This window comes from Scyliorhinus torazame, chromosome 24 (assembly GCF_047496885.1).
Source record: "Scyliorhinus torazame isolate Kashiwa2021f chromosome 24, sScyTor2.1, whole genome shotgun sequence".
NCBI lineage: Eukaryota > Metazoa > Chordata > Chondrichthyes > Carcharhiniformes > Scyliorhinidae > Scyliorhinus > Scyliorhinus torazame.
The window spans coordinates 32288837-32352761 of record NC_092730.1 but is presented as its reverse complement, the minus strand read 5'-3'; the positions used below and the strand labels follow the sequence as shown (position 1 = coordinate 32352761).

Sequence of the window (63925 nt, the reverse complement as noted above, 5' to 3'; positions counted from 1 at the left end):
GAACACCCATTCAGGACAAAAATAAAATCTTTGAAAGCTGTTGACCTGACAGATTGCAAACTGGACACACACATCAGCTTGACTGTTCAGTCAAGTTTCCAGACTGTTTCTGATAGACAGCTGCAAACAAGGATGATGTGAATCTTCACCACTCAATGCTAACACCAACACGTTTATCACAGCTTTAATGAACAGCACATGGCAGTGGAGGTTTATCACAGGCGCTCTGTTAAACTGCATGTTCCTTCAGACAGGTTTCCGACTGGACACATGGAATGAGCGGCTGTGTAATTGTCAGTAGTTCAGGGGGAGATTTCTCACTTACCAGACTGGAGTTCCGGTTCCATTCCCAGACATTTCCCTTTCTCTTTCTGCATCCACCCCTGTCCTATTGCTCAGTTACACTTTCATTTCTCCGCCAATGGCGGCCACGTTTCAAGTTGGCTGAGACTTTAGATCTTCAATTCATTTCCGAAACATCTCCAAATACCTCTCCGCCGACCAACTGAAAAGGGAAGGAATGCAATACGATTCAATAAACTATTGAACTCGATGTTGTGTCGAGAAATCTCTGGCGTGCTGACTTACAGATGACGTAACCTTCCTGGAACACTGTAACAGATCAAGGACAGAAATGGCAGAGTGGGAGCAATGGAGATTTGAAATGACAAGTGGGAGGAAGTTCGGAGTCAGGCTGACGGACTAAACAAGATGTCTCCAAGCGGGCAGCCAGTCTGCGATTTGGTGTGCTGAAGTAGATGAGACCAAAATGTAGGAGCAAATACAGTGGATTCAACTGAAAAAAAACTAGTGTGTTACTGTTTCACTTGGAAAGAGTGTTTGGGGCCTTGGATATTGAGAAGGGAGGAGGTAAAAAGACGGTGACGGCCGAGTGGGTAACGTGTTCCACCCAAAAGTCGCACCGGGTTTCCCTGTGCAGTTTCGAACCCCCCTCGCAGTGGCTCTGATCCAGAATATTTACTCAGTTCCATAAACAAACCACTGACCACGGTTCTCCTTTTGCCTCTCATTGATAGTTTCCCCCTAATTTGGCTGTTTGGGGAATGAAAGAAAACATTTCTCCCGTATGATAATTATCATTTTAAAAATAAACTAAATTAAATATCTAAAACAATTCTTGATAACTGATAATGAATCAACATTAATAAAGTGTGCCGCAACGTTTGGAAGGAAAAGCCCATGCCATCAGGTGAGGGAATGTTGGGAATGGACCGGTGTGAAACATTCCCAGACCATGTCCAACACGTTTCTCCGCAGTATGAAAACGCAGGGCGGAAAGACTGAAATAGACACTCATTCGATCACATCATGATTAATATCACTCACACCTTAACCATGAGGCCACTGGTGAAGTCATGATGACTTCGAATTTCTCCTAAAATGACAACTGAACCCACTGACTGGCAGAATTACATAAACACGATATTGCCGACGCGCAACCACAGACCGACTTGTCGAGTGGTGCAAACTGACATCACTGCTTCTGATCGTCACCAGAACAAAGAGATAAATGTCACATTGTTCATTCACATTTCTGATTTATAATTGTGTGGGGAACATATGGACGTTGGCCTTTGGGAGGCAATGATAATTTGCATGGAGTGAAATGCAACCATCGAGTCGATTGTTGGTCTCGGGGTGTAACTCTCGCTTAGAAGATTTCATTTCTCTAAAGTGAGGGAGGTCCCGGATCCAAATCCCGGGCAAGCTTCGCAAAGCACCATTTTAAAAATCTGTGCGATCGAGATGGTGACATTGACTTAAATTGGGAGGCGTTTGGAGCTCCAGAGAAATTAATTCAGAGAATATCTCACTACAGCACACGTGAAGAAACGAACACGAGATTGAAAGATTGTTTGACCGTGCCGTGTGTCTCTGAATTTATCGTACACCAAATAAAGCAACCTTAAATTCACAGAGAGCACCAGGGTGAGATTCACAGAATGATACAACACAGCCACACACAGCAACAGAGACTGCAGATAGAGAATTAATCCAATATTCACATGTCACACCAGAGACTGACAGTTGAAGATTTATTTACACCCAAACGCCGAAATGCACCCTCTCCTCCACACACAGACAATGCACAATGCCACTGAAAGCTTTGTGTTGATTCTGATATGCAGACATTTTAACGGACACTGGCAGACAACTGACACACACATACCATGCCCCAATCTCAGCTATTGTTATTGAGTGGATCAAATCATTATGTTGTTTCACAGTTTCGTTTAAAACGTCTGCATATCAGAATCATCACAAAGCTTTCAGTGACCACCGGGGTCGGATGTGAGGCAAAATCAGTAACAGGTTTTTGTGAGGGCCACGAAGAATCCAGCACGAGTTTCAAGGATACAAAGAAATAACATTTATTTACAATAACATATATATACACAACAGCAGCAACCTCGCTTGCTGCTTACAGCTTCCTGCTGGTTGCAAACTGGCCAGCTTTATTTATACAGGGAGTCTGCTAATGATTTCTCCGCCCCCCTCATTGGGGAAGGACATACTCCCACAGGATTGTGGGATTGTCATTAGCCCCCAGCCAATGGTAAGCAGGCAGGTTATAACATCCCTCACCCCCAAAGTCCAAGGAATCCACCGAAGACCCTGGTGAAGGAGGGCGTCGGACTCGTTTTGCACCAGGCCGCACACGATTTGCTCGAGGCGCTGGATGGGGCAGCGTGTAACGAGGCAGAGACCGGCGATTCCGTGATGAATGACGTAACGGTTGTACATCCACGGCCCGTGGGCCCGAGGATTCCCCCTCTGATGCGTCCTGTGTCTCCATCACGGAGTCAGAGCCTGCTGCCTCTGTCATCTCGGCGTCTCTATCTCCACGCGGTTCTGTAACGACCTGTGCAGGGTTTGAGTGAGGCACCAGAGGAAGATTGTGAGGACTACTTTCCACTGCGTCTGGTCTCTGAGGCTGTAGAGGCTCTTTGGAAGGTATGGTCTTCTGGACCGAACGTGGTCTACATGTTTGCACTGGAGTCGACCCTGGGCTTGCACCTGGTAAGATATAGGGCCCGTTTGGTGAAAGATTACACCAGGGACCCACTGGGCACCGCCAGCAAAATTCCGAATGAACACTGGGTCACCGGGCGCAAACTGCCAAATCGGCCGATGCTGAGAAAAACCCTGTCCCTGCCGTTCTTGTGTGCGGCGTACTTTTGCGCCAATGTCCGGGAAAACCATACTAAGGTGGGTGCGAAGTCTCCGGCCCATTAGGAGTTCTGCGGAAGCTACCCCAGTCACCGCATGGGGGGTGGTCCTATACGAAAACGAAAAGCGAGCGAGTCTCGTGTCCATTGATCCGGAAGACTGCTTCTTTAGGCCTCTTTTTAACGTCTGCACTGCGCGCTCCGCCAACCCATTTGAAGCCGGGTGGTAAGGGGCAGTGCGGATATGGCGGATGCCATTCATCTTTGTAAACCTAGCAAACTCCTCACTCGTGAATGGAGTGCCATTATCCCTGACCAGCACCTCGGGGAGGCATGTGAACTAAAAGACAAACGCATCTTCTCAATTGTTGTGCAGGACGTTGTGCCTAGCATGTTATGCACCTCTAGCCATTTAGACTGGGCGTCGATTAATAAAAGGAACATGGATCCTTGAAAAGGGCCGGCGAAATCCGCATGCAAGCACGCCCAATGCTGCCCTGGCCATTCCCAGTGATGTAGGGGCGCGGCCGGCGGAAGCTTCTGATGCTCCTGGCAAATGGAGCAGTTCTGGGCCACCTTCTCAATGTCGGCATCGAGGCCTGGCCACCAAACATAACTCCGTGCCAACATTTTCATTTTGGTCACACCTGGATGCCCATTGTGCAAGTCTCTTAGTATCAGCTCCTGTCCTTTTTCCGGGACAATCACACGCGTCCCCCACAAGAGGATGCCGTCTTCCACGCTGAATTCTGACATTCGCCTGGGAGCTGTCTATGCTGCCCACCATACAGGACTATGTGTCAAACCTTTGACAGGACTGGCTCCGTCTGGGTCCTCTCGCGGATCTGTGATGCAAGGTGTCCATAAAATTTAGGGTTGCAACCACCTCACCGGTTGTGGGGGTCGACATGGGGCCGGTCGATAAAGCCAATCGGCTCAGTGCGTCGGCATTCGCTATCTGCGTACCTGGTTTGTACTCCAGTGAATACTCGTATGCAGTGAGCAACAAAGCCCAGCGCTGGATCTGTGCGGAAGCAATGGGCGGTATTTGCTTATCCTCTCTGAAAAGTCCCAGCAGAGGCTTATGATCTGTCACGATAGTGAAGGGGCGGCCATACAGGTACTGGTGGAAACGTTTCACCGCGAAGACCATTGCCAGGCCCTCCTTCTCAATAGAACATAGAACATAGAACAATACAGCGCAGTACAGGCCCTTCGGCCCACGATGTTGCACCGAAACAAAAGCCATCTAACCTACACTATACCATTATCATCCATATGTTTATCCAATAAACTTTTAAATGCCCTTAATGTTGGCGAGTTCACTACTGTAGCAGGTAGGGCATTCCACGGCCTCACTACTCTTTGAGTAAAGAACCTACCCCTGACCTCTGTCCTATATCTATTACCCCTCAGTTTAAGGCTATGTCCCCTCGTGCTAGCCATTTCCATCCGCGGGAGAAGGCTCTCACTGTCCACCCTATCTAACCCTCTGATCATTTTGTATGCCTCTATTAAGTCTCCTCTTAACCTTCTTCTCTCTAACGAAAACAACCTCAAGTCCATCAGCCTTTCCTCATAAGATTTTCCCTCCATACCAGGCAACATCCTGGTAAATCTCCTCTGCACCCGTTCCAAAGCCTCCACGTCCTTCCTATAATGCGGTGACCAGAACTGTACGCAATACTCCAAATGCGGCCGTACCAGAGTTCTGTACAGCTGCAACATGACCTCCTGACTCCGGAACTCAATCCCTCTACCAATAAAGGCCAACACTCCATAGGCCTTCTTCACCACCCTATCAACCTGGGTGGCAACTTTCAGGGATCTATGTACATGGACACCTAGATCCCTCTGCTCATCCACACTTTCAAGAACTTTTCCATTAGCCACATATTCCACATTCCTGTTTTTCCTTCCAAAGTGAATCACCTCACACTTCTCTACATTAAACTCCATTTGCCACCTCTCAGCCCAGCACTGCAGCTTATCTATATCCCTCTGTAACCTGCTACTTCCTTCCTCACTATCGACAACACCACCGACTTTAGTATCGTCTGCAAATTTACTCACCCACCCTTCTGCGCCTTCCTCTAGGTCATTGATAAAAATGACAAACAGCAACGGCCCCAGAACAGATCCTTGTGGTACTCCACTTGTGACAGAACTCCATTCTGAACATTTCCCATCAACCACCACCCTCTGTCTTCTTTCAGCTAGCCAATTTCTGATCCACATCTCTAAATCACCCTCAATCCCCAGCCTCCGTATTTTCTGCAATAGCCTACCGTGGGGAACCTTATCAAACGCTTTGCTGAAATCCATATACACCACATCAACTGCTCTACCCTCATCTACCTGTTCAGTCACCTTCTCAAAGAACTCGATAAGGTTTGTGAGGCATGACCTACCCTTCACAAAGCCATGCTGACTATCCCTGATCATATTATTCCTATCTAGATGATTATAAATCTTGTCTCTTATAATGCCCTCCAAGACTTTACCCACTACAGACGTGAGGCTCACCGGTCTATAGTTGCCGGGGTTGTCTCTGCTCCCCTTTTTGAACAAAGGGACCACATTTGCTATCCTCCAGTCCTCTGGCACTATTCCTGTATCCAATGATGACATAAAAATCAAAGCCAATGGTCCAGCAATCTCTTCCCTGGCCTCCCAGAGAATCCTAGGATAAATCCCATCAGGCCCCGGGGACTTATCTATTTTCAGCCTGTCCAGAATTGCCAACACCTCTTCCCTACTTACCTCAATGCCATCTAATCTATTTACCTGGAGCTCAGCATTCTCCTCCACAACATTATCTTTTTCCTGAGTGAATACTGACGAAAAATATTCATTTAGTATCTCGCCTATCTCTTCAGACTCTACACACAACTTCCCATCCCTGTCCTTGACTGGTCCTACTCTGTCCCTAGTCATTCGCTTATTCCTGACATACCTATAGAAAGCTTTTGGGTTTTCCTTGATCCTTCCTGCCAAATACTTCTCATGTCCCCTCCTTGCTCGTCTTAGCTCTCTCTTTAGATCCTTCCTCGCTACCTTGTAACTATCCATCGCCCCAACTGAAACTTCACACCTCATCTTCACATAGGCCTCCTTCTTCCTCTTAACAAGAGATTCCACTTCTTTGGTAAACCACGGTTCCCTCGCTCGGCACCTTCCTCCCTGCCTGACCGGTACATACTTATCAAGAACACGCAATAGCTGATCCTTGAACAAGCTCCACTTATCCAGTGTGTCCAAAACTTGCAGCCTACTTCTCCACCTTATCCCCCCCAAGTCACGTCTAATGGCATCATAATTGCCCTTCCCCCAGCTATAACTCTTGCCCTGCGGTGTATACTTATCCCTTTCCATCCTTAACGTAAACGTCACCGAATTGTGGTCACTGTCCCCAAAGTGCTCACCTACCTCCAAATCCAACACCTGGCCTGGTTCATTACCCAAAACCAAATCCAATGTGGCCTCACCTCTTGTTGGCCTGTCAACAAACTGTCAGGAAACCCTCCTGCACACACTGAACAAAAAACGACCCATCTAATGTACTCGAACTATATCTTTTCCAGTCAATATTTGGAAAGTTAAAGTCTCCCATAATAACTACCCTGTTACTTTCGCTCATATCCAGGATCATCTTCGCCATCCTTTCCTCTACATCCCTAGAACTATTTGGAGGCCTATAGAAAACTCCCAACAGGGTGACCTCTCCTTTCCTGTTTCTAACCTCAGCCCATACTACCTCGGAAGATGAGTCCCCATCTAGCATCCTCTCCGCCACCGTAATACTGCTCTTGACTAGCAGCGCCACACCTCCCCCTCTTTTGCCTCCTTCCCTGAGCTTACTAAAACACCTAAACCCCGGAACCTGCAACATCCATTCCTGTCCCTGCTCTATCCACGTCTCCGAAATGGCCACAACATCGAAGTCCCAGGTACCAACCCATGCTGCCAGTTCCCCTACCTTATTTCGTATACTCCTGGCATTGAAGTAGACACACTTCAAACCACCTACCTGAACACTGGCCCCCTCCTCCGACGTCAAATCTGCGCATACTTTTTTCCCGCTGCAGTCAATGTGCGGGAGGCGAAAGCTATTGGCTGCTCGGCCCCGTTCTCCATCTTGTGGGACAGGGCGGCCCCAATACCTTACGGGGATGCATCACATGTGACGAGCAAAGGCTTTCCAAGATCATAGTGGGTTAGTAACCCAGACAACGACAATTGTTGCTTTACCCGCCGGAAAGCGGTTTCTTGTGGCTGACCCCAAACCCAGGTGTGATTTTTCTTTAGCAGAAGGTGCAAAGGGGCCAGCGTAGTTGCCAGATTGGGGAGGAACTTCCCGTAATAGTTTACGAGGCCAAGAAAATAACGAAGATGCGAAGTGTCAGTCGGGGCAGGGGCCTGTTGAATCGCGCGCACCTTCTCTGTGACGGGGTGCAAACCTTTGCAGTCCACCCGATACCCCAGGTAGACTACTTCCTTCACCTGACAGACGCACTTTGTGCGACGTAAACAGACTCCAGCCTCCGAAAAGCGTCTAAGGACAGCCTCCAGATTTTCTAAATGTTCGTGCTCCGATGTCCCTGTGATCAAAACGTCACCTAAGTAGACAGCGACACGCGGTAAACCTCTCAAAATTCCCTCCATAATGCGTTGAAAAATAGCCAAGGCAGAGGGCAAATGTGTATATTCATACAGGCCCCGGTGCGTATGAATCATTCCATATGGTCGGGAGGCAGGGTCCAGCTCGAACTGTAGGTAGGCGTGACTCATATCTAATTTTGTGAACGAGAGTCCACCTGTAAGCTTTGCGTAGAGATCCTCTATGCGAGGCATTGGATATCGGTCGAGTCGGGAAGCCGTATTTACTGTAAGTTTATAGTCGCCGCTCAAGCAAACTGTGGCATCTGGCTTCATTACAGGCGCAATGGGTGCTGCCCAGTCAGAGAAACGGACGGGCCTGATAATGCTCAAAATTTCCAAACGAGTGAGCTCTCCTTCTCCCTTCTCGAGCAAGGCGTAAGGCACCGGGCGCGCCCGGAAATAGCGTGGCGTGGCTCCTGGTTCGACTTGGATATGGGCTACGGCCCCTTTATTTTCCCCAAACCGGGCTGGAATACATCTGGGTATCGTCCTAGCACCTCAGTCAACCCTCCAGAAACTATTTGGAAGATGTGCTGCCACTGCAACCGCAAATGGCGCAATCAGTCCCGACCCAACAGGCTGGGCCCATTGCCGTGCACTGCGATAAGTGGGAAACGCCCATCCTGGCGTCCATAAACAACAGGGGTTATCGTAGTTCCTGCCATGTCCAATGGTTGCCCCGTGTAGGTGGCCAACCTGGCCTGTGTGTCGGTTAATGCAAGGGTCTGTATACCCTGCTTGATGCAGTCGAATGTCCTCTGGGCGATCAAGGAGACCGCTGCGCCAGTGTCCAACTCCATCTCAAGCGGGTGACCATTGACCCGTACTGTCACCTTAATGGGGGCCACACGGGGAGCTGCCACACAATGCAGCTGCAGGCAGTGGTCCTCTGTCTCCACGTCCTCAGGAGTAGTCGCCACAGGTTCATCCACATGGAAGGTCCCCTGGGCTGGTCCCAGTTTCGGTCAGAACGACGGCGCCTCTGGTGCCCCCAGGACCGGCATCCGCGACGGCGTTGGCGCCTACAAGTCTGACACGGACATGGCTCCTCATCCATTGGTTCTGGAGAAGGCTCCCTTCGGGGAGGAATGTCCAACGGCCACTGGCGTCGATCCGGACGTCGTCTCGCCCAAGGTACGGCAGGAGTGCAGGGGGACGTTTTTGGACAGAAGGTGTTGCGCCCCAAGGCATGCACTTCCATTCCCTGTATCTCCTGCACTCCTCGTTCTGCGCTCTCTCGGGACAATACTATTTGAATGGCCTGTTGAAAAGTCAATGTTGGCTGAGCTAACAACTTTCTCTGGGTGGCCGCATTGTTAATACCGCAAACCAAACGGTCGCGTCACATTTCGGACAAGGTCTCACCATAGTCACAGTACTCCACAATCCTGCATCGCATGGATAGAATGTCGGCAAGGGATTCTCCTGGGGTCCTCTCAGCGGTATTAAACCGGTAACGTTGGACTATCGTGGATGGGGTTGGCTTAAAATGCTGCCCCACTAAATTCACAAGTTCATCAAACGGTTTGGGTGTCCGGCGCAGCTGGGTACGTAAGGCTCCTAATCACCCCAAACGTATGCGGCCCGCAGGCGGTGAGCAAAATGACCACCTGGCGCTCGTTTTCGGTGATGTTGTTTGCCCGGGAAGAGTAACGCATCCGTTGTGCGTACTGGTTCCAGCTTTCCAGCGCAGCATCAAAAACATCCAAACGTCCGCACAGAGGCATGGTGCATTAGAAAACAACTTCCAACCTGTATCCATCAAAAATCCAGGGAGGTGGCTTCAGCAGTGTAGACAGCTATTCACTTTAACGCTCGTCGCCAGTTTTGTGAGGGCCACGAAGAATCCAACACGAGTTTCAAGGATACAAAGAAATAACATTTATTTACATAACATATACATACACAACAGCAGCAACCTCGCTTGCTGCTTACTTTTTCCTGATGGTTCCAAACTGGCCAGCTTTATTTATACAGGGAGTCTGCTAATGACTTCTTCCACCCCCCCCCCCCCTCATTGGCGAAGCTCATACACCCACAGGATTGTGGGATTGTCATTAGACCCCAGCCTAATGGGGTCTAATGACAGTGTAAGCAGGCAGCTTATAACACAGGTTGATCAATGTTCCCAGAGAGGTGAAACTGCCGCCCCGAATAAAGGTGATTCCAGTCACTCCCCACTTTCCCATCAGAATAACGTCACAGAAGAAATCACACCAGCTTCACAAGACAACCATTCAGCACGAAAGTAAAGTATCTGAACTATGCTGACCAGAATCAGTGAGCTCAAACGTGTGTTCTTGTTGAAAGAAAAATGTGGAAGTGAATAGTTGTGTGGTTCCCGCAGGGCAGTAATGACGTACCTCCTGGTTTAAGGAGCAGAGTGCCGCAGCGGAAGCGTGCTGGGCCATTGCCCCCAGGTCGAGGAATCGAGGGTATTCTCTGCTATTTACATTCTCCCTCACACCAAAAGTAAACATAACGCACGTTCCTGTTTGCTTTGCAGCAAATACCTATCAGAATATTTCTTGCAGTCTCATCCCGACATTTGTCCCAGGAATGAAGGAGACAGCACGACACATTACAACATTGTAAAGCTCACAAGTAAGGAACCACAGATAAAATGCTGTAAAATCTCAGCAGGTCTGACAGCATCTGTAGGGAGAGAAAAGAGCTAAGGTTTCGAGTCCAGATGGCCCTTTGTCAAAGCTGGACTGGAAACGTTATCCAGTAGTACCCCACAGAGGGGCAATATAGATATATAACGATATCCAGTAATACCTCACAGGGGGCCAATAAGGAAATAAAACTTTATCGAGCAATAAATCATAATAGAAACCAAGTTCCCAACTTCCCCTCTCGGCCGGATGTGAACCATCCAACCAGCCAGACTTTTTACAACAAGAGTAGACGAATTTTCCCTGGAGTCCTGGGATCAATATTAATTCCTCAATCAGAGTCACTGAGGCTGATTATCGAGTCATTAACTGGGCTTTTGCCTGTGGGGTCTTGCTGTGCGTATATAAGCAGGAATCTCCTGTCCTTGAGCCCAACGCTTTTACATTGAATATAAGATATTGGATCTTCCTCGGGTTGGAAATCTTGCTACAGAAATTTAACCTCGTGGAGGAAAACTTAATATCAGGAGTGGGAATCGAACCCACGCCTGCAGAGGAGACTACAACCCCGAGCGCAGCGCCTTAGACCGCTCAGCCACCCTAACACGTTGGCGTCGAAGAAAAGATCCGTGCACAAATCGACTTAAATTCTATCTTATCGTCATTTCATTTCAAACAAGGTTTGCTTTGCCTATTTTGAATCCCCAGCCAGAGTCCTGTACCTGATTGCTATCCCTCGCCAAGCCTCTGGGGGTTAAGGAGCTTCTCATTGCTGCATTGACAGTTTGCTCCAATCAAGGAGAACCGAATTCCAGATCTACCTGTTCCTCACACGAAGATATTGAGAGTCTAAGATCTGAGCGATCTGAAAACCTCATCACTATTCTTAGAATTCCCCCTATACCAGAAAAGGGTCAAGATATTCTAACAGGTGAACAGGGATTCTCACTCTCTGAATCCTGTGCAGACTTAGCTGGGTGTTATTCGGGTCAAACTAGGGTTTCAAGTTATCCGCCGGTATAACCCATGTCTTCAGAGAAGATTCTGTTTACTTTCCACTCAGTAGCTTCACTCACGGGTCCGGCTTTTCTAAGTGGAGTAAAGTAACCTTTCTAATAACCACTCTTTCACGTTCTCAATTTAAGTTCGTTTTAATTTCAAATTAAAAGATAAAATCACTGTTTTACAGAAAAGTAATAAGACCTTTTCTTTGGACCGTCCTGGTCAGTTGTTAGACCTTCAGGACTGCCTTGACAATCTTTCTTCTTTAACATTTGGTTTTCTCCTGATGGAGTCGCTGTTCTGCTCGGTTTCCGTGTTCAGTCCTTTCCATGACCGAGGGCAGCTATGAGAGCTGACTCGCTGGATGCTGAATTATTACCATTCATAGAGCCCTTTGCGCAGCCTAAGTTTCTACATGACCTTTATTGAAATGTAACTGCTGCTTGCCGACGGTAGCTAATGCAAGCTCCCAGGCTTATTTTGCTTGACAGGTAATACATTTGTTTGGCAGGTAATAAATTTATTTGTTTCTTCGTCAGCAACTTTTCTGATATTTGTCTCCAGTGATGTTTTTCTCAGTCTCAATACTGGTTATGAACTCGTGTTCAACGAAGCAGTTCGCCTCTGCACTTTTACGGGTCAGCTGGTGTCAAAGGCAGGCCGCCCTCTGTAATTCTAACCTTATCTGTCTTGGACCTATACCCTATGGGCTGATTACTTGCTAAAAGGTTTTTACCGTCAAAAATGTGTAAATTATGGTATAAACGTGCCACCTCATGTGTTTCTTGTGCTGGAAAGCAGTTGTCTCATATTTAACTGGCGTCAGCAGGGTTTCACGCCTAACATTTATCCCTCAATTTAAACCTAAGATCCTGGCTGTTCCTTTTTGAATTGTTCTGTAAAATAATGCACTTCTAAAGAAGTGTGAAATACTGTTCCCTTTTAGATAACTTAAACATTTAAATTGATTGAATGTCTTTTTCACTTGAAAAACAGGATGAGTTGGCCCTAGCTGTGTTCTTTAATGCCTGTGAAGCTATCTGTATTTCAAACAAGCTGCGGCTGTTAACCCTTTGTCGGACCTTTCCCTTTCTTTTAAAATCTCAGGCTTTTCCAGGCTTACTTTCATTGTTCAAGGGACATATTTTTCAATTTTTGCATTACACCCCCTCTTGGCATTTGAAACATGGCCCCATTCTTTTGATTATTATCATCCAACTCATGTTACACCATCGTATCCCATAATCTCTGTTATCAATATTCAATTTTCCTGTTTTCAAATCGTGTCCCAACCCCATCGTGTGATTTTATCCATCGCTAATACCACTGTTGACAGACAGGTCATTCCTTAATTGTAATCACCGTGGACTATAGTGGCAGCTGTTCAGAAAGGTAACACAATAGCTATTTTTCGTGTATTACACTATCTCCAAAGCATTTTATCTCCTTGGGATAGCAGCACCGTACAAGCTGCCTCATGTCCCTTAGGATCAGTAAGCCACTCAATACATCAGTAACCAAAAAGGTTGTTTATCTGTCACTGGCAGTCGAGTGTCCCATTCCTGTTGCATCCAAATTGCCTTATAGAACAAAGAACAAAGAGCAAAGAAATGTACAGCACAGGAACAGGCCCTTCGGCCCTCCAAGACCGTGCCGACCATGCTGCCCGACTAAACTACAATCTTCTACACTTCCTGGGTCCGTATCCCTCTATTCCCATCCTATTCATGTATTTGTCAAGATGCCCCTTAAATGTCCCTATCGTCCCTGCTTCCACCACCTCCTCCGGTAGCGAGTTCCAGGCACCCACTGCGTAAAATACTTGCCTCGTACATCTACTCTAAACCTTGCCCCTCTCACCTTAAACCTATGCCCCCCAGTAATTGACCCCTCTACCCCGGGGAAAGGCCTCTGACTATCCACTCTGTCTATGCCCCTCATAATTTTGTAGACCTCTATCAGGTCGCCCCTCAACCTCCTTCATTCCAGTGAGAACAAACCGAGTTTGTTCAACCGCTCCTCATAGCTAATGCCCTCCATACCAGGCAACATTCTGGTAAATCTCTTCTGCACCCTCTCTAAAGCCTCCACATCCTTCTGGTAGTGTGGCGACCAGAATTGAACTCCAAGTGTGGCCTAACTAAGGTTCTATACAACTGCAACATGACCTGCCAATTCTTATACTCAATGCCCCGGCCAATGAAGGCAAGCATGCCGTATGCCTTCTTGACTACCTTCTCCACCTGTGTTGCCCCTTTCAGTGATCTGTGGACCTGTACTCCTAGATCTCTTTGACTTTCAATACTCTTGAGGGTTCTACCATTCACTGTATATTCCCTACCTGCATTAGACCTTCCAAAATGCATTACCTCACATTTGTCCGGATTAAACTCCATCTGCCATCTCTCCGCCCAAGTCTCCAAACAATCTAAATCCTGCTGTATCCTCTGACAGTCCTCATCGCTATCCGCAATTCCACCAACCTATGTGTCGTCTGCAAACTTACTAATCAGACCAGTTACATTTTCCTCCAAATCATTTATATATACTACAAACAGCAAAGGTCCCAGCATTGATCCCACTGCTCACAGCCCTCCAATTAGAAAAGCATCCTTCCATTGCTACTCTCTGCCTTCTATGACCTAGCCAGTTCTGTATCCACCTTGCCAGCTCACCCCTGATCCCGTGTGACTTCACCTTTTGTACTAGTCTACCATGAGGGACCTTGTCAAAGGCCTTACTGAAGTCCATACAGACAACATCCACTGCCCTACCTGCATCAATCATCTTAGTGACCTCCTCGAAAAACTCTATCAAGTTAGTGAGACACGACCTCCCCTTCACAAAACCATGCTGCCTCTCTCTAATACGTCCATTTGCTTCCAAATGGGAGTAGATCCTGTCTCGAAGAATTCTCTCCAGTAATTTCCCTACCACTGAAGTAAGGCTCACCGGCCTGTAGTTCCCTGGATTATCCTTGCTACTCTTCTTAAACAGAGGAAAAACATTGGCTATTCTCCAGTCCTCCGGGACATCACCTGAAGACAGCGAGGATCCAAAGATTTCTGTCAAGGCCTCAGCAATTTCCTCTCCAGCCTCCTTCCGTATTCTGTGGTAGATCCCATCAGGCCCTGGGGACTTATCTACCTTAATATTTTTTACCTTAATATATTTATGTTCCTCATTGGTATCGTAAACGACTATATCATGTATTAACCACTTACTCCCGTGCATCATCAATTTAAAAGGTGTCTTTGACCCCACTTCTAACCCTGATTTTCTCCCATGGGTAACTAACATGCCCCTGAACCAAGTACGTCCGGAACCATTAATATAGACATGCTATTGTAACTGACTGCCATGTCTCTTCAAAATCCCTTTCCTCCGATATCATCTCTTGAAACACATGAAGCGTATATTTGCCCTTATAACAGTCGCCACTTAACCAGCCAAGAGTAGTTGGCAACCCTGTTTCTATTATAAGGAGCAACACATTTAATACATCCAACTGGTGGGGGTCCAACTCAATTGAGCCCACTTTCTTCACATCGAATTATCACTTTATCGGCTTCCATATAAACATTATTCTTCCCTGTTGTCAAGTACAAAGTTACAGAAGGAAGCCTTATCTTAACACTTTGAATTGCAACTAATCACACAAACAGTTTGTGTGTTACAGCTTTACATATGTTTTAGCAATCACAATTTGAAAGACAAAATATAATATCAACACATCCTTTCCTGGTTTAACAGAGTGCTTTGTAAGCCAGCAATTGTGACCAATAATGAGAGTATATGAATCACACATGGTATTAGCAACATCAATATTCCCCGTGATATGATATGTGCTGGTACTTTGGTAAATTACCCACGAGATTACCCTTACTACATTTTAAGTGAACCCTTGTTTAACTCATTTGTATTAAAACAGTCCAATTTTACAGAAAACTCTCACCCTTTGTGATTGTTGAGTAAACAAGATGTGTTTAAACTGATGAGCAGCTTTAGCTCCGTCATCATCAGACATACTGAGATTCCCTGCTGGTTTTCGCTATTGTATGACAAGTTGTGCTCCTGTCTCAAGTTCTAATTAACTCTGTCAGATTCTGTGCTGTTGCGTTTAGTTCTAAGCATGTCAATTGTATCTGTAGATGTCACTTGTTCTTTAGAATAATTCATGCTTTTGACAGCATCCAATGCTATCCTAGTTCCAATTGTTCTATTGCCCAGCTATCTGCCGCCTGTTGTAGTTTAGTGCTGTAAGTCTCCCTCTAACTAAAATCAACTACCAAAATCCAGCATTTGTTCCTTATCAGTTGGCATCTGTTATCTCAAGCCATATCAAATTATTTTTCATGCATACATAACAATTCTTAATAAGATACACAACATTTTTAAAAATAACTATCATGATGCCTCAAGGGAACTTCGTTTAATACATTGGTTGTAAATTTCCCGCCTCAACATCAAGCTCAAACAAACAAAAATGTCTTAATACTATTGTCTCGTAAACTGTGGGGGTTCCTCGTCAGTCGCTGCTGTCTGCCGTGACCCTTAAAATATCCATCATGTAGTACACGTCCCGTGGAGAACTCAGATCATCCATCAGCTGGTGTCCAGGCCTCATGTCCAGTCAGAGATGTGTGACCGAAGGTTTCACTGCTCAGTAATCATTTGATACTTCGGTTTATTCCTAACTCGAGAAGGTTTCTTCCTGGCTTTGTCATTTACGTTCCTCAAATATGTATGATGTGGAGATGCCGGCGTTGGACTGGGGTGAGCACAGTACGAAGTCTTACAACACCAGGTTAAAGTCCAACAGGTTTGTTTCGATGTCACTAGCTTTTGGAGCGCTGCTCCTTCCTCAGGTGAATGAAGAGGTCTGTTCCAGAAACACATATATAGACAAATTCAAAGATGCCAAACAATGCTAGGAATGCGATCATTAGCTGGTGATTAAATCTTTACAGATCCAGAGATGGGGTAACCCCAGGTTAAAGAGGTGTGAATTGTCTCAAGCCAGGACAGTTGGCAGGATTTTGCAGGCCAGATGGTGGGGGATGAATGTAATGTGACATGAATCCCAGTTCCCGGTTGAGGCCGCACTCATGTGTGCGGAACTTGGCTATAAGTTTCTGCTCGGCGATTCTGCGTTGTCGCGGGTCCTGAAGGCCGCCTTGGAGAACGCTTACCCGGAGATCAGAGGCTGAATGCCCTTGACTGCTGAAGTGTTCCCCGACTGGAAGGGAACATTCCTGCCTGGTGATTGTTGCGCGATGTCCGTTCATCGCGCATCGTGAACGGACATCGTGCAACAATCACCAGGCAGGAATGTTCCCTTCCAGTCGGGGAACACTTCAGCAGTCAAGGGCATTCAGCCTCTGATCTCCGGGTAAGCGTTCTCCAAGGCGGCCCACAGGACCCGCGACAACGCAGAATCGCCGAGCAGAAACTTATAGCCAAGTTCCGCACACATGAGTGCGGCCTCAACCGGGACCTGGGATTCATGTCACATTACATTCATCCCCCACCATCTGGCCTGCAAAATCCTACCAACTGTCCTGGCTTGAGACAATTCACACCTCTTTAACCTGGGGTTACCCCATCTCTGGATCTGTAAAGATTTAATCACCTGCTAATGCTCGCATTCCTAGCATTGTTTGGCATCTTTGAATTTGTCTATATATGTGTTTCTGGAACAGACCTCTTCATTCACCTGAGGAAGGAGCAGCGCTCCGAAAGCTAGTGACATCGAAACAAACCTGTTGGACTTTAACCTGGTGTTGTAAGACTTCATACTGTGCTCAAATATGTAGCCATTTGTATCATTTCTCTCTCTTTCCGTTGAGCAATTTTATTTCAACATTTGCAACATAGGTTTTGACATAATTTAAAATTTCCCAATTTCCACAGCAATGCTGCGACAATTACCCCTCCCGAAATTGATACAAACAAGTACCAATTGTTTAGAACCAAGGTTAACATAGTCCAAACCCATTTAAATGGACTTGCTATCATTTTAATTGCTGTTTTAAATGTTTCTTTAATTTTTAAGCCCACTTCTATCAAATCGTTTCCCAAATTACTCCTACTTGTGGTTTTGTTTTGCAACGCATTTCTTATCTTAACTTGCCCTTTCTCGGGGTCCCAGTTAGTATCATTAGTTTTCCCCGAATACTGTCTAAAAATCTTTAACCGATCTGACAATTTTAGGACGTATCCCAGGCTGCTTGCAAGTGCTCCCAACATTCTACTGAACATGTTGTTACTGACACTGTTGCTTGATTCTAACATACTGCTGTTGAGCCCTATCTCCTGGATGTCTTGGAAATTGATGATTTCTTCCGTTATATTTAAACATTTGCTTATTCTTATTTTTATTATGTGTTTTATCTGATTGAAGCTGGTATCTATTTTTCCATATCCCATTACTTCACCTGATTCCCCTAATGCAATTAGAATACTAATATTCCGAAACTAATCACGGAAATCCCCATTAACATTGTTGCCCCCCATTTAAACCAATCTTGCTTACTCTGAGTCCTAGCTTCTTCCATTCCTTCTTTCAACCGATCCTTGTATCCCTCTTGATTGTAGTCCTATTTCTCCTTCCAAACAAATATGTCTGTATCATTCTATCCATCTGAAAAATCAAACGAATAGGTCAAGGTTGGAGAGGGCCCTATTTGTTCATTTGTATTTTCTATTCTTGTTTGGATACTCCAGAAGTGCCCTCTCCAGGACCTCCGGATGTCCTTTGCCACCATCTCTTTCTTTTTGTTTTTTTTGCTGGCTTGGTTGTTGCTTATTTCTGTACATCATATAATTAAGGCCGGTTAAGCCTCCTCCTCCATCATTGCACCCCTGAGTGAGATTCGAAGAATCTCAAACTCCTCCTCTTTTGCTCGCTCAGTGGTCCAATCTGGTTGAAACTTACCCTGATGCATTTCGGATCTTGCTACTGCCTTCACTTCAATTTCTTTATTTCTGATTATGACAGGATTCTTATGAAAGGTAAGTTCTGAACACGACATTTTAACTTCATCATCTGTCCTATCAATGCTGCTAACAGGTTTTAATTCACTGTCATCCCACTCTACTTCATCACATCATGCAAGTGAGTGCAGTAATTCCCTGACACTCATAGCCAAACATTCCTTTCCTCTAAAGCCTGTCCATTGTCTGGGGTTTTCAATTTATCCAGAGAACTCCCTTCACTGTATCGGGAAAGTTTTGGTTCATATTTTTTCCAAATCCATAGCCCGGGTCAATCATTAATTTCGTACAACATTCCTTTTTTCCTTGTCCAACCGGTTTGGGGGTATGGTCTACCCTCCGGCACGGTATCATTGCGGTGATAGAGTCTCTGAACACTGTTAGGCTAATTTTATGTCCCCGGGTCATCCCAACATCTTTTAAACTATATACTCCCTCACTAATTGGGACAATAAGTTTGTCACTTCTCCACAATCCTGCATAACCTTTCAGAATTACATCATCGTTTGCTAGGTTTTCTCTGCAGTAATTACATTTTGTCATTATCATACCATCCCATATACAATCCTTGCTGATTACGTTTCTTCGTTCCTGCCGAAAGTTGCCTATGGATTATCATAATCCCTTGGTTATTATTTAGCTGGGTCAGATGTTTTAGTTCTGATATAATTCTTTTTGCTCCAGACTCCATGCTTCTCTAATTCAACTACATGTTCACCCAAATTCTGAACGATCTTTTCTTTACCTTTTACCTGGTTTTAGTTGGTAGTTTCACCAAAACTGCCTCTGTGCTATCGATTAGTTTTAATATCCTAATTTTTCCTGCATCGAATTTTATTAACTATTTCCCTGCCATCAGATTCTAATTTCCTGATACTGAAAGTAATTCTCCTAATCTAACTTCTGGTCTAATGTCTTTATTCCCGAAAGCTCCTTCTACCATGTATTTAACAGTCTAAACATCATTTTTCTTGCTCCTGACTATCTTTTGAGTCTTCGGGCACTAGGAACCGGGTGGCGCTGTGCCGTGTCAATTTCAACGGGTTAGTTTCAAAGTACTTTCCTGCACAGAGCTCTGACTGCTCCCGAGTAAAATCTCTTTTTGTGTTTATGCTGTGACCAATTTAGTTCTGAACATACTGATTTACTACCTCATAATATTGGTCACATTTCTACCTGCCGTTTATAACTTCTAATTGATGTGAAACTCGGTTTTGCAAAATACAACATTTTAAAAACTTGAAACATCAAAAGGAAATTCACAAATCCTTATTAAACACACACACACTCATTTATCCACCGAGACCTTGGATGTCTATTCCATCGGGTTTTAGGTACTCTAACAAAAATTGAGATCCCTCCGTTCTGATAAGCCTCTCTTATCCAGGAGTTGTTTTGCCTCTTTTAATCTCTTCCACTCTCGCCCCTTTGCTTCATCTCTCTTGACCGTGTTTCAGAGCAAGAGGATTACCCTAATTGCCATTTTCTGGACTTCTAAATTTCTGTTCCTGGTTGTCCCTTTCAGGTGCACTCCGACATTCAGGATATGCACCCTATCTGGGACCTATCCAGGGGGTACTGAGGCACTATCTTCTTGTTTTAGCTAAAGGTCGATTGATCTTGGTCTCTAAAGTTAGTCAACGTTCCCAGGGTAATGAAACTTCTGCCCGAACTTCTTTCTGTCAAGGTGATGCCAGTCACTCCCCACTTTCCCATCAGATCAACGTCACAAAAGAAATCACATCACCTTCACAGAACAACCATTCAGCACGAAAGCAAAATATACATTCTTCCTCACGCGAAAAGTAAACATAACGCACGATCCTGTTTGCTTTGATGCAAACACCTATCAGAATCTCTATTGCAGTCTCATCCCGACATTAGTCCCAGGAATGAAGGAGACAGCATGACAAATTACAACAATGTAAAGGTCACAAATAGGGAACCACAGAGAAAATACTTTAAAATCTCAGCAAGTCTGAGAGCATCTGTAGGGAGAGAAAAGAGCTAATGTTTCGAGTCCAGAGGGGACCCTTTGTCAAATCTGGACTGCAAACGTCACCCAGTAGTACCACACAGAGGGGCAATATAGAGATATAACGATATCCAGTAATACCTTACTGGGGGCCAAAACGTTAAGAAAGCTTTATAGAGAAATAAATCACAATAGAAACCGAGTTCCCAACTTCCCGTCTCGGACGGATGTGAACAATCCAACCAGCCAGACGATGTACTACAAGAGAAGACGAATTTTACCCGGAGCCCTGTGGTCAATTTTAATTCCTCAACCAGAGTCATTAAAGCAGATTATCGAGTCATTAACTGGGCTTCTGCCTGAAGGGTATTGTTGAGCGTATTTAATCAGGAATCTCATGTCCTGAGACCAACGTTTTTCCATTGAATGGGAGGGATTGGATCTTCCTGAGGTTGAAAATCTTGCGGGGGAAATTTAAACCTCGTTGAGGAAAAGTCAATATCAGGAGTGGGATTCGAACCCACGCCTCCAGAAGAGACTGCAACCTGAACGCAGAGCCTCAGACCGCTCGGCCATCCTGATGTGTTGGCGTCCAAACAAAGATCTGTGCACAACTCGATTTAAATTATATCTTCATCATCACTTCATTTCAAACAAGATATGCTTTTACTATTTTTGAACGACAGCCAGAGTCCTGAATCTGAGTGCCGTCCTTCTCCAAGCCGCTGGGGGTTAAGGAGCTTCTCATTGCTGCATTGATCAGTTTGCTCCAATCAACAAGGACCGAATTCCCGCTCAACCTGTTCCTCACACGAAGGTATTGAGAGTCTAAGATCTGAGCGACGTGAAGTATCCAATTGGAGAGTTGCATCCTGGCGACTGGAATCTCTCTCCACAGCTGCTTCCGGTGCTGCTTTCACAGACAAGTTGCCGAAGAACCCCCTCAGTGTCCAAACAGGAGAACGTTCATCCAGTAGAGGCGGTAGAAGAGATTCTGGGAGAAGTCAACTTAGTCACCTCGACTGTACTGAAGGTAGCTGAAGAACAGGTATCAAAGAGTGGATAAGACTGAACGCAAAACTTTGATACTAATAAAGAAAAAGGCAGATGTGCTGCTGGGTGACAGCTACTTGTTTGCTTTTGGCGTGAGTGAGAAAATAAATAGCAGAGGATGGTTTCGATCCGTCGACGTCTGGGTTATGGCCCCAGCACGATTCCGCTGCGCCATTCCATTCATGGTTGATTTTCGGCGGGGTCGGGCTTGAGGCAAAGTTTGAAGAAATCAGTAACAGGTTGATCAATGTTCTCAGAGAGGTGAAACTGCCGCCCCGAACTTCCTTCTATGACGGTGATTCCAGTCACTCCCCACTTTCCCATCAGAACAACGTCACAGAAGAAATCACATCAGCTTCACAGGACAACCATTCAGCACGAAGGTAAATTATCTGAACTACGCTGACCTGAATCAGTGTGCTCAAACGCGTGTTCTTGCTGAAAGTAAAAATGAGGAAGTGTCTGGTAGTTGTCTGGCTACCGCTGGGCAGCAATGTCGTAGCTCCTCGTTTAAGGAGCAGAGGGCCGCAGCGGAATCGTGCTGGGTCATTTGCCCGAGGTCGAGGAATCGAGGCTATTCTCTGCTATTTACATTCTCCCTCATGCTAAATGTAAACATAACGTTCCTGTTTGCTTCGCAGCAAATAGCTATCAGAATGTTTCTTGCAGTCTCTTTTCATACATACAATTTACAGTGCAGAAGGAGGCCATTCGGCCCATCGAGTCTGCACCGGCTCTTGGAAAGAGCACCCTACCCAAGCTCACACCTCCACCCTATCCCCATAACCCAACCCAACACTAAGGGCAATGTATCATGGCCAATCCACCTGACCTGCACATCTTTGGACTGTGGGAGGAAAGCGGAGCACCCGGAGGAACCCCACGCACACACGGGGAAGACGTGCAGACTCCGCACAGACAGTGACCCAAGCCGGAATCGAACCTGGGACCCTAAAGCTGTAAAGCAACTGTGCTATCCACTATGCTACCATGCTGCCCTAACATTAGTCCCAAGAATGAAAGAGACAGCATGACTCATTACAACATTGTGAAGCTCACACATAGGGAACCACAGAGAAAATGCTTCAAAGTCTCAGCAGGTCTGACAGCATCTGGAGGGAGAGAATTGAGCTAACGTTTCGAGTCCAGGTGACCCTTAGTCAAAGCTGCTCGGGAAACGTTATCCAGTCGTACCCCACAGAGGGGCAATATAGATATAGAACGATATCCAGTAATAACTCACAGGGGGCCAATAAGAAAATAAAGCTTTATAGAGCAATAAATCACAATAGAAACCGAGTTCCCAACTTCCCCTCTTGGACGGATGTGAACAATCCAACCTGCCAGATTATTTACAGGGGAAGGCGAATTTTACCCTTCTCTTGGGATCAATATTAATTCCTCAACGAGAGTCACTGAAGCAGATTATCGAGTCATGAACTGGGCTTTTGCCGGTGGGGTCTTGCTGTGCGTATTTAAGCAGGAATCTCATGTCCTGAGACCAACGCTTTTCCATTGAAAGGGAGGTATCGGGTCTTCCTGAGGTTGAAAATCTTGCTGCAGAAATTTAACCTCGTGGAGAAAAAGACAATATCAGGAGTGGGATTCGAACTCACGCCTCCAGAAAAGTCTGCGACGTAAACGCAGCGCCTTAGACCGCTCGGCCATCCTGATGCGATATCACCGAAACTAAGATCCGTGCACAAATCGACTTAAAGTCTATCTCATCGTTATTTCATTTCAAACAAGATATGCTTTTCCTACTTTTGAACACCAGCCTGAGTCCTGTATCTGAGTGCCATCCTTGTCCAAGCCGCTGGGGGTTAAGGAGCTTCTCATTGCTGCATTGATCAGTTTGCTCTAATCAACAAGGACCGAATTCCGGTCTACCTGTTCCTGACACGAAGGTATTGAAAGTCTAAGATCTGAACGACGTGAAGTATCCATTTGGAGAGTTGCATTCTGGCGACTGCAATCTCTCTCCACAGCTGCTTCCGGTGCTGCTCTCACAGACAAGTAGCCGAAGAACCCCTCCAGTGTCCAATCAGGTGAACGTTCATCCAATAGAGGCGGCAGAAGAGTGTTCTGGGAGAAGTCAACTTAGTTACCTCGACTGTACTGTGGTGGGCTGAAGAACAGGTGTCAAAGAGCGGATCGAACTGAAAGCAAAACTTTGACGCTAATAAAGAAAAAGGCAGCTGTGCTGCTGACAAATAGCAACTTGTTTCCTTTTGGTGTGAGTTGTGAATATGAATAGCAGAGGATGGTTTCGATTCATCGACTTCTGGGCCTAACACGCTTCCGTTGCGCCATTCGGCTCGTGGCTCATTAATTTCGTGGTCGGACTGGAGGTAAAGTTTGAAGAATTCTGTAACAGGTTGATCAATGTTCCCAGAGAGGCGAATCTGCCGCCCCGAACTTCATTCTATGAAGGTGATTCCAGTCACTCCCCACTTTCCCATCAGAACAACGTCACAGAAGAAATCACACCAGCTTCACAGAACAACCATTCCGCACGAAAGTAAAGTATCTGAACGATGCTGACCAGAATCAGTGAGCTCAAACGTGTGTTCTTGTTGAAACAAAAAAATGAGGAAGTGAATAGTTGTGTGGCTGCCGCAGGGCAGTAATGTTGTAGCTCCTGGTTTAAGGAGCAGAGTGCGCAGCGGAAGCTATTCTCTGCTATTTACATTCTCCCTCACACCAAAAGTAAACATAACACACGTTCCTGTTTGCTTTGCAGCAAATAGCTATCAGAAACTTTCTTGCATTTGGTGTGAGTGAGAATATAAATAGGCTTGCAAGTTTCCATCAGGCGAGGCCGTCGCCGGTGATGATGACGTGGTGTGGACTCGCTGAACCAGGTTCAGGAGCTTGCAGGCTCGAGCACCGAGCAGGGACGCTCTGTCAGGCCCGACGATTTCAAACCACAGAGTTGACTTGATCGCCTTGTTGGATACCCCTCGTTGACAGGAACCACTGGCAGCTATGGCATTGCTATTGTAGTCAAGGAACTGGCAGGCCGGTGGAAGAATGCTTGGTCTAGCGCGGATGGTGTCGAGGCCAGATTTTGAGATGAGGTTCGCTGATGCGCCGGTGTGAAGTTTGAATCAGATGCAAGTCTTGTTAATTGTGAGGACAGCACACCACTTGTCGTCAGGATCCACACTGAGGATCGAGAGGCGTTTCGCCGTTGTGGTGGAAGGCAGCGCATGTGTAGTTATGATGCCCACCCGGTATGGGGACCTGACGCACTCAGCATCAGGGTCTGTTGGGCTGTCGGGATCGGAATCTGGCATGCCTTGTTGTATTGAGCGGACACTTCTGCGCCACAGCTGGGATCGCTGGCTGCTGAGCGGTGGAGCAAATCTGCAAAGGGCTGCATAGTGGCCAAGCTTGCCACACTGTAGACACCGGCGTCCTTTTGCTGGACATTGCCGCTTTAAGTGGGTGGAGCCACAATTCGGAGACGTCATGACGTCGACATCAGGGCATTCCGTCCGCAATCGCGCATGCGCAGTGCGGTCGGTCGACATACGCATCTGCGCAGTCGGGTTTTCGGCCTCGTCGTCCACTCGGTCGTGGCACGCATGCGCAGGGACCCGGGAAAAGTGCACGAAACGGCCACTCTCCTCGATGCTCAGGCCCTGCATTTGAACAATGGCCTGCACCCGTTCCACCTCGTGGGAGGCCAGTTTTGCAGTTTCTGCCGCCCTGATGTGGGAGTAACGATTCTTAGCATGCTCATGGACAACGCACGTCTCGATAGCAACTGAGAGGGTCAACTGTTTGACTTTCAGGAGCTGCTGCCGAAGGGAGTCGGAGTGGACCCCGAAAACGATCTGATCCCGGATCATGGAATCAGCCGTCGAGTCATAGTTACATGACTGCGCTAGGATGAGGAGATGGGTCATGAAGGACTGAAAAGGTTCATTCTTACCCTGAAGCCTCTGCTGGAAAAAGTACAATTCAAAGCTCTCAATCACCTCAGTGTCGCAGTGGCTGTCAAACATCAGCAGGACTGTTTTGAATTTTGTTTTGTCTTCGCCGGCAGCGAACATAAGGGAGTTGTAGATGTGGATGGCGTGGTCCCCCACGGTGGAGAGAAATAATGTGATCTTTCTGGCATCCGATGCTGCTTCGAGGTCGGAGGCCTCGATGTACAGGAGGAACTTTTGCTTGAAGATTTTCCAATTGGCGCCAAGGTTGCCGGAGATGCGGAGCTGCGGAAGAGGCTGGTGTTTTCCATTTCACCGGATGGCTGCTTCCTGGTCAATACTGATTCACTCGAGATAGGTCCGTCAAGATCAGTATCACTCTGGTACCATGATGTGTTAGGCAGGTAGGCTCAATGTGGACTGCACTCGATGCAGGGAAGCTAAAAACAGACGTCGAACACTGGAGAAAATCCAACACTGTTTTATTCAACGATAGAACTGATACACATATTCAGCTGTGGGTCGACACTATACTGAACTGACTGGAGACCTTGTAGTAGCCTGATCAGACTTACTAGCTACCGCATGGTGTTTGCACTTGCTAGCTCGTGGACTCTGACTGTCTCAGTGGCTGTGTCCAGAGAGAGCAGGAAACCTAGTGCCCTCTGGCTTTATAGTGGTAGTGTCCTGTTTGGTGATTGGCTGCACTGTGTTGTGCTTACTGGTCATCCTGTGTGTCCATCACTGACTGTCTGCATCTCATTATATACATGAGTGGATATTATGACAGACTCCAAATCCAATGGTCTTTTTCCGCGGAGATTCTATCCCTTCTCACAGACAGACTGGGAGACCCGTCATCGCATGAAAGCAATAACTTCCTGGAGTGATTCCAGGTTGGGTTTATATCGCAGAAATTGTCAATGAATGTCTTGTTAAACGTGGTTCAGTTAGCGGAGTGGCTGTGGCTTGGTACTTGCAATCAAATGGGGTTCCCCCGCACAGATTCGAAACCTACTCGCACTGTCGGCAGCACGGTAGCACAGTGGTTAGCACCGTTGCTTCACAGCTCCAAGGAGCTGTCTGTGCGGCGTCTGCGCGTTCACCCGGTGTCTGCGTGGGTTTCCTCCGGGTGCCTCCGGTTTCTTTCGGACGTTCGGTGCAGACTCAAGAGGCCGAATGTCCTGCAGGGATTCTCTGGATAACAAATTAGAATCGTCAGAACTCCGACATTGACGGGATGTTTTCGGCGTCTGACTGATCTTCATCATGATGCGATCAAATGTTTGTATCTTTCAGACTTTCCGCGGTGTTTTATTTACAATGTGTAGAAACATGTTTAACATGGTGTTGAAGTGTTTCCCATCAGTCCATTCAGAACAATCCTTCAGCTGATATGATGGAAATGTAATTTGCTGACAGAAACAACATTTCCAACACTTCACATCTGGCTGCACATCTGGACCAATGCACAAAGGCGACCTTATTCCGTTAGTTATTGTGGATATTAAACATCCATGAGGTGGTTTGGTGAAGTCAGGTCATATGGCGAGTTGGCCGAGAGGTGAAGGTGATGCGCTGCTAATCCATTGTGCTTTGCATCTGCGGGTCTGAATCCATTCTCGTCGACGATCCATTTCCTGCGTCTCCGCGTTGGGCCACATATTGAGGGTGACCTGATGATTCATTCAGTGTATCCGGAACTAGGATGGAGTTTAGATTCGGAGTTCAACAGGCCTGAGGAGTGAATCTTCTTGCACCAATCTCTATACCGATATTCCTAATCCTCTGTCTGATAATCGATTTAAATCACGACACCAGTTTTGGGCAGGAGTTTGGCACCATATAAACATGCGGCTTCAGAAGCTCCAAAACAGACCCAGCTTCATCTGGGGCACTGCTGGCAGATTTTGTCTTTCCAGAACCGGCCGCCCAGCCGTGAAAACAAGTTCATCAGATCACCTCATTACACTGTAAGACGGAGGAGCAGAAGTAGGCCATTCGGCCAATCGTGTCTGCTCCACCATTCAAAGAGATTATGACTGATCTGATATAATCCTCAAACCCACTTCCCCGCCACATCCCCATAATCCTTGTTTTCTTTACTGATTAAATCTTGAACATATTAACTGACCCATCCTCGACATTCCTATTCACTTAGAAACGATAGTTCCACAGATACACTATCCCCTTAGAGAAGAAATTACTCATCATTTCTGGCTTAACTGGACGGTCCCTTACCCTGAGATTAATCCTTCAAGTCCCAGACTCTCCCACATGGACCAACAACCTCTCAGCATCCACCCTGTCAACCCCCCTGAAAATCTATTAAATCAGTGAATTTGAATGGTGGGAATTATTCCCTGTCCCAAAGATTAGTTCGGGCCTCTGGATTCCCAATCCAGTGACATAATCTTTCATCCCTCTGAACAGCAGTTGATTCGGCTCATTATTAAACACCTTGGGCCAGTGGGCCGATGAATGGCAGATGGAGTTTAATTTTGATAAATGTGAGGTGATGCATTTTGGTAGCTCAAATCAGGGATTGACCTACTCAGTTAATGGTAGGGAGTTGGGGAGAACTACAGAACAAACAGATCTAGGAGTACAGGTTCACACATCCTTGAAGGTGGTGTCGCAGGTGGACAGGGTGGTGAAGAAGGCTTGGTTTTAAGGTCAAAATGTTGAATACAAGAGTTGGGACGTCTTGTTCAAGTTGCACAAGACATTGGTAAGACCACACATGGAATATTGTGTTCAGTTCTGGTCACCCTATTTTCCGAAGGATATTGTTAAACTAGAAAGAGTGCAGAAGTGGTTTACAAGGGTGCTACCAGGACTTGATGGTCTGAGTGAAAGGTAGAGACTGGATAGGCTGGCACTTTTTTTCCTGGAGCGTAGGAGGCTTATGGATGATGCCATAGAGGTCTATGAAATAATGAGGAGCATAAATAAGGTAATGAGGAGCATCTGGAACGGGCTGCCAGAGGCAGTGGTAGAGGCAGTTATCATTTTGTCTTTTAAAAATCAGTTAGACAGTTACATGGGCAGGGTGGGCATTGATGGATATGGGCCAAATGCGGGCAAGTGGGACTAGCTTAGTGATAGAAACTGGGCGGCATTGACAAGCTGGGACGAAGGGCTGTTTCCATGCTGCCAACATCTACGACTCTTTGACTCTGTCTGTCTTCCTGGCGAATTGAATGAACAATGTTCCAAAAAATTATATTCCAAAAAATGCCCTGCAACGTTTGGATGGAAAGGTGGAACTTTGAGCGGAGGAGGGAAAACTCGGCTGTCAGCAAGTTCCACCGGATTTCTATATCAAACGATCGCGGTGGGACTCGATCCTCCAATCATCATTAGTCTTCATTAGATACACCGCAATCAGACGCCTTATCCATTAGGCCACGCGACCGCCACATGGGATGTTTATCGCATGTGAATAAATACTGTGATTATATCTGTTTCCATATTATATCTGTTTCCAGTACAATGCAGGAGGAGGCCCATCGACTCTGCACTGACCCTCCAATCCTGCACCCCACGCATGCTTTAATTTGGATCTAGACTGGGAAGTTCGGTGCTGTTCCATTCTAAAGCAAAAATGAACTTCGAGGATATTTCCTATGTGACTGTTTTTCTTACGCAAACAATTGAATCAGTGAAATTGTGCATTTCGGGAGCTGGGATTTTCGAGTCTCTCAAGGCTTCTATCCACATCTAATGGTCATTTTTAAGGTAGATTCAACCGCTCCTCACATAAACACCGGGGCACCGTTCATCGCAGGACTGCAAGAACTTCCTGGACTGATTCCTGGCCGGTTTTATAATGCTTTGTATGTTTTATAATGTTTAATGAATGACCTATTGAACACAGCTGCGATGATCGAGTGGTTCAGGTGTTGGACTTTCCCCAGCAGGTTCGAGCCCTGCTCCCAGCGACTGTGACTGAAGAATTAATCGCTTTTTAGTAAACGGTTTGACACAAAGAATCTGCTTAGCAAATTCTAATCTCTTCAGAAAGAGGGTTAATAGTATTTTGGACATCAGCCCGGCTAGTTCAGTCGGTAGAGCCTGGGACTCTTAATCCCAGGGTCGTGGGTTCCATTCCCACGTTGGGCGCTCCCATATTATCTGAGAGTGTTAAGCTGAACGAACCGATTTGATAACAGGAACACAAGGTTATGTTCCTAAACTGGGAATCCAGGCGCCTGAACTAATCTTTCGTGACAAAATTTAATAAATCTGGAATTGAAATTTCGTCTCAGTAATGGCGCAGAAAGGTTCTGCTGCAGACGGATCATATTTCCACAACTGGGAACACATTTCCACAACAGGGAATGATTCGCACAACCACAGTGAAGATCTGTCACCGGCACAGTCACGGTTCCAACAGAGAGAACAGTTACACAGCAGAGAGTTCAGTTACACAGCAGAGAGCACAGTTACACAGCAGAGAGCTCAGTTACACAGCAGACAGCAGAGAGCTCAGTTACACAGCAGAGAGAACAGTTACACAGCAGAGAGCACGGTTACACAGCAGAGAGCACGGTTACACAGCAGAGAGCTCAGTTACACAGCAGGGAGCTCAGTTACACAGCAGGCAGGTCAGTTAAACAGCAGGGAGCACAGTTACACAGCAGAGAGCTCAGTTACACAGCAGATAGCACAGTTACACAGCAGAGAGCTCAGTTACACAGCAGAGAGCACAGTTACACAGCAGAGAGCTCAGTTACACAGCAGAGAGCTCAGTTACGCAGCAGAGAGCTCAGTTACACAGCAGAGAGCACAGTTACACAGCAGCGAGCACGGTTACACAGCAGAGAGCTCAGTTACACAGCAGACAGCTCAGTTACACAGCAGAGAGCACAGTTACACAGCAGAGAGCTCAGTTACACAGCAGAGAGCTCAGTTACACAGCAGAGAGCACAGTTACACAGCAGCGAGCACGGTTACACAGCAGAGAGCTCAGTTACACAGCAGACAGCTCAGTTACACAGCAGAGAGCACAGTTACACAGCAGAGAGCTCAGTTACACAGCAGAGAGCTCAGTTACACAGCAGAGAGCACAGTTACACAGCAGAGAGCACAGTTACACAGCAGAGAGCTCAGTTACACAGCAGAGAGCTCAGTTACACAGCAGAGAGCACAGTTACACAGCAGAGAGCTCAGTTACACAGCAGAGAGCTCAGTTACACAGCAGGGGGCTCAGTTACACAGCAGGGGGCTCAGTTACACAGCAGAGAGCTCAGTTACACAGCAGACAGCTCAGTTACACAGCAGAGAGCACAGTTACACAGCAGAGAGCTCAGTTACACAGCAGAGAGCTCAGTTACACAGCAGAGAGCACAGTTACACAGCAGCGAGCACGGTTACACAGCAGAGAGCTCAGTTACACAGCAGAGAGCTCAGTTACACAGCAGAGAGCTCAGTTACACAGCAGAGAGCACAGTTACACAGCAGAGAGCACAGTTACACAGCAGAGAGCTCAGTTACACAGCAGAGAGCTCAGTTACACAGCAGAGAGCACAGTTACACAGCAGAGAGCTCAGTTACACAGCAGAGAGCACAGTTACACAGCAGAGAGCTCAGTTACACAGCAGAGAGCTCAGTTACACAGCAGAGAGCACAGTTACACAGCAGAGAGCACAGTTACACAGCAGAGAGCTCAGTTACACAGCAGAGAGCTCAGTTACACAGCAGAGAGCACAGTTACACAGCAGGGAGCACAGTTACACAGCAGAGAGCTCAGTTACACAGCAGGGAGCTCAGTTACACAGCAGAGAGCTCAGTTACACAGCAGAGAGCTCAGTTACACAGCAGAGAGCTCAGTTACACAGCAGGGAGCTCAGTTACACAGCAGAGAGCTCAGTTACACAGCAGAGAGCTCAGTTACACAGCAGAGAGCTCAGTTACACAGCAGCGAGCACGGTTACACAGCAGAGAGCTCAGTTACACAGCAGACAGCTCAGTTACACAGCAGAGAGCACAGTTACACAGCAGAGAGCTCAGTTACACAGCAGAGAGCACAGTTACACAGCAGAGAGCTCAGTTACACAGCAGAGAGCACAGTTACACAGCAGAGAGCTCAGTTACACAGCAGAGAGCACAGTTACACAGCAGAGAGCACAGTTACACAGCAGAGAGCTCAGTTACACAGCAGAGAGCTCAGTTACACAGCAGAGAGCACAGTTACACAGCAGAGAGCACAGTTACACAGCAGAGAGCTCAGTTACACAGCAGAGAGCTCAGTTACACAGCAGAGAGCTCAGTTACACAGCAGAGAGCTCAGTTACACAGCAGAGAGCTCAGTTACACAGCAGAGAGAACAGTTACACAGCAGAGAGCTCAGTTACACAGCAGAGAGCACAGTTACACAGCAGAGAGCTCCGTTACACAGCAGAGAGCTCAGTTACACAGCAGAGAGCTCAGTTACACAGCAGAGAGCTCAGTTACACAGCAGAGAGCACAGTTACACTGCAGAGAGCTCAGTTACACAGCAGAGAGCTCAGTTACACAGCAGGGTGCACAGTTACACAGCAGACAGCTCAGTTACACAGCAGAGAGCACAGTTACACAGCAGTGAGCTCAGTTACACAGCGGAGAGCTCAGTTACACAGCAGAGAGCTCAGTTACACAGCAGAGAGCTCAGTTACACAGCAGAGAGCTCAGTTACACAGCAGAGAGCACAGTTACACTGCAGAGAGACCAGTTACACAGCAGAGAGCTCAGTTAAACAGCAGGGAGCACTGTTACACAGCAGAGAGCACAGTTACACAGCAGAGAGCACAGTTACACAGCGGAGAGCTCAGTTCCACAGCAGAGAGCACAGTTACACAGCAGAGAGCTCAGTTACACAGCAGAGAGCTCAGTTACACAGCAGAGAGGTCCGTTACACAGCAGAGAGCTCAGTTACACAGCAGAGAGCACAGTTACACAGCAGAGAGCTCAGTTACACTGCAGAGAGCTCAGTTACACAGCAGACAGCAGAGAGTACAGTTACACAGCGGAGAGCTCAGTTACACAGCAGAGAGCACAGTTACACAGCAGGGAGCACAGTTACACAGCAGAGAGCACAGTTACACAGGAGAGAGCTCAGTTACACAGCAGAGAGCTCAGTTACACAGCAGAGAGCACAGTTACACAGCAGAGAGCTCGGTTACACAGCAGAGAGCTCAGTTACACAGCAGAGAGCACAGTTACACAGCAGAGAGCTCAGTTACACAGCAGAGAGCTCAGTTACACCGCAGAGAGCTCAGTTACACGGCAGAGAGAACAGTTACACAGCAGAGAGCTCAGTTACACAGCAGAGAGCACAGTTACACAGCAGAGAGCTCAGTTACACAGCAGAGAGCTCAGTTACACAGCAGAGAGCTCAGTTACACAGCAGAGAGCTCAGTTACACAGCAGAGAGCTCACTTACACAGCAGAGAGCACAGTTACACTGCAGAGAGCTCAGTTACACAGCAGAGAGCTCAGTTACACAGCAGGGAGCACAGTTACACAGCAGACAGCTCAGTTACACAGCAGAGAGCACAGTTACACAGCAGAGAGCTCAGTTACACAGCAGAGAGCACTGTTACACAGCGGAGAGCTCAGTTACACAGCAGAGAGCTCAGTTACACAGCAGAGAGCTCAGTTACACAGCAGAGAGCTCAGTTACACTGCAGAGAGACCAGTTACACAGCAGAGAGCTCAGTTAAACAGCAGGGAGCACAGTTACACAGCAGAGAGCACAGTTACACAGCAGAGAGCACAGTTACACAGCAGAGAGCTCAGTTCCACAGCAGAGAGCACAGTTACACAGCAGAGAGCTCAGTTACACAGCAGAGAGCTCAGTTACACTGCAGAGAGGTCCGTTACACAGCAGAGAGCACAGTTACACAGCAGACAGCTCAGTTACACAGCAGAGAGCACTGTTACACAGCAGAGAGATCAGTTACACAGCAGAGAGCACAGTTACACAGCAGAGAGCTCAGTTACACTGCAGAGAGCTCAGTTACACAGCAGACAGCAGAGAGCACAGTTACACAGCAGAGAGCTCAGTTACACAGCAGAGAGCACAGTTACACAGCAGGGAGCACAGTTACACAGCAGAGAGCTCAGTTACACAGCAGAGAGCTCAGTTACACAGCAGAGAGCACAGTTACACAGCAGAGAGCTCAGTTACACGGCAGAGAGCTCAGTTACACAGCAGAGAGCTCAGTTACACAGCAGAGAGCACAGTTACACAGCAGAGAGCACAGCTACACAGGAGAGAGCTCAGTTACACAGCAGAGAGCTCAGTTACACAGCAGAGAGCACAGTTACACAGCAGAGAGCTCGGTTACACAGCAGAGAGCTCAGTTACACAGCAGAGAGCACAGTTACACAGCAGAGAGCTCAGTTACACAGCAGAGAGCTCAGTTACACAGCAGAGAGCACAGTTACACAGCAGAGAGAACAGTTACACAGCAGAGAGCTCAGTTACACAGCAGAGAGCACAGTTACACAGCAGAGAGCTCAGTTACACGGCAGAGAGCTCAGTTACACAGCAGAGTGCTCAGTTACACAGCAGAGAGCACAGTTACACAGCAGAGAGTTCAGTTACAGAGCAGAGAGCACAGTTACACAGCAGAGAGCTCAGTTACACAGCAGAGAGCTCAGTTACACAGCAGAGAGCACAGTTACACAGCAGAGAGCTCAGTTACACAGCAGAGAGCACAGTTACTCAGCAGAGAGCTCAGTTACACAGCAGAGAGCTCAGTTACACAGCAGAGAGCTCAGTTACACTGCAGAGAGGTCAGTTACACAGCAGAGAGCACAGTTACACAGCAGAGAGCTCAGTTACAATGCAGAGAGGTCAGTTACACAGCAGAGAGCACAGTTACACAGCAGAGAGCTCAGTTACACTGCAGAGAGGTCAGTTACACAGCAGAGAGCACAGTTACACAGCAGACAGCTCAGTTACACAGCAGGGAGCACAGTTACATAGCAGCGAGCTCAGTTACACAGCAGAGAGCTCAGTTACACTGCAGAGAGGTCAGTTACACAGCAGAATGCACAGTTACACATCAGGGAGCACAGTTACGCAGCAGACGGCAGAGAGCACAGTTACACAGCAGGGAGCACAGTTACACAGCAGACGGCAGAGAGCACAGTTACACAGCAGAGAGCACAGTTACACAGCAGGGAGCACAGTTACACAGTAGACGGCAGAGAGCACAGTTACTCAGCAGGGAGCACAGTTACACAGCAGAGAGCTGTTACACAGCAGAGAGCACAGTTACACAGCAGAGAGCTCAGTTACACAGCAGGGAGCACAGTTACACAGCAGCGAGCTCAGTTACACAGTAGAGAGCTCAGTTACACTGCAGAGAGCACAGTTACACAGCAGAGAGCACAGTTACACAGCAGAGAGCTCAGTTAAACAGCAGAGAGCTCAGTTACACAGCAGAGAGCTCAGTTACACTGCAGGGAGCACAGTTACACAGCAGGGAGCACAGTTACACAGCAGGGAGCACAGTTACACAGCAGACGGCAGAGAGCACAGTTACACAGCAGGGAGCACAGTTACACAGCAGAGAGCACAGTTACACAGCAGGGAGCACAGTTACACAGCAGGGAGCACAGTTACACAGCAAATAGCACAGTTACACAGCAGGGAGCACAGTTACACAGCAGAGAGCTCAGTTACACAGCAGGAAAAACATTTAATTGCCTATCTTTGTGGAACAGAAAATCCATTTTTCCTAAATAACCAGTTTTTCCATCTCAGTATCTTGCTGGTTTGCTCGGCACCTTTTCTGTGTGTCATTGTGTGTGTGTCCTGATAGTCTCTTCCTGCTTTTCCGTGAATCGTTCTCTATCTGTTACAGCCGTGCTGATGTTCCGTGTATTTGTCCAGCCGAGGTGAGCTTCACAGCACATGGGTTCTCGTTTAAGAAAAAAATAGTTATGTGGCTGCCTCAGAAGAGCAATTGCGAACACGGCGGATTTAAAAAGCAGAGTGGCACAGCGGAAGCGGGCCATTAAACCCAGAGGTCGATGAATCGAAACCATCCTCTGCTATTTATATTCTCAGTCACCCAAAATTAAACATGACGCTATCACCCTGCAGCCCATCCGCCTTTTCTTTTCAGTATAGAATCATAGAAGTTTACAGCATGGAAACAGGCCCTTCGGCCCAACCAATCCATGCCACCCAGTTTTTACCATTAAGCTAGTACCAGTTGCCCGCACTTGGCCCATAACCCTCTATACCCATCTTACCCATGTAACTATCTAAATGCTTTTTAAAAGACACAATTGTACCCGCCTCTACTACTACCTCTGGTAGCCCATTCCAAACACTCACTACCCTCTAAGTGAAGAAATTGCCCCTCTGGGCCCTTCTGAATCTCTCCCTTCTCACCTTAAACCTATGCCCTCTAGTTTTAGACTCCCCTACCTTTGGGAAAAGATGGTGACTATCTACCTCATCTATGCCCCTCATTATTTTATAGACCTCTATAAGATCACCCCCAAGCCTCCTGCGCTCCAGGGAAAAAAGTCCCAGTCTATCCAGCCTCTCCTTATAACTCAAACCATCAAGTCCCGGCAACATCCTAGTAAATCTTTTCTGCACTCTTTCTAGTTTAATAATATCCTTTCTATAATAGGGTGACCAGAACTGCACACAGTATTCCAAGTGTGGCCGTACCAATGTCTTGTACAACTTCAACAAGACGTCCCAACTCCTGTATTCAATGCTCTGACCAATGAAACCAAGCATGCCGAATGCCTTCTTCACCACCCTGTCCACCTGCAACTCCACCTTCAAGGAGCTATGAACCTGTACTCCTAGATCTCTTTGTTCTATAACTCTCCCCAACGCCATACCATTAACTGAGTAGGTCCTGGCCTGATTCGATCTGCCAAAATGCATCACCTCACATTTATCTAAATTAAACTCCATCTGCCATTCGTCGGCCCACTAGCCTAATTGATCAAGATCCCATTGCAATCCTAGATAACCTTCCTCACTATCCACTGTGCCACCAATCTTGGTGTCATCTGCAAACTTACTAACCATGCCTCCTAAATTCTCATCCAAATCATTAATATAAATCACAAATAACAGTGGACCCAGCGCCGATCCCTGAGGCACACCACTGGTCACAGGCCTCCAGTTTGAAAAACAACCCTCTACAACCACCCTCTGTCTTCTGTCGTCCAGCCAATTTTGAATCCAATTGGCAACCTCACCCTGGATCCTGTGAGCTTTAACCTTCTGCAACAACCTACCATGCGGTACCTTGTTAAAGGCTTTGCTAAAGTCCATGTAGACAACGTCTACTGCACCTTCTTGGTCACCCCATCAAAAAACTCAATCAAATTTGTGAGACATGATTTTCCACGCACAAAGCCATGCTGACTGCCCCGAATCAGTCCTTGCCTCTCTAAATGCTTGTAGATCCTGTCTCTCAGAATACCTTCTAGCAACTTACCTACTACAGACGTTAGGCTCACCGGTCTGTAGTTCCCAGGCTTTTCCCTGCTGCCCTTCTTAAACAAGGGCACAGCATTCGCCACTCTCCAATCTTCAGGCACCTCACCTGTGGCTGCCGATGATTCAAATATCTCTATTAGGGGACCCGCAATTTCCTCCCTAGCCTCCCACAACATCCTGGGATACATTTCAGCAGGTCCCGGACATTTATCTACCTTTATGCGCTTTAAGACTTCTAGCACCTCCTCCTCTGTAATATGCACACTTCTCAAGACATCACTATTTATTTCCCTTAGTTTCCTAACATCCATGCCTTTCTCCACCGTGAATACCGATGAGAAATATTCATTCAGGATCTCACCCAACTCTTGTGGCTCTGCACATAGATGTCCTTGTTGATCCTTAAGAGGCCCTACTCTGTCCCTAGTTACTCTTTTCCCCTTTATGTATTTGTAGAATCTCTTTGGATTCTCCTTTGCATTATTTGCCAAAGCAATTTCATGTCCCCTTTTTGCCCTCCTGATTTCCCTCTTAACTCTATTTCGACAATCTCTATACTCTTCAACGGATCCACTTCATCCCAGTTGTTTATGTACGTCATATGCCTCCTTCTTCTTTTTGACCAGAGTCTCAATATCTCGAGTTATCCAGGGTTCCCTACTTCTACCAGCCTTGCCCTTCACTCTAAAGGGAATGTGCTTACCCTGCACCCTGGTTAACACATTTTTAAAAGCCTCCCATTTACCAGCCGTCCCTTTGCCTGTCAACAGTCTCCCCCAATCTACCTCTGAAAGTTCCTGTCTGATACCATCAAAATTTGCCTTGCCCCAATTAAGAATTTTAACTCTTGGGCCAGACCTATCATTCTCCATAGCTATCTTAAAACTAATGGTCACTTGCCCCAAAGTGATCCCTCACTAACACTTCTGTCACTTGCCCTTCCTTATTTCCCAAGACGAGGTCAAGTTTTCCCCCCTCTCTACTCGGTCCATCCACATACTGAATGAGAAATTCCTCCTGAATACACTCAACAAATTTCCCTCCATCCAAGCCCCTAATGCTATGGCTGTCCCAGTCAATGTTGGGAAAGTTAACGTCCTCTACTATTGCCACCCTATTTTTCTTGCAGCTATCTGTAATCACCTTACATATTTGCTCCTCAATTTCCCGCTGACTATTTGGGGGCCTGTAGTACAGTCCTATCAAGGTGATCTCTCCCTTCTTATTTTTCAGTTCCACCCATATAGACTCAGTGGGCGAACCCTCGGATATATCCCCTCTAAGTATTGCCGTAATGTTCTCCCGAATCAAAAACGCCACTCCCCCTCCTCTCTTACCTCCTGTTCTATCCTTTCTATAGCATCTGTACCCCGGAACATTGAGCTGCCAGTCCTGCCCCTCCCTTAGCCATGTTTCAGTCATAGCTATAATATCCCAGTCCCATGTGCCCATCCATGCCCTGAGTTCATCCGCTTTGCCCGTCAGGCCCCTTGCATTGAAATAAATGCAGTTTAATGTAGATTTTCCTTGCTCTCTGCCCTGCTTTCTCTGGTCATGCTTTACACACTCTCCCTTCCTGCCTTTTGTTTCCGTCCCCACTGACTTCCTACATCGGTTCCCATCCCCCTGCCACATTAGTTTAAACCCTCCCCAACTGCACTAGCAAACACACTCCCGAGAACATTGGTTCCGGTCCCACCCAGATGCAGACCATCCGATTTGAACAGGTCCCACCTCCCCCAGAACTGGTCCCAATGTCCCAGGAATTTGAAACCCTCCCTCTTGCACCATCTCTCAAGCCACGTATTCATCCCAGCTATCCTGTCATTCCTACTCTGACTATCACGTGGCACTGGTAGCAATCCTGAGATTACTACCTTTGAGGTCCTACTTTTTAGTTTAACTCCTAACTCCCTAAATTCAGTTTGTAGGACCTCATCCCGTTTTTCACCTATATCGTTGGTGCCTATATGCACCACGACAGCTGGCTGTTCACCCTCCGCCTCCAGAATGCCCTGCAGCCGCTCCGAGTAAATTAGTATCAAAGTGTTGCATCCAGTGTGATCCGGACATTTGCCCCAGGAATGAAGCAGACAGCATTACATCACTGTGAAGCTCAAAGTAACGAAATAGGGGAGCTCTTCAATTGACTCTCTCTGAGGGAAACAGACAACATCTGCTGTGTTGTGTGAGTTTTATTGGTGCCAATATCACATCTCCACTGACTGGAATGAGTTATGTTTTATTAACATCGTCATGTCATTTGGAGTTTTTCGGTGTTTTCAAATCCTTTAACAGCGAGAAGGCGAAAAGTTTATATAACTTCCAGGAAGGTAATAAGGATATATAACAATATCCAATAATAAACCACTATAGAAACCGAGATCACAGTTTCGCCACTCGGACGGATGTGAACAATCTAACCAGACTATTTAGAACAAGCGAAGATTCCTGCCTCCAGCCCCCTCACTTTCTCCAGCTCTCTTCCTCAGCTCGAAACCCACGCAATCACGCAAACGCCTCCGATCAATCCCACTCCTGACATTGCCACTGATTCTCAGCTGCGATAAAATGCCAGAGGTCCCGGGTTCAAAAATCCGGACGAGCCCGACTGGTGTCATTGACTGAAATCGGGAGGAGGTTTGAGCTCCCGGGAAGTTATTGCAGCGAATATATCAGTGCAGAACACGTGAAGAAACGGACAGGGTATTTAAAGGTCGTTTGATCATGGTGTGGGATTCTGAATTTCTCCTCAAGTAAAAACAGCTTGTGCATCCGCGCAGCTGGCTGAATACAATGGTTGTTTATACCTGATAAACCTTTAATTTGACCAACGCGCTTTCGGGATGAGGTGGCCGAGTGGTTAAGGGGACGGATTGCTAATCATTGTGCTCTGCATGCGTGGGTTCGAAACCCATCATTGTCGATTTTCCATCCTGCTTTCTCCCAAGTGGGACTCATTTTTCCAAGATGGATCTGCGATCACTGATGTGACAATCCAGTCCAAGTTGTGAGGCCGGATTGCATCGATTGTGTTAGAAGAGCGAGACTTGAAAATTCAGTCTTGTTCCGATTGAGATGCATTGATCGGGTAGTGAGGTCGGAACCACTATGTCTATTGGGTAGTGTCAAAGCCAAGCGACATTTCATTGTTCGAGAGAATGAGGAGTTCAGGGAATCAGGGTATTTACCCGGCAAAAATCTGCTGGAGGAGGGAATGAGGGGAGTCCAAAAATGTATTCAGAACTTTATGTAGCGGCGGCAATGGAGCTTCACCAGAATTATACAGACATAGAAGGTTTCAATTACGAGGACACCTGAGAATTATAGATGATGGCTTGACACAATTCACACCTCTTTAACCTGGGGTTACCCCATCTCTGGATCTGTAAAGATCTAATCACCTGCTAATGGTCGCATTCCAAGCATTGTTTGGCATCTTTGCATTTGTCTATATATATATATATATGTTTCTGGAACATACCTCTTCATTCACCTGAGGAAGGAGCAGCGTTCCGAAAGCCGGTGACATCGAAACAAACCTGTTGGACTTTAACCTGGTGTTGTAACACTTTCTACTAGAATTATTGAATGGTTCCAGCACAGGGTGCGGCCATTCCGCCCACCGTGTCCATGTCAGTCGCCCAGAGCTGGAAAATCTCAGCAGGCCTGGCAGCATCTGTGGAGCGGGAACCAGAGAATGGGAAGCAGGGTCAGACTGGACTGGAAACTGTAACTCTGTTTCTCTCTCCACAGATGCTGCCAGACCAGCCGAGTTATCCAACATTGTCTATTTCTGTTGCAGGATTTTATGAAGAATCTCCATAGCGGCCTTGCCTTTGTGCTCGGCATTTCTATTTATTTATTTAGTTCTGTATAAATTTAGAGTACCCAATTTTTTTTTTTCCAATTGAGGGCCAATTTAGCGTGGCCAATCCACATACCTTGCACGTCTTTGGGTTGCGGGGGTGAAACCCACGCACACATGGGAAGAATGAGCAAACTCCAGACGGGCAGTGACCCAGGGCCCGGATGACGCTTCTATTTATAAAGACTGGTCCCGTATGGGCACTAAGGGCAATTTGGCCAATCCACCTAATCCATGTCTTTGCACTGTGAGAGGAATCCGGAGCACCCGGAGGAAACCCACGCAGACACGGGCACAACGTGCTGAATGCAATGGTTGTATGCAACCCCGATAAACCTTTGATTTATTTGCTGAACAAGAATTTCCCCATCTCCGCCTTAAAAATAATCAATGTCCCGCTTCCGCGGCCTTCTGAGGCAGAGTTCCAAAGTCGCACAACTCTCTGAGAGGGAGAAATTTCCTCATCTCCGTCCGAAAAAGAGCGACATCCTTGTTTTTAACTGCCCAGTAGTTCCGGTCTCACCGACGAGCAGTGAGATTGAACAAACTGGTTGGGCACGGTCGCACAATTGGTTCAATATTCTCAGATACTAACATGGAAGCGGCCAATGTGCGGCTCGAACCCTCGATCCTGGGGTGTATGGTCCCATGCTCTACCGACTGAGCTACCCGAGTGTCCAAGTGTTTGATGAAACTGCTCAATAATATAAACTGAGCGGGTAAATCTGAAATATGCGGAAAAATTTACCAGCATTGTGGCTTTGAACGAAGTAATTTCGGGAACATTCCCACAGAGAGAAATTCCTGGAACCAGCGGCAGAAAAACTTCCTGAGCCTGACGTGATTTGAACACGCAACCTTCTGATCTGGAGTCAGACGCGCTACCGTTGCGCCACAAGCCCAAGTGCTGAACATTGTGGGTTCCTGCTCATAGATTTATGTTTTACTTATACCCAACCGTGCGAAAGAAACTCAAAGAAGTTAGATTGAGGGATATTAAAATGCCATGAAGTAACCACGTGGTTAAGGCAATGCACAATAATCCATTGTGCTCTGTACATGTGGCTTCAAATCCCATCCTCGTCTGGAACGTGTCTGTTGTGTCTCTGTTTGGTCCACTTCATGAGGCTGAAGTGAAAATGCTGTGATTTTTAGCTTTTCTCGGAGGGCTTGGGCAGTGAATAGTCGAACACTGTCCATATTGAAACCACATGAAAAATGATGAGAAAGTTACTTATTTCACTCCTCGCTGTATTTGCGCATAAATTCTGAGTGAGAAACTTTCTCTTCCTCAGTTTGAAACTCACGAAGAGGCGCAAAAGTATCCAATTTATTATTGGGATGGCCGTGAATCGAACCCGGGTCAACTGCTTGGAAGGCAGCTATGCTCACCACTATACCACCATCGCTCTCTGACTGGAGACATGTCCTTTTGGTTCTTTAGATCAGTTTGATTAACTGTTTCGTAACAAATACTTACTTTGCGGAAGTTATTTCACTCCAATTTAAAATGCTCCTGAATGAAAGTGTCCGTGTCGCACTGCTCCCGTTCAGCCAGGAGATGGCACCAGTCCACAATAAATGTACATTCTATGTGTCATTACACAGGACACTTACTCTGGCCTGAGACCTTAATTTGTCCTTGTGTCCTGATGCTGCCATTTTCACCCTATTTCAGTAATCGTAGAATGCCACCAGTGCAGAAGGAGGCCATTCGGCCCATCGAGTCGGCACCGACCCTCGGAAAGAGCCGATTTCGGCCCAAACGCACCTAACCTTTCGAATACGTCAGGATGGCCGAGCGCAGGTCGCAGTCTCCTCTGGAGGTCAGGGCTCGAATCGCACTCCTGAAATTGACTTTTCCTCCGCGAGGCACCATCCAAACCTGGAACCCCTCCCTAACAGCGCTGTGTGTGTACATACACCATATGGATTTGGAGCGGTTCCAGAATCCCCTCGCCGCCCATTCTCGCGGTCAATTAATGATAGATTGTAAATGTTTGGCCGAATCAGCGACAATCAAAGCCAGAGAGACCTGCAATAACCCTCAGAGCAGGAAAGGCAACTCATTGTCCTTTGGCCCAAAAGCAAAATACTGCGGATGCTGCAAATCTGAAACAAAGACAGAAAATGCTGGAAATATTCAGCTGATCCGGTAGCTTCTGTGGAGAGAGAAACAGGTCGTTCCAATGAAAGGTCAGGTTGTGAAATGTTAACTATTTCTCTTCTCACAGATACTACAGATCCGTACAGTATTTCCAGCATTCCCTTGTGATTAGCTGAACATCCTCAGACTCTGTAGCTTCGTCCGGTAAAGTGTCTGTTCCCTAAAGAAAAATCTGGACTCAAATCCCAGCCCAGCCTTATTCCGTTTGACCACCTGTGCGATTGAGAACTTCCTCCACAACAGGGGGAAATGTGTTGGATTTCTAGTCGGAAAATATGCCTTTTGCAGGTTTAAATTCAGTAGAATATCTACAGAGATTGTAACGCAAGGACTGATTTCAGCTGCCATCATCCAGTTGTTAAATCTTTCCACTAGAAATCCACTGGATTTTCCCCTTTGACTTGAGTCCTGCTCCCAGAGGATCAGTTCAGTATTTTCAATAATATTATATTTTGAATGCTCTATGTCCAGAGAATTGTGACGCTGAAATTGCTCACACTTCTCTCCATTGTTATCTACTCTGCAGGTGTTGACTGCACCGTCTAATGGAGACATGCTCACAGGGCTGTGAGAGACGCTTTCTTTCAGGCTTGAGGCCTCTTTTGGTCCATCAACAGGAACCGTTTGCCTGCAGAGAAACTCAGAATACCGAGCCCCTCTTCTCAAGATGGACTTAATCAGGGACGAGATGTTGTTTGAAGAGAGAATCAAAGGTCTGAAGAATTGGTCTCAGGTTCCTGGCGTTTTGTGAAGAGAACAAGGTGGTGGAGCAATGTGACAATAGCAGGATACGAGTTTGGGATATTATCCAGTCTGTGATGGGAAGCTGCGGGAAGGACGTTGTCTTGTCTGCCCACCCAAGCTGCATGTTGGGATTGAGGTGGTGATCAGATTCCGAGAGGAAGGTTAAATCCTTTCACTGAGTATCAAGCTTACCGCGAGGTCAAGTGTCTTGAGTTACAGGAAGATACAGACGGGATGGTCAAATGGGCAGAAAAGTGGCTGGTGGAATTTAACGCTGAAACATTAGATGTGATCCATTTGGAAGGGGGTTTTCGCAGGAACCTCATTGCACTATTAAATTAAGCCTATTTATGACAATAAAGAATATTATATTATTATAGGATTAATGTGAATGACCTGACACTGGGAAGTCCTGAGGAACAAAGAGACCTTGGAGTGTTTGTCCAGAGATCTCTGAAGGCAGAAGGGCAGGTTAATAGGGTGGTGGAAAAGGCATTTGAGATACTTGTCTTTATCAATCGGGGCATGGATTACAAAAGCAGAGAGGTCATGGTGGAGTTGTATAGAATGTTGGTGAGGCCACAGCTGGAGTACCGTGTGCAATTCTGGTCACCACATTCTAGGAAATATGTGACTGCACTGGATGGGGTGCAGAGGCGATTCAGCAGGATGGTGCTTGGGATGGAACATTTAAGATATGTTTTCTTGTTTTCTCTCTCTCGCAGGAACAGAGATGACTGAGGGGTGATCTCATCGAGGTGTACAAGATTATGATAGGTATAGACAGGGCGGATAGGGAGCACCTGTTGCCCTGAGTCACAAGGGGACACTGTATTATTCTGTGATTCTGTTACAGATCAGATCTTGGAGGTATCGCTGCTGTATTCCCAGGAGGCGGTGGTCTGATTCGGAGAGCAAAAGCTTCCATCGAGGACGGGGTTCTCAAAAAGAACAGACTGGAGGTGTGGGATGTTAGAATCTGCTCAGCACTGATTCATTTTTATTCATTGTTGTGTCCTAGAATAAACACGTGGATTGTAGCTGTCCATTAAAAACAAAAATAGAATTCGGAAATTTCTGGCCAGTAACTTCACAATGTCCACGTTACATCACTCAGCATCCTCAGCTGCATCACATCTGGTCCACGTTTCCACAGCAGAGAGCACAGTTTCACAGCAGAGAACACAGTCCCACAGCAGAGAGTACATTTCCACAGGAGAGATGGCAGTTTCCCAGCAGAGCACACAGTTTCACAGCAGAGAACACAGTCCCACAGCAGAGAACACAGTCCCACAGCAGAGAACACAGTCCCACAGCAGAGAACACAGTCCCACAGCAGAGAGCACAGTTTCACAGCAGAGAGCACAGTTTCACAGGAGAGGTCGCCGTTCCCCAGCAGAGGCACAGTTCACAGCAGAGATCATATTCCACAGCCGAGAGCAATTACAAAGTAGAGATCTCGGTTCCACAGTAGAAATCACAGTTCAGCGGGAGGGAATATACTTAAATATCGGAAAGCAGTTTAATTAACATCAGGGAAGACCTGTCAATAACAGAGTGAAGATGCAGATAACACAGTTACACAAGAGGAAAGAGGGGAGATTTTACAACAAAGAACAAAGACAAAGAAAAGTACAGCAGAGGAACAGGCCCTTCGGCCCTCCAAGCCTGTGCCGACCATGCTGCCCGTCTGAACTAAAATCTTCTAGTCTTCCTGGGTCCGTATCCATATATTCCCATGCTATTCATGTACTTGTCAAGATGCCCTTAAATGTCACTATCGTCCCTGCTTCCACCACCTCATCCGACAGCGGGTTCCAGACACCCTCTGTGTAAAAAACTTGCCTTGTGCATCTCCTGTAAACCTTGCCCCTCACACATTAAACCTATTCCCCCCCCCCTCCCCCCCAGTAATTGACCCCTCTACCCTGGGAAAAAGCCGCTGACTATCCACTCTGTCTATGCCCCTCATAATTTTGTAGACCTCTACCAGGTCACCCCTCAACCTCCGTCGTTCCAGTGAGAACAAACCGAATTTATTCAACCGCTCCTCATAGCTAATGCCCTCCATACCAGGCAACATCCTGGGAAATTTCTTCTGCACCCTCTCTAAAGCCTCCACATCCTTCTGGTAGTGTGGCGACCAGAATTGAACACTATACTCCAAGTGTGGCCTAACTAAGGTCCTATACAGCGTAGCTGCAACATAAGAACATAAGAACTAGGAGCAGGAGTAGGCCACCTGGCCCCTCGAGCCTGCTCCACTATTCAATGAGATCATGGCTGATCTTTTGTGGACTCAGCTGCACTTTCCGGCCCGAACACCATAGCCCTTAATCCCTTTATTCTTCAAAAAACTATCTGTCTTTATCTTAAAAACATTTAATGAAGGAGCCTCTACTGCTTCACTGGGCAAGGAATTCCATAGATTCACAACCCTTTGGGTGAAGAAGTTTCTCCTAAACTCAGTCCTAAATCTACTTCCCCTTATTTTGAGGCTATGCCCCTAATTCTGCTTTCACCCGCCAGTGGAAACAACCTGCCCGCATCTATCCTATCTATGCCCTTCATAATCTTATATGTTTCTATAAGATCCCCCCCTCAGCCTTATAAATTCCAACGAGTACAGCCCCAGTCTACTCAACCTCTCCTCGTAATCCAACCCCTTCAGCTCTGGGATTAACCTAGTGAATCTCCTCTGCACACCCTCCAGTGCCAGTACGTTCTTTCTCAAGTAAGGAGACCAAAACTGAACACAATACTCCAGGTGTGGCCTCTCTAACACCTTATACAATTACAGCAGAACCTCTCTAGTCTTAAACTCCATGCCTCTAGCAATGAAGGACAAAATTCCATTTGCCTTCTTAATCATCTGTTGCACCTGTAAACCAACTTTTTGCGACTCATGCTCTAGCACACCCAGGTCTCTCTGCACAGCAGCATGTTTTAATATTTTATCATTTAAATAATAATCCCTTTTGCTGTTATTCCTACCAAAATGGATAACCTCACATTTGTCAACATTGTATTCCATCTGCCAGACCCTAGCCCATTCACTTAGCCTATCCAAATCCCTCTGCAGACTTCCAGTATCCTCTGCACCTTTTGCTTTACCACTTATCTCAGTGTCGTCTGCAAACTTGGCCACATTGCCCTTGGTCCCCAACTCCAAATCATCTATGTAAATTGTGAACAGTTGTGGGCCCAACACTAATCCTTGAGGGACACCACTAGCTACCGATTGCCAACCAGAGAAACACCCATTCATCCCCACTCTTTGCTTTCTATTAATTAACCAATCCTCTATCCATGCTACTACTTTCCCCTTCATGCCATGCATCTTTATCTGATGCAACAACCTTTTGTGTGGCACCTTGTCAAAGGCTTTCTGGAAATCCAGATATACCACATCCATTGGCTCCCCGTTATCTACCGCACTGTTAATGTCCTCAAAAAATTCCACGAAATTAGTTAGGCACGACCTGCCCTTTATGAACCCATGCTGTGTCTGCCCAATGGGACAATTTCCATCCAGATGCCTCGCTATTTCTTCCTTGATGATAGATTCCAGCATCTTCCCTACTACCGAAGTTAAGCTCACTGGCCTATAATTACCCGCTTTCTGCCTACCTCCTTTTTAAACAGTGGTGTCACGTTTGCTAATTTCCAATCCGCCGGGGCCATCCCAGAGTCTAGTGAATTTTGGTAAATTATCACTAGTGCATTTGTAATTTCCCTAGCCATCTCTTTTAGCACTCTGGGATGCATTCCATCAGGTCCAGGAGACTTGTCTACCTTTAGCCCCATTAGCTTACCCATCACTACCTCCTTGGTGATAACAATCCACTCAAGGTCCTCACCTGTCATAGCCTAATTTCCATCAATCACTGGCCTGTTATTTGTGTCTTCCACTGTGAAGACCAACCCAAAAAACCTGTTCAGTTCCTCAGCCATTTCCTCATCTCCCATTATATTAAATCTCCCTTCTCTTCCTCTTAAGGACCAATATTTACCATAGCCACTCTTTTTTTGTTTTATGTATTTGTAGAAACTTTTACTATCTGTTTTTATATTCTGAGCAAGTTTACTCTCATAATCTATCTTACTCTTCTTTATAGCTTTTTTAGTAGCTTTCTGTTGCCCCCTAAAGATTTCCCAGTCCTCTAGTCTCCCACTGATCTTTGCTACTTTGTATGTTTTTTCCTTCAATTTGATACTTTCCCTTATTTCCTTAGATATCCACCATCGATGTTCCCTCTTTTTACCGTACTTTTTGTTGGTATAAACCTTTGCTGAGCACTGTGAAAAATCACTTGGAAGGTTCTCCGCTGTTCCTCAACTGTTTCACTCTAAAGTCTTTGCTCCCAGTCTACCTTAGCTAGTTCTTCTCTCATCCTATTGTAATCTCCTTTGTTTACGCACAAAACACTAGTGCTTGATTTTACCTTCTCACCCTCCATCTGTATTTTAAATTCAACCATATTGTGATCGCTCCTTCCGAGAGGATCCCTAACTATGAGATCCTGAATCAATCCTGTCTCATTACATAGGACCAGATCTAGGACCGCTTGTTCCCTCGTACGTTCCAATACATACTGTTCTAGGAAACTATCACGGATACATTCTATAAACTCCTCCTCAAGGCTGCCTTGACCGACCTGGTTAAACCAATCAACATGTAGATTAAAATCCCCCATGATAGCCGCTGTACCATTTCTACATGCATCTGTTATTTCTTTGTTTATTGCCTGCCCCACCATAATGTTACTATTTGGTGGCCGATAGATTACTCCTATCAGTGACTTTTTCGCCTTACTATTCCTGATTTCCACCCAAATGGATTCAACCTTATCCTCCATAGCACCGATGTCATCCCTTACTGTTGCCCGGATGACATCCTTAAATAACAGAGCTACACCACCTCCCTTACCATCCACTCTGTCCTTCCGAAAAGTTTGATACCCTCGGATATTTAACTCCCAGTCATGACCATCCTTTAACCATGTTTCAGTAATGGCCACTAAATCATAGTCATTCACGATGATTTGCACTATCAACTAATTTACCTTATTCCGAATATTACGAGCATTCAGGTAAAGTACACTTATGTTAGCTTTTTTACCTCTGTTCTGAATCTTAACACCTCGATCAGTAACCTCTCCTAAGTTATATTTCCTCTTAACCTTTCTCCTAATTTTCCTTGTCGTTGAACCCATATCTTCATGTAACAACCTGCCGCGTCGCTTACCATTAATGATTTCACTTCCCGTTTTATTTATTTTAGTATTCCTGGTCCTATTCACGGAGCTCCCCTCAGTCACTGTACCTTGTACTGTCGCCCTTTTTGATATTTGACTATGGCTTCTCTGCCTTACACTTTCCCCCTTACTGCCTTTTATTTCTGTCCCTGTTTTACTACCTTCCAACTTCCTGCATCGGTTCCCATCCCCCTGCCACATTAGTTTAAACTCTCTCCAACAGCTCCAGCAAACACCCCCCCCCCCCCCGCCCCCTAGGACATCGGTTCCAGTCCTGCCCAGGTGCAGACCGTCCGGTTTGTACTGGTCCCACCTCCCCCAGAACCGGTTCCAATGTCCCAGGAATTTGAATCATTCCCTCTTGCACCATCTCTCGAGCCACGCATTCATTCTCTCTATCCTGACATTCCTACTCTGACTAGCTCGTGGCACTGGTAGCAATACTGTGATTACACTACCTTTGAGGTCCTACTTTTTAGTTTAACTCCTAGCTCCCTAAATTCAGCTTGTAGGACCTCGTCCCGTTTTTTACCTATATCGTTGGTGCCTATGTGCACCACGACAGCTGGCTGTTCACCCTCCCCCCCTCCCCACCCCCCCCCCCCCCAACTCCCAGAATATCCTGCAGCCGCTCCGAGACATCCTTGACCCTTGCACCAGGGAGGCAACATACCATCCTGGAGTCTCGATTGCGTCCGCAGAACGGCCTGTCTATTCGCCTTACAATTGAGTCCCCTATCACTATAGCCATGCCATTCTTCTTCCTGCCCAGCTGCGCAGCAGAGCCAGCTACGGTGCCATGAACCTGGCTGCTGCTGCCTTCCCCTGGTGAGCCCTTTCAACAGTATCCAAAGCGGTATATCTGTTTTGCAGGGAGATGACCGCAGAGGACACCTGCACTGCCTTCCTACTCTTGCTCTGTCTTTTGGTCACCCATTCACTATCTCCCTCAGTACCTTTCACCTGCTGTGTGACCAACTCGCTAAACGTGCTATCCACAACGTCCTCAGCATCGCGGATGCTCCAAAGTGAGTCCATCCGCAGCTCCAGAGCCGTCAAGCAGTCTAACAGGAGCTGCAACTGGACACACTTCTTGCACGTGAAGGAGCCAGGGACAGTGGACGTGTCCCTGAGCTCCCACATCGCACACGAGGAGCATGACACGGGTCTGAGATCTCCTGCCATGTCTTAAACCTTCGGTTAACTTCAACAACTACAATTTCAACAAAAAAAACAACAAAGAAAAAATAAATAAATATATCATTGAAAAGAAACAGAAAAACAGAAACAGTACTTACCAGTCACTTACCAGGAATAAAAAGCACTTCCTCTCCACCCTGCTTCGAATTCCCACCTAGATTCAAATTCCCAAACTCACTCTTAGCTGTGTCTCACTCCTGGCTCTGTCTTCTCTGGCTCACTGGGAGAACTCACTGGTAGTGAGTTTACAAGTTGCTCTTTTTAAACTGTCCTGAATTGACTCCCCTCCCCCACCTGCTTTTAGATCAAGGTAGATTAAAGTGACTGACACTTAACTGCCAACCAGTTATGTGAGTGGATGGGGCAGCCCTTGTTAATCCACACTGCACAATACTAGCTTAATTTAAATTAATTTAAACTCCTGAAATTTAAAAGGAGCTGCCTTTCTGATTTAATTCAATTCCCACCTAGATTCAAATTCCCAAACTCACTCTTAGCTGTGTCTCACTCCTGGCTCTGTCTTCACTGGCTCACTGGGAGAACATGACTTGCCAATTCTTATACTCAATGCCCCGGCCAATGAAGGCAAGCATGCCGTATGCCTTCTTGACTATCCTCTCCACCTGTGTTGCCCCTTTCAGTGACCTGTCGACCTGTACACCTAGATCTCTCTGACTGTCAATACTCTTGAGGGTTCTACCATTCACTGTATATTCCCTACCTGCATTAGACCTTCCAAAATGCATTACCTCACATTTGTCCGGATTAAACTCCATCTGCCATCTCTCCACCAAAGTCTCCAAACAATCTAAATCCTGCTGTATCCTCTGACAGTCCTCATCGCTATCCGCAATTCCACCAACCTTTGTGTCGTCTGCAAACTTACTAATCAGACCAGTTACATTTTCCTCCAAATCATTTATATATACTACGAATAGCAAAGGTCCCAGCATTGATCCCTGCGGAACACCACGAGTCACAGCCCTCCAGTCAGAAACGCACCCTTCCATTGCTACTCTCTGCCTTCTATGACTTAGCCAGGTCTGTATCCATCTTGCCAGCTCATCCCTGATCCCGTGTGACTTCACCTTTTGTACCAGTCTGCCATGAGGGACCTTGTCAAATGCCTTACTGAAGTGCATATAGACATCATCCACTGCCCTCCCTGCATCAATCATCTTTGTGACCTCTTCGAAAAACTCTGTCAAATTAGTGCAACATGACCACCCCTTCACAAAACCGTGCTGCCTCTCATACATCCATTTGCTTCCAAATGGGAGTAGATCCTGTCTCGAAGAATTCTCTCCAGTAATTTCCCTGTGACTGACGTAAGGCTCACCGGCCTGTTGGTCCCTGCATTATCCTTGCTCCCCTTCTGAAACAAAGAAACAACATTGGCTATTCTCCAGTCCTCCTGGGCATCACCTAGAGACAGAGAACATTGGAACTTAATGGGGACACTTTCTATATATGATCAGTCAGTTGATGCTTGTGTGTGTTATCTTATGTAAGGTGACAGTGTCCAGCTGCTGTGTGTGTGTGTTCAATTGTTGGTGAGTTACACAGTGGAATTGTGCCGCCAGGGTGCGCTGTCGAGCACATGTGGTCCTGATGAACAACATTGCGGAAGTGAGGAATTGTGTCGCTTCAACGAAGTAACAACCATGGAGCAGAGTGGCCCAGCGGAAGCGTGCTGGGCCCATAACCCAGAGGTCGATGGATCGAAACCATTCTCTGCTAGTTGTTTTTTATACTTTCCGTTACAGTAAAAAGAAACATTTAGCTTCTCACCACAAGTATATCTGACATTTCTTTCCAGGAAACGTTTTTTTTTACTCAGCTGGAAGGGGCTTCCAGCAAACACTTAATTTGTGCAACCAGTGTCTGAAATGGCATTTACTCACACAGGGACACACGCTGTAAATGCTGCAAACACACACAGGCTTTCCATGATTGCAGAATGTTCAGCACCATTCACAACTCCTCTGTTAATGAAACAGCCCATGTCCAAATGCAGCAACCTGGACAATATCCAGGCTTGGGCTGAAAAGTTCCAGGCAAAGACCATCTCTAATAAGTGAGAATCTAACCATCGCCCCTTGACATTCACCGGAATTCCCATCACTGAAACCCCACTGCCAACATCTGACTGATCGCCATTGGCCACAAACTGAACTGGTCATATAAATACTGTGGCCAGAAGGCAGGCCAAAGACTCGGACTCCTGTGGCGAGGCACTCACTCCCTGACTCCCCAAACCCTGTCGACACAGCATAAATCAGGAATGTATTGGAATAATTTCCATTTCCTTTAATAGTTGCAATTTCAACAACACTGAATAGGTTTGACACCATCTAGGACAAGGCATCCTGCTTGATCGGCACCCCATCCATAAACACTCACTCGCTCCACCACTGATGCAGAGTGGCAGCGTGTATACCAGCTACAGGATTCACTGCAGGAAGTCACCAAGGCTCCTTTGGCAACACCTTCCAAACCCACATCCACCACCATCTAGAGAGGGACAAGGGCGGCCGACACCACAACCTGGAGGCTCTCCTCCAGCCACTCACCATCCTGTATTAGAACTATATCTCTGTTACTTCACTGCAGCTGGATTAATTATTTGTCTGATGTAATGTATCTGTCTCTGTGTATATCTGTGTCTGTGTGCACATGCGTGTTTCTATATATGTGTGTATATTTGAGAATATGTATGAATGTTTATGTGCCTGTGTGTATACATGTATGTGTGGGTGTGTACAACTGTGTGTGTATAATGCGTGTGACACTGTATGCTGTGTGTGTACACGTGTATATACCTGTGTGTGTATGTTTGTGTATATGTGTGTGTGCAACTGTGTGTATAATGTGTGTGGGCCTGTATACTGTGTGTGTACGTGTGTATAGCTGTGTGTGTATACCTGTGTATGTCTATGTTTGTGTGCGCACGTGCAGTCTTCCGTTTGTATGTCATTATTGTTTCCTCTCTGAGAGTCTTTTAACCATTTCTAAATCTCTCAGAGGTACAATTGTTGAGTCTGATTGCTTTTTGTGATTGCTATTTATGAGTGAGTACAGCGTCTTTCAGCATCTTACTCTGAACAACCGTTTGAGAATAATCCTGAATCTGTCATGCTCCAGGACTCAGTGTGAGGATGGATCTTACTCTGAACATGTGTTTGGGGATTATCCTGTACCTGTCAGGCTCTGTGACTCAGTGGGAGGATGCGATTCAGGATGTGACCTTTCAATCTCTGGGACAGTTTATAAGTTTGCATTCATTCCACGTAAATTTCCAGCACAGAAAGAAACCATTGCTGTGGGAGGTTTGAAGCAAACAATGTGAGAGTTTTGGACCAGCATTTAATATCAGAACACAATAGTGAAAGATAATGTAACCTTCAACCTGATACTGGATTGCTCTGGAAGTTTATCTTGGGTTGTTCACATTGAGGGGCTGTTTAGCACAGGGCTAAATCGCTGGATTCGAAAGCAGACCAGCAGCACGGTTCAATTCCTATAAACATCCTCCCCGAACAGGCGCCGGAATGTGGCGACTAGGAGCTTTTCACAGTAACTTCATTGAAGCCTACTTGTGACAATAAGCGATTTTCATTTCATTTTCATTTGATTTCTGACAATCAGTCTGATTCTGGGTCAGAATTTCGACATGAATGTAAAATGGACCACAGTCTGGAATTGCTACAGTATCTTCCACCTGGAACAGAGTGAGTGAGGATTTTGCAATAGTTTGCAAGTTGCAGCTCAGTTCACAGTCAGCAAAATTATATTGCATCTTTTATTTTCATAAACTTTGTCGCTTTCAGCATATCTCAATCTGAGAATGCACCTGATATTTGTGTTTGCTTCTAGTGTATTTGGGAGGACACTCTGAGGATTAGTACAGCCACCCCTGATGTGAGTGAGGTAACTGGTATTTAACTCGAATCTCAGAGTACATTATTAAGATTAATTGTGTCATCCTTAACCGGAATCCATGTGTCAGTTTTCTCTGATATTGATTATTTCACTAAGCTGCTCCATTGATACAGTGATGATGAGAATGGGTGAGAATTTGCACTGGGATTTATGGGGCCTCCTGTCAGTGGTACTGTGTTAGGGTGACATGGACACAGCATCTGTCTCTCCTGCTGTTTGATTGATGGGTTGAAACTGTGTCTCTGGAACGATTTCTGCTGCCTGAGACTGTGGAACTGATGACCTGTCTGTGTCTCTTTCCTCTGTCAGTGACAATGTACGGATTGTGTGTGACAAGGAGCTGGCGACACTCTTCCCTGTAATTTGTGTGGAGGAAACGTCACATTTATTCATCTTCGGAATATTCTGTTTTTTGTCTGTGGAAACAAATTATATTTAAAAAGTCAAATACAGTCAACAATTAACCAATCATAGGCCAGAGACGAATCTCGAGGTTTTGGTTGGCTGCCATTTTCAAATTCGAAACTACAGCCAATTTCAGTGCAGGAAAATCCCAAATAACGGAACGGCTCAATGTTCAGGAAACTATTTGAATCTCACACTTTTGTGATCTGTTTATTGGATTTTCCCTCCCAGAATCCTGGCGCTATTTTCGGAACAGTTTGAACTTGTCAATCTCTTCTCTGTAACCGGCGGTAATAAGACCCCGTTCAGCAATTTAAAACGGAGCAAATCTCAGCTCACTGCAAAAGCAGAAACATAGAGATTACCAACCAACTCCTTCACACAGGCTTCACAGGGACAGAGAGAAAGTGCTGATTTCTGAGCCTCTCTCCTGAAAGCGGCCGGGAATATTACACTGGGAAGTCTGGAACGGGACAAATCTCTATCCTCCACAAAGAGATTTCTCATCAAGTCAATGCGGGAAAAGATGGTGCAGCTTTTTCACAGAGATTGTGGGTGGCTCGTAAAAGAGCCGTTGTGTTTGGGGTGGTTTTCAGTCCTTGTGGAGTTTTACTTGGAGCTGGTGTACTTGGTCACCGCCTTTGTCCCTTCCGACACGGCGTGCTTGGCCAGTTCCCCGGGCAGCAGCAGGCGCACGGCGGTCTGGATCTCCCGGGAGCTGATGGTGCTGCGCTTGTTGTAATGGGCCAGGCGGGAAGCCTCACCCGCGATGCGCTCGAAAATATCGTTGACGAACGAGTTCATGATGCTCATGGCCTTGGAGGAGATGCCGGTGTCGGGGTGAACCTGCTTCATCACTTTGTAGATGTAGATGGAGTAACTCTCCTTCCTCGACCTTCGCCGCTTCTTGCCGCCCTTTACTGCCGGTTTCTTAATGACTTTCTTGGCTCCCTTCTTGGAAGCTGGTTTCGATGTTGGTTTCTTCTCCTCAGCCATCTTCAATTTCACCCAGAAATAAACTTCCGAGCGCTGATTAAATAAACAGAGCCTCACATCTATGCTAATGAGGAATGTGGAAATAAATGACTGTGATTGGACATTGTGAAAATGAGGACAGCCAGTTATATTCTGTTTATTTGATTGGATTTAAAAACCAAACAAATCGGATTTAGGATTTTCCACCAATCACAAACCTCATATTACAATCATATTACAAACAGGAAATACATTTCAGAAAGAATGTCTCCAGCCCCAGGTTGTCAGTGTGTAAAGATTCACCAGGAAAAGTCACCTGGCTGTCGGTGAGAGGGACCGTTCACTACAGAGGGACTGTGCGGGAGTGTGGGATACCTTCAGGAACTGTGAGTCTCTTGTAATATGTGAGAATGTGGGATTTACTCACTCTCTGATCCTGTGTGAGTGTGGGATTTACTCACTCTCTGATACAGTGTGAGAGTGTGGGATTTACTCACTCTCTGATACAGTGTGTGAGTGTGGGATTTACTCACTCTCTGATACAGTGTGTGAGTGTGGGATTTACTCACTCTCTGATACAGTGTGTGAGTGTGGGATTTACTCACTCTCTGATACAGTGTGTGAGTGTGGGATTTACTCACTCTCTGATACAGTGTGTGTGTGGGATTTACTCACTCACTGATACAGTGTGTGAGTGTGGGATTTAGTCACTCTCTGATACAGTGTGTGAGTGTGCGATTTACTCACTCTCTGATACAGTGAGTGAGTGTGGGATTTACTCACTCTCTGATACTGTGTGTGAGTTTGGGATTTACTCACTCTCTGATACAGTGTGTGACTCTGGGATTTACTCACTCTCTGATACTGTGTGAGAGTGTGGGACTTACTCACTCTCTGATACAGTGTGTGAGTGTGGGATTTACTCACTCTCTGATACAGTGTGTAAGTCTGGGATTTACTCACTCTCTGATACAGTGTGTGCGTGTGGGATTCACTCACTCTCTGATACTGTGTGAGAGTGTGGGACTTACTCACTCTCTGATACAGTGTGTGAGTGTCGGATTTACTCACTCTCTGATACAGTGTGTGAGTCTGGGATTTACTCACTCTCTGATACAGTGTGTGAGTGTGGGATTCACTCACTCTCTGATACAGTGTGTGAGTGTGGGATTTACTCACTCACTGATACAGTGTGTGAGTGTGGGATTTACTCACTCACTGATACAGTGTGTGAGTGTGGGATTTACTCACTCACTGATACAGTGTGAGAGTGTGGGATTTACTCACTCTCTGATACAGTGTGTGAGTGTGGGATTTACTCACTCTCTGATACAGTGTGTCTGTGTGGGATTTACTCACTCACTGATACAGTGTGTGAGTGTGGGATTTACTCACTCACTCATACAGTGTGAGAGTGTGGGATTTACTCACTCTCTGATACAGTGTGTGAGTGTGGGATTTACTCACTCACTGATACAGTGTGTGAGTGTGGGATTTAGTCACTCACTGATACAGTGTGTGAGTGTGGGATTTACTCACTCTCTGATACAGTGTGAGGGTGGGATTTACTCACTCTTTGATACATTGTTTGAGTGTGGGATTTAGTCACTCTCTGATACAGTGTGTGTGTGGGATTTACTCACTCTCTGATACAGTGTGAGAGTGGTATTTACTCACTCTCTGATACAGTGTGTGAGTGTGGGATTTACTCACTCTTTGATACAGTGTTTGAGTGTGGGACTTAGTCACTCTCTGATACAGTGTGTGAGTGTGGGAGTTACTCACTCTCTGATACTGTGTGTGAGTGTGGGATTTACTCACTCTCTGATACAGTGTGAGTGTGGGATATACTCACTCTCTGATACAGTGTGTGAGTGTGGGATTTACTCACTCTCTGATACAGTGTGAGTGTGGGATTTACTCACTCTCTGATACAGTGTGTGAGTGTGGGATTTACTCACTCTCTGATACAGTGTCTGAGTGTGGGATTTACTCACTCTATGATACTGTTTGTGAGTGTGGGATTTACTCACACTCTGATACAGTGTGAGTGTGGGATTTACTCACTCTCAGATACAGTGTGTCAGTGTGTGATTTACTCACTCTCTGATACAGTGTGTGAGTATGGGATTTACTCACTCTCTGATACAGTGTGAGTGTGGGATTTACTCACTCTCTGATACAGTGTGAGTGTGGGATTTACTCACTCTCTGATACAGTGTGAGTGTGGGATTTACTCACTCTCTGATAGTGTGTGAGTGTGGGATTTAGTCACTCTCTGATACAGTGTGTGAGTATGGGATTTACTCACTCTCTGATACAGTGTGAGTGTGGGATTTAGTCACTCTCTGAGACAGTGTGTGAGTGTGGGATTTACTCACTCTCTGATACAGTGTGAGTGTGGGATTTACTCACTCTCTGATGCAGTGTGTGAGTGTGGGATTTAGTCACTCTCTGATACAGTGTGTGAGTATGGGATTTACTCACTCTCTGATACAGTGTGTGAGTGTGGGATTTAGTCACTCTCTGATACAGTGTTGAGTGTAGGATTTCGTCACTCTCTGATACAGTATGTGAGTATGGGATTTAGTCACTCTCTGATACAGTGTGTGACTGTGGGATTGAGTCACTCTCTGATACAGTGTGTGTGTGGGATTCACTCACCCTCTGATACAGTGTGAGTGTGGGATATACTCACTCTCTGATACAGTGTGTGAGTGTGGGATTTAGTCACTCTCTGATACAGTGTGTGAGTGTGGGATTTACTCACTCTCTGATACAGTGTGTGTGTGTGGGATTTACTCACTCTCTGATACAGTGCGTGACTGTGGGATTTACTCATTCTCTGATACAGTGTGTGTGTGGGATTTACTCATTCTCAGATACAGTGTGTGAGTGTGGAATTTAATCACTCTCTGATACAGTGTGTGTGTGGCGTTTACTCATTCTCTGATACAGTGTGTGTGTGGGATTTACTCATTCTCTGATAGAGTGTGTGATTGTGGGATTTAGTCACTCTCTGATACAGTGTGAGTGTGGGATTTACTCACTCTCTGATACAGTGTGTGTGGGGGATTTACTCACTCTCTGATACAGTGTGTGTGTGTGGGGTTTACTCATTCTCTGATACAGTGTGTGTGTGGCATTTACTCATTCTCTGATAGAGTGTGTGAGTGTGGGATTTACTCACTCTCTGATACAGTGTGAGTGTGGGATTTACTCACTCTCTGATACAGTGTGTGGGTGTGGGATTTACTCACTCTCTGATACAGTGTATGTGTGGGATTTACTCACTCTCTGATACAGTGTGAGAGTGTGGGATTTACTCACTCTCTGATACAGTGTGTGGGTCTGGGATTTACTCACTCTCTGATACAGTGTATGTGTGGGATTTACTCACTCTCTGATACAGTGTGAGAATGTGGGATTTACTCACTCTCTGATACAGCGTGTGAGTGTGGGATTTACTCACTCTCTGATCCAGTGTGTGAGTGTGGGACTTATTCACTCTGATACAGTGTGTGAGTGTGGGATTTACTCACTCTGATACAGTGTGTGAGTGTGGGATTTACTCACTCTCAGATACCGTGTCTGAGTGTGGGATTTACTCACTCTCTGATACAGTGTGAGAGTGTGGGATTTACTCACTCTCTGATAGTGTGTGAGTGTGGGATTTAGTCACTCTCTGATACAGTGTGTGAGTATGGGATTTACTCACTCTCTGATACAGTGTGTGAGTGTGGGATTTACTCACTCTGATACAGTGTGTGAGTGTGGGATTTACTCACTCTCTGATACAGTGTGAGTGTGGGATTTACTCACTCTCTGATACAGTGTGAGTGTGGGATTTACTCACTCTCTGATAGTGTGTGAGTGTGGGATTTAGTCACTCTCTGATACAGTGTGTGAGTGTGGGATTTACTCACTCTCTGATACAGTGCGTGAGTGTGGGATTTACTCACTCTCTGATACAGTGTGAGTGTGGGATTTACTCACTCTCTGATACAGTGTGAGAGTGTGGGATTTACTCACTCTCTGATAGTGTGTGGGTGTGGGATATACTCACTCTCTGATACAGTGTGTGGGTGGGATTTACCCACTCTCTGATACAGTGTGTGAGTGTGGGATTTGCTCACTCTCTGACAGTGTGAGTGTGGGATTTACTCACTCTCTGATACAGTGTGTCAGTGTGGGATTTACTCACTCTCTGATACAGTGTGTGAGTGTGGGATTTTATCACTCTCTGATATTGTGAGTGAGCGTGGGATTTACTCACTCTCTGATACACTGTGTGAGTGTGGGACTTAGTCACTCTCTGATACAGTGTGAGTGTGGGATTTACTCACTCTCTAATACAGTGCGTGAGTGTGGGATTTAGTCACTCTCTGATACAGTGTGTGTGTGGGGTTTACTCATTCTCTGATACAGTGTGTGTGTGGGATTTACTCATTCTCTGATAGAGTGTGTGATTGTGGGATTTAGTCACTCTCTGATACAGTGTGAGTGTGGGATTTACTCACTCTCTGATACAGTGTGTGTGGGGGATTTACTCACTCTCTGATACAGTGTGTGTGTGTGGGGTTTACTCATTCTCTGATACAGTGTGTGTGTGGGATTTACTCATTCTCTGATAGAGTGTGTGAGTGTGGGATTTACTCACTCTCTGATACAGTGTGAGTGTGGGATTTACTCACTCTCTGATACAGTGTGTGGGTGTGGGATTTACTCACTCTCTGATACAGTGTATGTGTGGGATTTACTCACTCTCTGATACAGTGTGAGAGTGTGGGATTCACTCACTCTCTGATACAGTGTGTGGGTGTGGGATTTACTCACTCTCTGATACAGTGTATGTGTGGGATTTACTCACTCTCTGATACAGTGTGAGAATGTGGGGTTTACTCACTCTCTGATACAGCGTGTGAGTGTGGGATTTACTCACTCTCTGATACAGTGTGTGAGTGTGGGACTTACTCACTCTGATACAGTGTGTGAGTGTGGGATTTACTCACTCTGATACAGTGTGTGAGTGTGGGATTTACTCACTCTCAGATACCGTGTCTGAGTGTGGGATTTACTCACTCTCTGATACAGTGTGAGAGTGTGGGATTTACTCACTCTCTGATAGTGTGTGAGTGTGGGATTTAGTCACTCTCTGATACAGTGTGTGAGTATGGGATTTACTCACTCTCTGATACAGTGTGTGAGTGTGGGATTTACTCACTCTGATACAGTGTGTGAGTGTGGGATTTACTCACTCTCTGATACAGTGTGAGTGTGGGATTTACTCACTCTCTGATACAGTGTGAGTGTGGGATTTACTCACTCTCTGATAGTGTGTGAGTGTGGGATTTAGTCACTCTCTGATACAGTGTGTGAGTGTGGGATTTACTCACTCTCTGATACAGTGCGTGAGTGTGGGATTTACTCACTCTCTGATACAGTGTGAGTGTGGGATTTACTCACTCTCTGATACAGTGTGAGAGTGTGGGATTTACTCACTCTCTGATAGTGTGTGGGTGTGGGATATACTCACTCTCTGATACAGTGTGTGGGTGGGATTTACCCACTCTCTGATACAGTGTGTGAGTGTGGGATTTGCTCACTCTCTGACACAGTGTGAGTGTGGGATTTACTCACTCTCTGATACAGTGTGTGAGTGTGGGATTTACTCACTCTCTGATACAGTGTGTGAGTGTGGGATTTTATCACTCTCTGATATTGTGAGTGAGCGTGGGATTTACTCACTCTCTGATACACTGTGTGAGTGTGGGACTTAGTCACTCTCTGATACAGTGTGAGTGTGGGATTTACTCACTCTCTAATACAGTGCGTGAGTGTGGGATTTAGTCACTCTCTGATACAGTGTGTGAGTGTGGGATTTATTCACTCTCTGATACTGTGTGTGAGTGTGGGATTTACTCACTCTCTGATACAGTGTGAGTGTGGGATTTACTCACTCTCGATACAGTGTGTGAGTGTGGGATTTACTCACTCTCTGATAAAGTGTGAGTGTGGGATTTACTCACTCTCTGATACAGTGTGTGAGTGTGGGATTTACTCACTCTCTGATACAGTGTGTGAGTGTGGGATTTACTCACTCTCTGATACTGTGTGTGAGTGTGGGATTTACTCACTCTCTGATACTGTGTGTGAGTGTGGGATTTACTCACTCTCTGATACAGTGTGAGAGTGTGGGATTTAGTCACTCTCTGATACAGTGTGTGGGTGTGGGATTTACTCACTCTCTGATACAGTGTATGTGTGGGATTTACTCACTCTCTGATACAGTGTGAGAATATGGGATTTACTCACTCTCTGATACAGCGTGTGAGTGTGGGATTTACTCACTCTATGATAGTGTGTGAGTGTGGGATTTAGTCACTCTCTGATACAGTGTGTGAGTGTGGGATTTAGTCACTCTCTGATACAGTGTTGAGTGTAGGATTTCGTCACTCTCTGATACAGTATGTGAGTATGGGATTTAGTCACTCTCTGATACAGTGTGTGACTGTGGGATTGAGTCACTCTCTGATACAGTGTGTGTGTGGGATTCACTCACTCTCTGATACAGTGTGAGTGTGGGATATACTCACTCTCTGATACAGTGTGTGAGTGTGGGATTTAGTCACTCTCTGATACAGTGTGTGAGTGTGGGATTTACTCACTCTCTGATACAGTGTGTGTGTGTGGGATTTACTCACTCTCTGATACAGTGCGTGACTGTGGGATTTACTCATTCTCTGATACAGTGTGTGTGTGGGATTTACTCATTCTCAGATACAGTGTGTGAGTGTGGAATTTAATCACTCTCTGATACAGTGTGTGTGTGGGGTTTACTCATTCTCTGATACAGTGTGTGTGTGGGATTTACTCATTCTCTGATAGAGTGTGTGATTGTGGGATTTAGTCACTCTCTGATACAGTGTGAGTGTGGGATTTACTCACTCTCTGATACAGTGTGTGTGGGGGATTTACTCACTCTCTGATACAGTGTGTGTGTGTGGGGTTTACTCATTCTCTGATGCAGTGTGTGTGTGGGATTTACTCATTCTCTGATAGAGTGTGTGAGTGTGGGATTTACTCACTCTCTGATACAGTGTGTGGGTGTGGGATTTACTCACTCTCTGATACAGTGTATGTGTGGGATTTACTCACTCTCTGATACAGTGTGAGAGTGTGGGATTTACTCACTCTCTGATACAGTGTGTGGGTGTGGGATTTACTCACTCTCTGATACAGTGTATGTGTGGGATTTACTCACTCTCTGATACAGTGTGAGAATGTGGGATTTACTCACTCTCTGATACAGCGTGTGAGTGTGGGATTTACTCACTCTCTGATACAGTGTGTGAGTGTGGGACTTACTCACTCTGATACAGTGTGTGAGTGTGGGATTTACTCACTCTGATACAGTGTGTGAGTGTGGGATTTACTCACTCTCAGATACCGTGTCTGAGTGTGGGATTTACTCACTCTCTGATACAGTGTGAGAGTGTGGGATTTACTCACTCTCTGATAGTGTGTGAGTGTGGGATTTAGTCACTCTCTGATACAGTGTGTGAGTATGGGATTTACTCACTCTCTGATACAGTGTGTGAGTGTGGGATTTACTCACTCTGATACAGTGTGTGAGTGTGGGATTTACTCACTCTCTGATACAGTGTGAGTGTGGGATTTACTCACTCTCTGATACAGTGCGAGTGTGGGGTTTACTCACTCTCTGATAGTGTGTGAGTGTGGGATTTAGTCACTCTCTGATACAGTGTGTGAGTGTGGGATTTACTCACTCTCTGATACAGTGCGTGAGTGTGGGATTTACTCACTCTCTGATACAGTGTGAGTGTGGGATTTACTCACTCTCTGATACAGTGTGAGAGTGTGGGATTTACTCACTCTCTGATAGTGTGTGGGTGTGGGATATACTCACTCTCTGATACAGTGTGTGGGTGGGATTTACCCACTCTCTGATACAGTGTGTGAGTGTGGGATTTGCTCACTCTCTGACAGTGTGAGTGTGGGATTTACTCACTCTCTGATATTGTGAGTGAGCGTGGGATTTACTCACTCTCTGATGCACTGTGTGAGTGTGGGACTTAGTCACTCTCTGATACAGTGTGAGTGTGGGATTTACTCACTCTCTAATACAGTGCGTGAGCGTGGGATTTAGTCACTCTCTGATACAGTGTGTGTGTGGGGTTTACTCATTCTCTGATACAGTGTGTGTGTGGGATTTACTCATTCTCTGATAGAGTGTGTGATTGTGGGATTTAGTCACTCTCTGATACAGTGTGAGTGTGGGATTTACTCACTCTCTGATACAGTGTGTGTGGGGGATTTACTCACTCTCTGATACAGTGTGTGTGTGGGGTTTACTCATTCTCTGATACAGTGTGTGTGTGGGATTTACTCATTCTCTGATAGAGTGTGTGAGTGTGGGATTTACTCACTCTCTGAT

General features: G+C 46.2%; 5 non-coding genes across 5 annotated transcripts; 1 reads left to right on the top strand and 4 right to left on the bottom strand.

The window, feature by feature from the left end:
- Nucleotides 1-20943: 20943 nt before the first annotated feature.
- Nucleotides 20944-21026, bottom strand: trnal-cag (transfer RNA leucine (anticodon CAG)). Its single transcript has one exon. It is a non-coding gene; the product is annotated as a tRNA-Leu (tRNA).
- A 2062-nt stretch (nucleotides 21027-23088) lies between these two features.
- Nucleotides 23089-23171, bottom strand: trnav-uac (transfer RNA valine (anticodon UAC)). The gene has a single exon. It is a non-coding gene; the product is annotated as a tRNA-Val (tRNA).
- Nucleotides 23172-29487: 6316 nt separating this feature from the next.
- trnak-cuu (transfer RNA lysine (anticodon CUU)) lies at nucleotides 29488-29560 on the top strand. The gene has a single exon. It is a non-coding gene; the product is annotated as a tRNA-Lys (tRNA).
- A 12046-nt stretch (nucleotides 29561-41606) lies between these two features.
- trnaw-cca (transfer RNA tryptophan (anticodon CCA)) lies at nucleotides 41607-41678 on the bottom strand. Its single transcript has one exon. It is a non-coding gene; the product is annotated as a tRNA-Trp (tRNA).
- Nucleotides 41679-42113: 435 nt separating this feature from the next.
- Nucleotides 42114-42185, bottom strand: trnag-ucc (transfer RNA glycine (anticodon UCC)). The gene has a single exon. It is a non-coding gene; the product is annotated as a tRNA-Gly (tRNA).
- Nucleotides 42186-63925: the final 21740 nt, after the last annotated feature.